This window comes from Daucus carota, chromosome 4 (assembly GCF_001625215.2).
Source record: "Daucus carota subsp. sativus chromosome 4, DH1 v3.0, whole genome shotgun sequence".
Classification (NCBI taxonomy): Eukaryota; Viridiplantae; Streptophyta; class Magnoliopsida; order Apiales; family Apiaceae; genus Daucus; species Daucus carota.
The window spans coordinates 302,246-374,334 of record NC_030384.2 but is presented as its reverse complement, the minus strand read 5'-3'; the positions used below and the strand labels follow the sequence as shown (position 1 = coordinate 374,334).

The 72,089-nt window shown below is 38.8% G+C and overlaps 3 protein-coding genes and 1 non-coding gene across 11 annotated transcripts; 1 reads left to right on the top strand and 3 right to left on the bottom strand.

The window, feature by feature from the left end:
- Positions 1 to 22,447: 22,447 nt before the first annotated feature.
- Positions 22,448 to 32,149, bottom strand: LOC135152041 (uncharacterized). The gene is made up of 6 exons (XM_064091466.1): positions 31,889 to 32,149; positions 30,485 to 30,562; positions 24,956 to 25,111; positions 24,362 to 24,502; positions 23,025 to 24,157; positions 22,448 to 22,904 (listed from the first exon to the last, which is right to left on the bottom strand). Exons 1-6 carry the CDS (start codon positions 32,147 to 32,149, stop codon positions 22,448 to 22,450), a joined length of 2,226 nt encoding a protein of 741 aa, XP_063947536.1.
- A 9,938-nt stretch (positions 32,150 to 42,087) lies between these two features.
- LOC135152541 (small nucleolar RNA R71) lies at positions 42,088 to 42,194 on the bottom strand. Its single transcript, XR_010291716.1, has one exon. It is a non-coding gene; the product is annotated as a small nucleolar RNA R71 (small nucleolar RNA).
- Positions 42,195 to 59,928: 17,734 nt separating this feature from the next.
- LOC108203507 (uncharacterized) lies at positions 59,929 to 61,451 on the bottom strand. The gene is made up of 2 exons (XM_017372475.2): positions 60,591 to 61,451; positions 59,929 to 60,495 (listed from the first exon to the last, which is right to left on the bottom strand). The coding sequence occupies exons 1-2, from the start codon at positions 61,449 to 61,451 to the stop codon at positions 59,929 to 59,931; spliced, it is 1,428 nt and encodes a 475-aa protein (XP_017227964.2).
- Positions 61,452 to 62,265: 814 nt separating this feature from the next.
- LOC108203508 (uncharacterized) lies at positions 62,266 to 64,630 on the top strand. Of its 8 annotated transcripts, none has more exons than XR_010290899.1 (6): positions 62,266 to 62,423; positions 62,608 to 62,666; positions 63,166 to 63,358; positions 63,540 to 63,634; positions 63,710 to 63,815; positions 64,346 to 64,630. XR_010290899.1 is itself a non-coding variant. In XM_064091074.1 (4 exons), exons 1-4 carry the CDS (start codon positions 62,403 to 62,405, stop codon positions 64,418 to 64,420), a joined length of 261 nt encoding a protein of 86 aa, XP_063947144.1. In that variant the 5' UTR covers positions 62,266 to 62,402; the 3' UTR covers positions 64,421 to 64,630. The 8 variants fall into 8 exon arrangements, 1 of the variants encoding a protein (XP_063947144.1); XR_010290898.1 differs by having other exon boundaries at positions 63,452 to 63,634; XR_010290901.1 differs by lacking the exon at positions 63,166 to 63,358 and having other exon boundaries at positions 63,593 to 63,634.
- The last annotated feature ends 7,459 nt before the right edge of the window (positions 64,631 to 72,089 follow it).

Sequence of the window (72,089 nt, the reverse complement as noted above, 5' to 3'; positions counted from 1 at the left end):
TTTATTTTCTATATTTCAAAATTAATTAAGCATAAATATTTGAATTTAAGTTAATTCATTTTTATGAATTAAAGTTAAGTTCATAAGTATTTATATTTAATTAAAGTTGAATTTTACAAAATATTTGTGTATTATATAATATTGTTCTTAAATTAGATTTTTGATTTAATGTGTAAAACATTTTATCTTTTAAAATAAATCAAAAATCATAATTTTATATTATTTTATGTGTTTTTCTGTTGAAAAACTCGACAAGACAATCTGTATAATTGTCTTACCGAGCTCTTTTCCAGTTTTTTTTTCTTTTATTTTCTTATTTTCTATGCGGCAAGACAATTTCTATCATTGTCTTACCGTTTTTCATTTATTTTCTGTATATAACTCGGCAAGACAATTTTAAAAAATTGTCTTACCGAAGATATCTTCTCTTGTACGCTTCAAGACACGGCAAGACAATCCCCTCGATTGTCTTACCGCATCATACACCGACCCACCTCTGTTTCTCGGCAAGACAATCCCGCTGATTGTCTTACCGCGTTTTGAAACGGCAAGACAATCAGCCAGATTGTCTTACCGAGATTCAAACGGCAAGACAATTTCATATATTGTCTTACCCCTCCTTCTTCATCCTCTTCACTTCATTCAAACACACTGCCATTGACAAACTCGCACACACACCTCGATTTTTCAAGTTTTTCGCTTAAAACTTGCTGATTCTTGCTTGGTTTTTCAAGTTTTATGCTTAATAAACTTGCTGGTTTGGTTTTTAGTCCTAAAACAAACGAAACTCTGCCGGATTTTTGACTCAAACTCGCGATTTTCGTTCCTGGTTGCTGCGATTTAGGGCTTAAAACAAACTGATTAAGGAGTATTTGGGTATGTTCGAACTGATTTGAAGCTATATCTGCCAGTTTAATCACGTTTTTGAAGGTGGATTTCGAAACCCTCTTTCGGTGTTCTTGATATTTTGGGGGTTTTCGAGTTATTTGGTGGTCAACTCGAATTATTGAAGAAATTTGGAGACTATTGGACTGATTTGATCCCTTGCATTACATTTTGGATTGAATTTTACAACCGTTAAAATTAATTAAATTTTAATTCGGAATTATTTAACATTTCAAATTATTAATTAATTAATTAATCGTTAAATTAATTATTACGTGAAATTTGCGAGACATTTGAGAATTATTATTTTATTTGAAAACTTCTCGCTTAATTCCCCTTTTAATTAACAAAATGGTTGGAAAATTCAAAATCATGGAGACAAACTACAACGGATTTCAAGACCCTGAAGCAGTTGCTGCCCGGTTCAGACCCTGGGTCAAATTTCTGAACGAACAATGTCTGTCGAGTACTGCAATCACTGAATCAGCTGAATTACAGATTCAACCTTTGTATGACTTCTACTCCACGGCTCTAAATACTACCCTTCTGGACAATCACAGGGTTACGGGAGATATAAGGGTAGGTGACGTGAATGGAAGAAGGACAATCACAATCTCTGCTGATGATGTGAATCGTGTTTTGGGTTTCCCCCGTGCTAATTTTGTTAATCCTCCTGAAGAACCTGAGTTGATGCAGTTCTTCGAAACTATTCAATATCAAGGGGAAATTCACTTGTCAAAGATGACGAAGGGAAAACTGAAGCCAAAATGGGAGATCTTCTTCGACACGCTTGCTAAGGTGTTCTCTCCCACTGACAGGAGAAATTTTCACAACATATCCAACATACTGCAGGTATTTGGAGTATGTATTGCTTTTAATCGTCAGATTGATTTTGGTACAACTATTCTGAAGGAGATTCTGAGGAAGATGGGACCACTTGGAAGTCGGAACGTGGAAACTAATGATAAAGTTGAATGCTTTTATCCACGATTCCTGATGTTGCTGTTAAATGATAAGATGACTGAAGCCGACAAGAACTTCTACTTCAATGCTGAGAGACTCAATGTCAAACAGACCAGTCTCAAGTTGATCAACAAGCTGGCTAAAGGAAGTAAGTACAACGCAGTACCACTCATTGTTACTCCATTTATGTTGGAAAGGTTCAATGCTCAAATTGTTCCTTATCAAGTTCAAGTGGCTCAACAACAACAACATCAACAACAACAGCAACAAGATCAGCAACCTCAACTTCAACTCCAACAACCACCTCAACCTCAAGATCAACAACAACAACAATCACCAGATCAATCCCCCGACCAATCACCAGTTCAATCACCAATCCCCCAACGACAGTTTCCATCATATGAAGATGAGCCTCTACCTTTTGACTTCTTCGAAGCTCAACCATCTTCATCTGCACCCACACAACCTACTGCTCAACCACAATACTCTCCACAAACACAATCAACCTCACAACCACTGCCATCAGATTCAGATATCAATCCTGATCTTCAGGAATTCAGAGATAACTTACAGGTAGCTCAGGTACTTACTGGCTTCTCATCTAACTTTAATGTTGATATATCTGATTATGGTTGTAACTTTTATTTGTTTTGCCAGCCTGCCAGCAATGAACCTGACAACACACAGGTTCATAACCCTGCTGATAATTCATTTCCACAAACTGTCTCTTCTCCAAACACTTCAACCAACACTACTTCAAAACCTGTTAAGAAGGTTGCCAGAAAGAGGAGTTTGAGTAGTTTAATGGATCAACCCGCAGCTCTGTCTTCTCAAAAGAAACAAAGAGTCGAAGCCTCGGAGACAACTGCAGCCACATCCTCGCCTTCCCAAAAGGGCTTGGACACTGAAATGGCAATACAGTCTCTGGATTCATTCTCTCAACAGAATGAAGCCATTGAAGTTGACCGTCAAGCCACGGTATCCTGTACAGAGTCTAGCACTGCTCTAGCACTCACGCTAGTGCAAAATCAAGCCAATACACAGGTTACTACACTTTCTGAGAGCACAGTTTTTCAAAATCAAGTTACTATGCATGAAAACTTTGCTGATCACCCTTTCTTTCATGATCAGGAACTGCTTGGCAATGTGCAAGTAGATTTGCCGTCACTGGCTTCCGGAGGACAATTTGTTCCCCCACTACCTTTGAACCCATTTCATGGAACATTGGTAGTATACACAGGTACAGCTGGAAGTGTGAATGAAACGAGTGACGTGAGGCAAACACCGAGCGATACACATGCACGTGAGGCTAGTGAAACAGCTTTGAGTGTACGTGAGGTGAGTGCACACACTAACCCAGCTCTGTTCGAGGAACAAATTGCTAAGTTACAAGCTGAACTTGCCCGGATGATTGCGGAGAATGAGAAATTGAAAGGTGCACAACTGGTCACCTTAGAAAAGAAAGTAGAGGAGGAGCCATCCAGTTCTTACAAGGATGAGCTCAAGTCTGATATCCATTGTTTGACTATCGAGATGAGATCCAATCATGAGCTCTACATGTCTAAATTTGATGAGATCGACAGCAAACTGGATCAACTTCTCAGGAACTCCAAGTCTGATGCTCCAACCTCCGGAGAGGATCCCTCAACTAAGGGGGAGAATAGAGACAAGGGAGGAGAAGACAAAGGAAACAGCTCCAATCAAAGCAACAAAGGGAACACAAACACCAACACTTCTGATTTTGCACCTGGCAGAGAATCTGAAAAGTCAAAAGGCAAGCAACCCATGCATCAACAGGAAGACAATTATGATGCCTTTCCTAAGGAAATGGATGATGATGATGTGTTTGATGCCACTTACTGCCAGAATCACGAAGATGGTGCATTTGATGAAGATTATGTGTTCCAGACTGAAGAGGAGGCTGTAGATCTTGAACATGAAGAGTTGGTGAAAAAGTTCAAGTTGGAAAATGAAGCTAGGAAGAGAAAGCTCAGGGACTTTCAAAAGCTTCTAGAGGACAAGCTCATCACAGAAGAGGAGATCAAGAAGGAAAAGCAAAAGATCTATGATGCTGCCTGTGTGCAGAAGAATCTTGATGTGAAGCATAAAGTTGGTAAGAGTTGGGACATTGCTCGCAGAATTTTCAATGGACCTTAGAGGGAACCCTTCGATGACAGGAAGTTCATGTCTCTTATCTATGATCTAAGGGAGATAAACCCTGATGAGGATTTATTCATGCATGCCCTTTCTCTGGAGTTGTGGTACATTACTGTTGCAGTCAGGAATCTGCTAGATCAATGGGAACTCATCATATACACAAGGAGAAACGGGACATTCAGACTCTCAGTTGAATTCTTAAAGTCATTTACAGTAACTGAGCTCTGGGTGCTTCGTAACAAAGTCAAGCGAAGCTCTAATTTGAATGAACTCCTTCGAGACAAGCTGATGGAACATGCTGATTTCAATAGCTCTCAAATTGTCAAGAATCCTTACTGTATGAAGTTCATCAATGACGACGTCTTAAACACCTTGTATCTGAATGATGAGTCCTTTCCTAAGTACCCTGTGAACCAACTGATCCTTGCATCTACTCTCCTGAGAACCAAGGGATTCGCTTCGAAAGAGAAGGCTGATGCTGATAAAGTTATAGCTGACTACTGTCTTCGGAATGGTATTTCCAAATATACAAGGAAGATGAAGCAAGTCACAAAGACTCAGCCTGCTGACTTTCAGGAGGACCCTGTGGATTTGGAAGTTATGCATCAACTGGCTCTGGCTAATGAAAGGAAGAAACGTGGTGAAGCCACTACTGCTGCTCAGCCATCCAGGGAAGAACCTTCAACTCCTATTCTTCACAGTTCTGATACTGAAGAAGGAGAAGTTGATACTTAGATTATATAGGGTATTGTAACATATGTTCTAAATGAACACCCCTTTTGTAATCTACTTATTATGTTTGAATCTGGTAAATGTTTAATGAATACCAGAAACTTTTGCTATTTATCTTTCAATGTTTAATCCTTTGTCTTATCAGTTAGTTGAGTTATCCTCTCGATAATTTGCATGTTATGTTAACAAACAAATAGGGGGAGATTGAAAGGCATATGTTAAGCCTATTTGTAATTAAGAGGAATCAACTCAACTCTGATAAGAAAGCAAGTAAATAGCAAGTACTGTTATCCGGAATCCGTACGAAGAACGTCAAATGATTTATTGAAGATTTTATGTCAGAAGAATTTCAGGATGCTGCTGCAAACCACTGGAAGAAGTTCATTAATATGATCAAGCCTTAGTGTACAAATAATCTTTTGTAGCACGTCCAGAAGATTAGAAGGTATAAAGTTTCAATACTTTATTTATTCAGAAGATTCCATTATTGTGTCTACAAATGAAGAAGAACTAAGAAGACGAAGAATCGACGAACAAGTCACAGCTTAATGGTTTAAATGACAAGGAATATTTAATTGAGCTAGTTACAGATGAACCAGACAGTACATTTGTGTATCAGCTCATCAGATTAAATATTATACGTCAAAAGAAAGTGGTCGTTCATTCAAGTCGAAGATCTTAATTGTTTACAGAAGACTGAAGACTCTGAAGAAGAAGAAAAGGGATAATTGATTATCTAATTATTTAATCCACTTCTCAAAATAATTATATATGATGTGTAATTTATTTATTAAATTAATTCTATCTCGAATTAATTTAATTTATGAATTTATGCATTTAATATAATTAAGTGGATGTTAATTGGTTAATTAATTAAAGAGAAATAAGCATTTGTCTTGTTGGAATCAAAGGAAAGACAATTTCCTTGATTGTCTTAAGAAATAACAAGGTAAGACAATCAAACAGATTGTCTTACCGTGCCATTTCCCTCCTCCAACACACGGTAAGACAATCCCACAGATTGTCTTACCGTGCCCTGCTGTTGTCTTACCGCATGGTTGGCAAGACAATCATTCTGATTGTCTTACCGTGTGGCTCCAAAGACAATCAGGATGATTGTCTTACCGTTTGGAGTGTAAGACAATCCCAAAGATTGTCTTACCGTGTCCCAGATTGTCTTACCGCTTCTCAAAGATTGTCTTACCGCTTCTGATTGTCTTACTAAGCTATAGACAATGCTTATGATTGTCTTACCTTATGTCTTTCAGCAAGACAAAGTGCCAATTTGTCATAGCAACCACTAGATTGTCTTTGCCACCATTGTCTTGCCTAGTTCTTGAGATTTGCCTATAAATATGGTTCATTCTCATTCATTTGTAAGTGTTCAAAGTGCTTGTAAGCTTTCAAGTTGTGCTAAACTTGCTATTCGTTAAAACCACAGTTTATTGTGCTTTGATCATTCGGTTGTTTTGTTCTACTGAGTTAGAATACTTTCTGTCAAATTTATTCTACGAACTAGTGGACATTAAAACGAACCATATTAATTATATAACGACTTAAAACATTGTTATATTAATTAATCTTAATCTGATTAACAAGTTACATTCCAATCAGATTTATTCCGTCGCGATTATTTTTAGTGACGATTGTATTCAACCCCCCCCCCCCTTCTACAATCGTTCCAGGACCTAACAATTACAGGGGAGTATTTAAGCACTTAGAAAATTACAGACTAATATACAAGCATGCATAACTACTCAGAATATTATCAGATAATATACAGAATATCATATAAAATCTAATAATGTAGATATAATTACACAGAAAATTCACAAAAATATACAAAAACAGATAATACATATGAAAAATATATACAAGAGAACTATGTCATATTTAACATCCCTAACTCACAAACCAGCTTAGAGAAAGTGGATTCATCCAGTGGTTTCGTGAAGATGTCAGCAATTTGCTCAGTCGTGGGTAGAAAATGTAACACCACTGTACCATTCATGACATGTTCTCGAATGAAATGATACCTGATATCAATGTGCTTGGTTCTTGAATGTTGAACCGGATTGTTGGAAATGGCTATGGCACTTGTATTATCATAAAATATAGGAATTTTGTTTACTACAACACCATAATCATTCAGTTGATTCTTGATCCACAAGATCTGAGCACAGCAGCTTCCAGCAGCTATATACTCAGCTTCAGTAGTAGAAGTGGACACGGAGTGCTGCTTCTTGCTATACCAGGAAACCAACCGATGTCCTAGAAATTGACAGCTTCCAGACGTACTCTTCCTATCAATCCTGCATCCTGCATAATCAGAATATGTATATCCGGTTAAGTCAAAACCAGTATTCTTAGGGTACCAAATACCTAATCTAGGTGTACCATTAAGATATCTAAAGATTCTTTTGACGGCTATAAGATGTGATTCTTTAGGATCAGCTTGGAACCTAGCACACAAACATGTTGCAAACATGATATCTGGTCTACTTGCAGTAAGATAAAGTAAAGAGCCAATCATACCTCGATAGCTTGTGATATTGATAAGTGGTATTTATACACACTTATAGGCCTTCATTTCCACTTAAATTGGTTGATTGTACTTAAGTGTTTAGTGTCTTTTGATGTGTTTTTATTGTTTTTCTGTGCAGGTCACGAGTTGAGGTGATGAAGTGATTTTCTATCATTTTAGGTTGGTTTTGGTGCATTATTTGCAAGAATAGAGAATTGTGGATTCATCGCGACTTGGGATTTTGTGGGTATATCTTCTACAAACCCTCACGAGAGCACACTCGTCCACTAGAGCTATCTAGGGGTTTAAAGGGCTTGTTGCATATGCTAAATGCAACCGTGATCACCTACGGAAGTGGTACTAGAAGCGAGGAAGGACATGCACGCGAGAACGAGCGAGAAACGAAGAAACGGAGCTGCCAAGACAGACAGTAGCGCGCCCGCGCTACTTGTTAGCGCGCCCGCGCTACAGACTGCTGCAACTAGCGCGCCTGCGCTAGTTTAGCGCGGCCGCGCCCAGCAGAACTTCCCCGGGCCGATTTTTACAGCTTTTCTGATGGATTTTCGCAGCGGTCGAGGCCCGGTTGACTTGGTCAATGTAATTTAATTTCTCGTGTGTAAAACCCTAGCCTCCAAGTAGTTTTAGAGTAGTAGAATATCGTATTATTCAATTTTTTTAGTAATCAAGGACATTATCAGTTTGTATTGGATCGTTCTTCGCGAGGAAGTGACAGTTTCGAGCGAGATCGTGAACATCAAATCTGTAACGTGTGATCTTTATAATTTATTCAAGCATTTTTATTCCGTTTAATTCTTGTCTTTTATTTATCATGTTTTCATTAGAACCCATGATGTCGATTAGTTCGATTATGAACTAACCGCCTTCATGGGATTCTAATGGATTTATCGATGTAGTCTAGTAACGAATATTAATTATGTGATTTTGTGACGTACGTTGATTTCTTTGCATGAGCCGTGCTTATTCTTCTTAGAAGCGTAGCTAACTTCTGAGTTGTTTGTTAATTCTTTCTGAAGCGAGAGTGGATGATTGAATTTAGAACTATGCCATGTAAACATAGGATTATGTGAATGAAGCATAATTTGTGGTAGACTTGAACTATTTTTATCACCCTGTGTAATCACGATAGACGACTTGTTATTAAACCTCTCTGCTTACACTACCGCTATAGAGATATAGGGTCTGAGCTTTGTTGGTGTCCATGAGATTTCTGTCTTAATTGCGGATTTTGATTGGTATGATATGTGTGCAACGAGAGTTGGCATGTATTACTTCCGTGTTGTCTGATTAGGATCAACAGTCGCATGTTAATCAGTAATTTCAATTCTAGATGAATTCGATAATGAAGTTAGAATCCCATGTGTTTTCCTATTCTGAATTTGATTAGTAAATTTAGTTATTAGTATAAAAGAAACCATCCTTGTTAATTGTCTTGGCAGTGAAAATTGATCATACATTGTTGCATAGGTGCGTATTCTTAATTCACCAGTCTCTGTGGGATCGAACTTAATATATTACTTGTGATCACGTGCGCTTGCGTGTAGATTTCTGCGAACAAGTTTTTGGCGCCGCTGCCGGGGACTCGGTGTTAATTAATTAGTTTACGTACTTGTCATCAGTGTGCATTAAAATTCACTGACTCGGATTCTTTTCTCACTTTTCTTAGTTGTTGTATCTATTGTTTTTGTTTAGTTATTTATAATGTTTCCTTTGCCTCCTTGGGACTTCAGTTCCAAGTGAGGTAGCTTTTACTGCGTTCTTGGCTGTGTTTGTGCTGTTACAGGGTTACAATGGAAGAAGTCGATACCTTTGCACTTCTATCTTCCATAGTTGAGGCATATTCGTCGAAAGCTACAGAGCCGACCTTGTATCCGATGAGTGTCGATGAGATGTCACAAGTTGCCCCTACAACATACAGCTTCTGTCAAGTTTGTGGTGTTCAGGGTCACTATAGTTATGAATGCTCTTATAACCACTTCAACTCTCAGAATACTCAGTCGGGACATGGATATAATTATCAAGAAGGATATGAGTACAATCAGTATTCTAATTCTTATGATCAAGAATGGATGGATCAACCAGATTTCTCTTACATGGACAACAATTTTGGTGATTTCCCATATCATGGTCAACATCAATTTCAAGAACAAAAATTTCAGCAACAATGTTATGAAGAACCTCCAATGCAACAATATGATCAGTTTGAGCAACAGTATTATCAGCCTCAATATGAGCAACCACAATCTCAACAGTATCAATATCCTCAAGTACAAGATCTACAGGTTCCTCAACCCACTGTAGAAGTGCTTTCTGATCAAACAAATGAGGTATATGATATGTTGGTAAACATAAACAAGACGCTTAAGGAACTCAAGGCTACACAACTGATGATGGAGGCTCGACTTGAGCGGTTAGCTAGTTCTTTTACTGTCGAACAACCCGATTCTTCTCCACTTATAGCCACCCAAGTTGAAGATGACATAAATGCTACCATTCTTACAAATGATGGAGATTGTGATAGTTTTTCGACCTGGGATGATGATGTGCCTATTAATAAAGAGGAAGATCGTGTCGCTGACGGCAAAATCGATGAAGTTGTTGTTATGGACCGTGTGGGCGATGATGAGGTGCGTGAAAAAAGCAATATCGAGTTGATCGTAGTTTCTCCTACACCAGGTGTGCTTGAATTACATTTCCTGAAGGGGATTAGCTCAATCAAGGTTGCTCCATGTTCTGATATTGAAAATTTGGCTTTCAATCCAACCTCTACCCCTATACTTGAGAGTACATGTTTTAAAGCTGACATGATGATTGTCCAAGATGATCTTACACAAAATCTGGTGGGTTATCCAGTCCAAAAGGCTCTTACACTTCAACTCTTGGAAAAAGAGGATAGCAATTTCATCTCTTTATTCAGTGACATGAAAGGCCAAGAAGTTCTTATGACTCCTGTGAAAGTGAAGAGTTCTGAAAAACCACCACCCGAGCCTCCACCTTGTGTGAAAGTCGAAGGAGTTCGGTCCTTTAATGGATGTGAATTTTTTCGTTGTTTTATCACAAAGTTCTCTGAAAGTATAAATGTCGATCAATGGTTACTTCTTGAAGTGACAATTAAGTTTACTAACGTTTGTTTGGAGACTTTCTACAGGACAAAGACAATATTTGATGCTCTTGATTTTATTTGTGGTGGCGAGATTTTGTTTGAGAAAGTGGATACCCCATTTCTTAAACCTAAGCAATATCCTCCACCGGATTCACCTCCGGCAGAGGAGGGGGAGGACTCCGATTAGGTACGTGTTCGCTCTAGCCTTTTTACCGCTTTCAATGGGGACATTGAAAATTTTAAGTTTGGGGGTGGTAATCTAAGGAAGAGCATGTTATTGTAATTTTGTTTATTATTGCATGTGTTAGTTAGTTCATGTAGTTCACGTTTATTTTATTTTGCTTTGATTATTTCTCACATTTTTTTTATTTTTCTCATTTTTTTTATTATTTTACATGTTTAGTGGTAATTGTCGTAGTTAGTATCACGAGCATTTGCATGAATTATGAAGTTAAGCCAAGTTAATTGCCTATGATGAGTTATGTGCGTAGTTCTTGATTAGTAGTTTCAATTGCAATGCTAGGTTAGTACTTGGAAATTGCTTGTGTTGGAAATTGTAATTCACATATGTTCTTGAGATAGGATTTAGACGAAATTCCATGAATTCTAGGATTGAATTGAGCACCCTTCAGCTTAGGTCTGTAAATCTTAAGTTTGGGGGAACTGAGGGGTAGATATGCCTTTCTAAAAAAAAAAAAAAAAGAAAAAAAAAAGTAGTAAATAAATTCACTAAAAAAAATAAGTGGTAGAATTAACTAGGTTGAGCTCATTAGTACTCGAGTAATTAAGTCTGAGGGGACTTTGTGCCTAACAACCTAAAGCCCTTCGTGGTTTGGGATTGTTGACCCAACGCTCGCTACATGGGTACTAGTGCATAAATCTTTAGGGATCTCAACCATTGCACGGTTAAATAAACCACTAGAATAGAGTGAATAATTGGTGTGTGAAGTCTTGTGGTGTTCGTAACGCATTTACACTGCGAAGCGCTCTGACCTTAGACCAAGCAATTAATCACCAATAAAAAGAAAAAAAAAATAATATAGTGAATAAAATAGAAGGGTGTGGACATTCTTTGGGACCTTGGATTTTAGTTGGACTTGAGTGACGGGGTGTTAGTTTTAAACTTTTACGATTCTTGATTGGGATTCTGTGGGAATAGTAGTTTTTGTCTTGTCTCAATAAAAGAGCATGCTTGCACACACGGGCACTCCACACTTGTAAATAGAAGAGTAATTAACTTGGTAGCGAGAGAAGTGAAATTCGAGAACATTAGCACAATCTGAGGTATTATGATTGGCAAGGCAATTACTTCATAGTTTACTCATTCATCACGTAGTTGCATTCACGCATTGCATTGTATTATTGTATAGTGTCGTTGACGCTTGAGGACAAGCATCAGTTTAAGTTTGGGGGTGTGATAACTGGTATTTATACACACTTATAGGCCTTCATTTCCACTTAAATTGGTTGATTGTACTTAAGTGTTTAGTGTCTTTTGATGTGTTTTTATTGTTTTTCTGTGCAGGTCACGAGTTGAGGTGATGAAGTGATTTTCTATCATTTTAGGTTGGTTTTGGTGCATTATTTGCAAGAATAGAGAATTGTGGATTCATCGCGACTTGGGATTTTGTGGGTATATCTTCTACAAACCCTCACGAGAGCACACTCGTCCACTAGAGCTATCTAGGGGTTTAAAGGGCTTGTTGCATATGCTAAATGCAACCGTGATCACCTACGGAAGTGGTACTAGAAGCGAGGAAGGACATGCACGCGAGAACGAGCGAGAAACGAAGAAACGGAGCTGCCAAGACAGACAGTAGCGCGCCCGCGCTACTTGTTAGCGCGCCCGCGCTACAGACTGCTGCAACTAGCGCGCCTGCGCTAGTTTAGCGCGGCCGCGCCCAGCAGAACTTCCCCGGGCCGATTTTTACAGCTTTTCTGATGGATTTTCGCAGCGGTCGAGGCCCGGTTGACTTGGTCAATGTAATTTAATTTCTCGTGTGTAAAACCCTAGCCTCCAAGTAGTTTTAGAGTAGTAGAATATCGTATTATTCAATTTTTTTTAGTAATCAAGGACATTATCAGTTTGTATTGGATCGTTCTTCGCGAGGAAGTGACAGTTTCGAGCGAGATCGTGAACATCAAATCTGTAACGTGTGATCTTTATAATTTATTCAAGCATTTTTATTCCGTTTAATTCTTGTCTTTTATTTATCATGTTTTCATTAGAACCCATGATGTCGATTAGTTCGATTATGAACTAACCGCCTTCATGGGATTCTAATGGATTTATCGATGTAGTCTAGTAACGAATATTAATTATGTGATTTTGTGACGTACGTTGATTTCTTTGCATGAGCCGTGCTTATTCTTCTTAGAAGCGTAGCTAACTTCTGAGTTGTTTGTTAATTCTTTCTGAAGCGAGAGTGGATGATTGAATTTAGAACTATGCCATGTAAACATAGGATTATGTGAATGAAGCATAATTTGTGGTAGACTTGAACTATTTTTATCACCCTGTGTAATCACGATAGACGACTTGTTATTAAACCTCTCTGCTTACACTACCGCTATAGAGATATAGGGTCTGAGCTTTGTTGGTGTCCATGAGATTTCTGTCTTAATTGCGGATTTTGATTGGTATGATATGTGTGCAACGAGAGTTGGCATGTATTACTTCCGTGTTGTCTGATTAGGATCAACAGTCGCATGTTAATCAGTAATTTCAATTCTAGATGAATTCGATAATGAAGTTAGAATCCCATGTGTTTTCCTATTCTGAATTTGATTAGTAAATTTAGTTATTAGTATAAAAGAAACCATCCTTGTTAATTGTCTTGGCAGTGAAAATTGATCATACATTGTTGCATAGGTGCGTATTCTTAATTCACCAGTCTCTGTGGGATCGAACTTAATATATTACTTGTGATCACGTGCGCTTGCGTGTAGATTTCTGCGAACAGATATCAACTTTCTTACCAGATTTATCCTGGTCAAGCTTTGTGGCAGTGGCCATGGGTGTCTTTGCCGGTGAAGAGTCTTCTAGATTGTACTTTCGAAGAAGATCTCTGACATACTTGGATTAACAAATGAATATTCCATCTTCCTTTTGGCTTACTTGAAGACCAAGGAAGTAGGATAGTTCACCCATCATACTCATCTCATAGGTACTCTGCATTAACTTAGCAAATCTCTTGCACAAGTTATCGTTAGTAGAACCAAATATAATATCATCAACATATATTTGTACAAATATCATATCCTTATCATGCAATTTGTAAAAGAGAGTTTTGTCTATGACACCTCTAGTGAAATTGTTTTCAATTAAAAACTCAGAGAGAGTGTCATACCATGTCCTTGGTGACTGCTTGAGTCCGTAGACAACTTTGAATAGGAAGTATACAAAATCAGCAAACTCTGGATTTTCAAAGCCAGGGGGCTGTTCCAGGTATACTTCTTCTTCCAGCTTTCCATTCAGAAATGCACGTTTCACATCCATTTGATAAACCTTGAAGTTGCAGTGTGCAGCAAATGCAAGAAATATTCTGATGGCTTCAAGACGAGCAACTGGAGCATAGGTTTCATCGTAATCAATTCCTTCTTCTTGTGAATAACCTTTTACAACCAGTCTGGCTTTGTTTCTCACCACAATGCCATCACCATCTAACTTGTTACGGAAGACCCATCTAGATCCAATTATAGAATTTCCTTTTGGCCTTGGAACCAGGGCCCAGACTTCTTGTCTCTCAAATTGATTGAGTTCTTCTTGCATGGCAAGAACCCAATCAGGATCAGCAAGTGCTTCATCTATTTTCTTTGGTTCTAATTGTGATTGAAAACCAGAGAATAGACATTCATTTGTCGTAGCACTTCTAGTCTTGACACAAGCATCAGGATCTCCAATAATTAAATCAAAGGGATGATCTCTGCTCCAAATCCTTTCCCTTGGAAGTTGTGTCCTTGATGATTCAGCAGTATTATCATTAAGCTGAAGTGTATGACTAGTTGATCCACCAGCTCCCCCTGAGTTGTTGCCAGGTTGACTTGATGATCCACCACTAGCATCAGTGGAATCTCCAGTGTTTCCACCATTTCCTCCACCATTGCCTGGATCATCACCATTATTGTTGTCATCTCCTGTTGCAACCTCAGGTGGCATATCATCATCTGAATCAGAATCTGGATAGTTGTCAAACTTCAGAGACTCAGATGGATCAGCAGATTGAAGACTTGGAAGTTTAGTGTCATCAAATGTAACATTGACACTAACTTTCACTGACAGAGTGTCAATCACAAAAACTCTATAAGCAATTTTGGTATAACCAACAAAGATTGCTTCATTTGCCTTTGCTTCAAACTTACTTAAATTCTCTTCACCATCTTTAAGAACAAAGCATTTGGCCCCAAAGACATGAAGATATTTGACATATGGTTTCTTGTTGTTATACAGTTGAAAGGGAGTTTTCATGTGATCCAGCTTCAATCAGTGTACGATTCTTCCTTTCGACGACTCCATTCTGTTGTGGAGTCCTTGGTACTGAGTACTGTCTGTTGATTCCCTTGTCAGAGTAAAAGTTGATTAAGGTTTGATTCTTGAACTCAGTTCCATTATCTGACCTTATTGCTTTTACAGGAACACCCTTTTCCAATTCAACTAGCTTGATATGATCAATTACTGTCAGGGGAGTTTCATCTTTGGAAGCTAGGAAGTAAACCCAAGTAAACTTTGAGAAGTCATCCACAATGACCAAAGCATATTTTCCTCCATCAATTGACGTAATATTCACTGGGCTAAATAAATCCATGTGCAACAGGTGCAATGGTTCAGTGATACTATTGATGGTCTTGCTTTTGTGAGATGCTCTCTTCGCTTTTCCTTTCTGACAAGCTTCACAGAGATCATCAGATGTAAATTCCAGGGAAGGAAAACCTCTCACCAAATCTCTCTTGACCAGAGAGTTTATAGTTTTGAAGTTGAGGTGTGAGAGTTTTTTATGCCATAACTAACTATCTTCAGCAGATGCTTTTGCAAAGAAACAGTGATATTCATTTCGTGGTCCAGTAGATAGATCAGCTACGAATATGTTGCCTTTCCTGATGCCACATAGTGAAGGACGTTTATCCTTGGTATGTTTGATTATACATATTTCCTTTTCAAAGCGAACATAATAACCCTTGTCACAAAACTGGCTGACACTAAGGAGATTATGTTGTAGTCCTTCAACTAGTGCAATTTCCTCTATGATGATTCTTCCAACTTTGTACTTGCCATATCCAACAGTACGACCCTTGCTATTATCAGAAAAAGTTATTGTAGGTCCAGTTGCCTCTCTCACTTCAGTCAGCAGGGATCTATTGCCAGTCATGTGCCTTGACGCTCCACTATCAAGCACCCAAACAACTCGAACAACTCCACTAGCACCCTGCAAAAGACAACTTGATTAAACATTCTTTGGGACCCACACTTGACTGGGTCCAGCAAACTTAAAGAACTGATTTCTATCAGGTGTAACAACAGAGCCTCTTGGACTGATACTTGGTTCAGACTTGACTGAACTTACTTCCTTAACAACAGCCTTATAAACCTTAGTTTTAGGCTTTGGAACATAAGTCTCCTTCCTAACACGAGGAGGACTAGCAATCTTTGCCCTAGCATACTTTTTGTTTGTGTGTTGTCTTGCTGACGTGTTTTCATTTTTAGCATGCAAATTCTTAAAATATGCAGACATAGTATTGAAAGCACAAAGCATACAATTATCAACACCACAAAATTTATGGCATGCATCATATACAGGAGCAACAGGAATATCATTCACAATAGTAGGAACATCAACAGATTCTACTCTAACATTATTAACAGATTTGAAGTTCTCAGTAGAATAATATCTATTATTTCCGTTCTTACTATTCACAAAGTTATTAGGCTTGTTGAACTTAGTTCTTTCAGAGTTGACACCTAAACCAGCTTTAGGCAACCTAACATTGCCTTTCACTTTGATTGGTTTCAGATTTGTCAGAATCTCATCTCTCTTCTCATTACTCTCTTTCATTTTAAGGTCTTCCTGTTTGAGTTCATATTTAATGACAACAGGAGTTTCTAACAGAGGTTCAGCTACTGAGGATTTAAACAAAGGATGAGGGGAATCTTTCAAAACAAAAGGAATTCCTCTCTCCTCAGCACTCTTCTTAAAGGGAGTAATGTTACTAGCCTTACCTACAGATTTGTTATAGTCAAAGCCTATTCCAACAGTTCTCTTGATCTCTTGTTTATCATTAAGCTCTTTGACGATAGTGGAGGCCTCCTTAAAGGCTTTACACTTAACTTTCTCTTCGTCTAGCTGAAGTCTTAAAGCGATCTCACCTTTCTCTAGAACTCTGACTCTAGCACTTTGTAATCCTAAATCCATAGTCAGTTGTTCAATTTTAGGTTTTAATACTTTCATCTCATTCATTTTATAAGCATGAATATCCAAGACTAAAGTATCAATTTTAAGATTGGCAACTTTCAACTTCTTAATAGCATCATCTCTTTCAAGTTCTAATTGCATAAACAGTTTAGGGCATGTAGGATCTACCTGAAAGCTTCCAGCAGGAGGAGGTGAAGATGATCCAGCATTAGCCATGAAAGCAACATTCCCTAGCTGCTCCTCTTCATCACTATCTGTATCATCCCAGCTTTTGCCTTCTGCCAGATAAGATTTGCTTTTGAAGCTTTGACCTCCAGAAGTACCCTGATGCTTTCTCACTAAGGCATCATACTTCTGTTTCAGCTCATCGTACGAATCCTTTCTCTTTCCTTGAACCTTGGGCTGCTTGCACTCAGTTGCAAAGTGTCCCAGTTCACCACAGTTGAAACATTTAAACTTGCTTCGATCCACCATCTCAGTCTTGTATCCTCCTTTGCTTGTAGAAGATGAATAACCTCCCTTCTGAAACTTACTAGCAGTAGGTTTGTATTTGTAGGAAGGGTTCTTCCGGAATCTCATGTTTCCAAACTTCATGGCAAACAGTGATAGAGATTGACCTTCTAACAGTTCTAACTCTTCCATTGTATAGAACTCATCATCACCACTGGAAGAAGCAGTCTGACCCATCTCAGGTACAACAAATTCCTGAATTGCCTTAGAAGGAACAACAACATCCTTCTTTTCTTCCGGTGTAGGTGATTCAACAACTAGAGCTCTTGAGTGGTTCTGTGTTTTAACCCATCCATATCTCTGCTTTGTCTGAACCTGTTCCAGTTCATAAGTTTTCAGAACTCCGTAGAGTCTTTCCAGAGATATCTCATTCAGATCTCTGCTTTCCCTGATTGCAGTGATTCTGTGTTCCAGATGTTCAGGAAGGGTTAAGAGAAACTTCATGTTGACCTCTTTATTGTCGTAGCACTTTCCATTCAGATTTAAGTTGTTAATCAGATTATTAAGTCTGATAAATACATCTGAAATCCCTTCTTCGGGATTGGAACCAAACTGTTCATACTAAGCCATCAGTATTTCTTTCTTGTTCTCTCTTACTTCTTCTGAGCCTTCATTGATGATCTCTAGCGTATCCCAGATTTGCTTCGCATTTGTACAATATACAACAACATTGTACATGACAGGATCTAAGGATTCAACTAAGATCAGTTGGAGAGTATCATCTAGGTTCATCTGTTCACTCTCTTCATCCGTGTACTCAGAAAGTTCTTTCGAAACAGTTTTATGAGGCATTAACACACCATCCTCTTCGTGTGCTATTTTGAGCTTCATCGGAGTAGAAACACCCTTGTTTAATATCCCGATATATTTCCTGTTCGCAGTGCGGAGGAATAGTAGCATGTGCCTCTTCCATAGGCCGAAGTGTTCTTTGCTGAACGGTGGGATTTTAATGCTACCAATCTTTTGTGTACTCATTTTATGGAATTAAAGTGAATAGTGTTTAGATGAGATTTGGATTACTGAAAGAAAAATATTTTAAATTAAAATTAATTTTTGGAATAAAATTAATTCGAATAAAAAATATTTGGACGTTACAGAGTGTGTATAGGATCTGATACGGAAAAATGGTATCAACCGCTCTGATGCCAATTGTTAGGTCCAGATACGATTGTGAAGGGGGGGTTGAATACAATCGATACCAAATTATCGCGGAAGTGAATCTGATTTAAATATAACTTGTTAATCAGATTATAATTACTTAATATAACAATGTTTGAAGTCGTTGTATAATTAATATGGTTCAGTTTTAATGTCCACTAAAGTTCGTAGAATAAATTCGACAGGGTATATTCTAGATTTAGTGATTAAAACAACCGGGTTATCAAAGCACAGAAAACTGTGGATATAACGATCAAGAAAGTTACGAACAACTTGAAAGCTTTACAAATGCTTTGAATTACAAAGTGATGAACACTTAGAAATGGCAAAGCTTTGTACTTGTAAGACAATGGAAAGACAAGACAAATACAAGTGTTGGAAAGACAAAACAATAAGGGCAAGACAATTTAGCATGGGCAAGACAAAAAGAAACAAGGTAGGACAATTGAAAATTGCCTACCAAGTCCTTTTATCTCGGCAGAAAGACAATCTGCAATTGTCTTGACCACTTGATCATTTCGGCAAGACAAGACAAACAAGGATTGTCTTGGCAGTCACCACAAGCAACAGACAGACAATTAAAAGAGATTGTCTTGCAAGTTAATTAAAGCCATCGGTAGGACAATTGTAAATTGTCTTGTTGTGCTTTAATCAAATTCGGTAGGACAATCAAAAAGAATTGTCTTGCTGCAGTAAGCAACAATCGGTAGGACAATTCTTTAAGGATTGTCTTACTGATCACCTTAACACATTGTCAGACAATTTAATTGTCATGGCAGTTTGAAGTGCCCACGGTAAGACAATCTTAGATTGTCTCGCTGAGAGGATTTAAGTGTTTTGTAATGTAATTTGTAGATTATATTTAATAGAAAATTATCCACTTAATTAAGTTAATTATATATATATTCATAAATTAAATTAATTCGAGAGTGAATTAATTTAATAAATAAATTACATAATTAATATAATTATTTTGAGAAGTGAAATAATAGTCCAATAAATATTTAAACACCTAATCTTCAGTGGAGCTGCTTCCGGTCTTCTTTAAACTTTAATAATTTCTTCTTGATTTGTCGATCGAACGAACTACCAAATCTGCTTGACTTCAAATATTTAATTTGAATAACTGATACACAGATGTGCTGTCTGGTTCATCTGTATCTAGTTAAATCAAATATTCTTCGTCAAATAAACAATAAGAATTTGGTTTGTTCGTCGAGTCTTCGTCTTGTAAGTACTTCTTCATTGAATGGAATCTTCTGATAAAATAAAGTATAGAAACTTTATATCTTCTGAACTCCTGGAGGTGCCACAAAAGATTATTTGTGCACTGAGGCTTGAACATATTAATGAACTTCTTTCAGTCGTGTGCAGCAGCATCCTGGAATTTATCTGACATATAATTCCCATAAATCATTTGACGTTCTTCGTACGGATTCCGATGACTTGCTATTTACTGAGCTTTCTTATCTGAATTGAGTTGTACCTCTTTAAATACAAATAGGCTGAACATATGCCTTTCAGTTCAATAAGAACATCCTTTTGTAATCTAATGTAATCTTTTGAATTCTGGTCAATGTTTAATTAAATACTAGAAACTTTTTGCTATTTACAATTCATGTTTAATCCTTTGTCTTATCAGTTAGTTGAGTTATCCTCTCGATAATTTGCATGTTATGTTAACAAACAAATAGGGGGAGATTGAAAGGCATATGTTTAAGCCTATTTGTAATTAAAGAGGTATCAACTCAACTCTGATAAGAAAGTTGTAGGAACAATCGGACCTTGGCCTGCGTTTTATGATACTAATTAAAAGTTCGAAAAGAATATTAACCTTAATCGCTACGGCGCAAGCGATTCAAATCCACGTCTTCTACTGTATTCCTTGATTCTCCTTGGACGAAGTGTGGCCTTCGATCTCCCAAGGTGTGCCTCTCCTTAAAGCTCCGAAAACCCAAAACCCTAGCTGTCTCCTTGAGAAAAACGTCTGCCTCTCTCTGACTCTAGGATTAATTCGTTTTGGTGTGTCTTTCAGCTTTAGGAGAACGAGAATATATATAGGCTACAGCAGGGATCATGGATCATTAGGTCAGGCCTTCTAATGACATTCCGGGCCAGGCCCAATGTCATTAAATATTAATTCTATCCACTAAAGAACTAATATTTGCACTACCTTTCCTAATTCCGTAAATTAATTATTTAATTCGGCTCCCATATTAATTGCTTATAAATTCCCCATGTTTAAGATATCGCATGTCCATTAATTAAATTAATTTCTGACAATTAATTTAATTAATATCTTTTATCCTTGATCATCCACTCAACCTTATAATTATGCAAGAACAAATCTGCCTGCAGGACTAAAGCATAATTATCTTTATGAGCTTTCAAGAGGACATCATCACCCGAATATATTTTTCGGACACGGTTTCCTTTTATAGTCAATATCCCACTCTGTATATAATGTCATTGCCCAATACATAAATTCGTATGTTAGGCCAAATAAACTCACTATATAAGATAATATAGTGAACACAATCAAAAACAGAACACCAATATAAGAGAATAATTCAATTAAACTCTTATTCACAAATCACAGTAGCTTACAAATAATCTCTTAGTGATTTATATCTTATCACTAAGAGCTGCTAGGTTACACGAATGATATTCAATTGATAACTCATCTAGAGTAAACCCTAAGCTGTGTTTATATACACAGTTACATGATATCTACTGATTGATTTATAATTATCTGCTTCCTAAAATAATCTAATCAGTAGCTATCCTTCTGCTGTCCTGATCTGCACAATCTCTCTTGATCTTTATCTTCCTTACTTAGTCAGATATGCTCCTGAAAATCAGCCGCCTGCAAACTCTGATCATTGCTTAAACTCTGATCCAGCTGTCAGTCGTTAAACTCTGATTTCCAGCTAAACTCTGATATTTGCTTCTGCACACTAAACAAGTTAGATACCTGTGACATCATCAAATATGTAACAATCTCCCCCAACTTGTGCATTAGACAGAATGAACAAGTTCTATATATTTACTGATGATGTCAAAAACAATCAAGGACAAATGCATAACATAAATAATTCACAGACTAGATACAACTTACAGAACCAGCAGAACTATCTATCAGATTAACCTATATCCATAGCTTTCTCTGACAAACTGGTTTATCAGATTTTCTTCCTTCAGCTTCAAAGTCTGGATCATCTGGGCTTTAACATTTCTGAGTTCTTCAGTTTCATCCCCAGTCTGATAGATAGCTTCTCTCAAAGCATTCACTTTGCTTCTCTTCATTGCTTCTCCAAGCTGAATAACTCTAGGCCTGTCTGCTTCATTGTTATAACCCAAGATTCTGGTGTTTGCAATAGTCTCCATCACAGAGCTATTCTTTTCCATGCTAATTTCAGAACCATCATCTTGAGCTATTTGTGGAATATATTCATCATCAGACTTTACTCCATAGAATCTTCTCTTTTCACTAATTGTTTTCTTCATCAGATCTGACCACCTCTGAGTAGCTTCATTCTTGATCTCTAACATGTAGTGAAAATGTTCCAGCTCTCTCAGAGATTTCAGCAATAAATCAGCTTCTGATATTCTATACACTCTGCCAGATTCCAGAAATATAGCAATCTTTTCTTTATCTTCTGGCCCATCATGAGTGTCCATCAAAATCTGTACTGACTCAACTTTGTCAAGATCCTTCTGTGTAACAGCTTCTCCTACTTTTTCAGTCAGAGGATAAGGATCTCTGAAAGTAGTTGCTGAGCCTGTTTGAATCTTTTCTTTTCTGTGACCAAGACCAGTTGAGTCATAAGCTTCCTTCCCTATGGTACCATGAGTTCTTACTCTGGTGAGCATTGGGCTTTCCTTGTATAAATTTGTACCAAGACTCCCATATAGACTTTTTTTCTTCTGATTATCTTGAGTCTTCTCAGAGTTTAATTTCAACCAGGAAACTTTTGTGTCTTCAATCCTTTATTCAGTTACTGGAACTTTAACTTGAGCAATGTCAGAGGTTAAAGTTTTCTCAGGAATTGACTTGAATTCACCTTTTCTTCTTCTGACCAGTTTAGCTTCCTTTTCTTCTGCTTGATCAGAGACATTAGCAATTATGTGTATATTCTTGCTCAGCTTGATCATCCTCTTAGTAGGATTCTCTGGTGCTAATGTAATTATTGACTTCTTTGGCATAGAAGGAACTGGAGGAACTATATCAACTGGTTTCTTTCCTTTGTCTTTTGAGTCAGACTCGGGCAGAGTTTGAGATCTGGTTCTTGGTCTGTTGATATCAGTGTAATTTACCTCACTGATTACTATTCCCTTTTTCTTTGGAACCTTCTGTTTTTGTGAGGGATTAGTAATCTGTCTTTGCTCATCAGACTTTGTTTTGCTGATCTTCTTCTTCTCAGCAGCCAATCTTTCTTCTTCAAGTCTGATGGCCTCAATATCTACTCCTGGATTTTCTTTTTCAAATATTTTCCTTGCCATGGCTTCATCAATTGCTTGCAAGGAAGGAGATTTATAGAAGAGAGTGGTTTCTCTGCCTCTGAACTTCAGAGTTTGACAAAATTTCTGAGACTCAGGGTCTCCAGCTTCAATCAACTTGTCAGCTTCAGCCATCAATTTCTCTTTCTTCTTTTCCACCTCAGAGTTCACAAGAGCATTTGAATCTCTGACTGCTTTGCTTATACTCTGAGCTTGAGTTATAACAGTCAATTCCATAGATTTCTGTTTTTGAGATTCTCTGAGTGGTCTCTCAGAGCTTGCTGCTTCTTTACTGTTCTTCTTTGTTTCTTTGATCTGCAGCATCTTTTGCTGTTTGTTCATCTCCCCTTTTTCTTCCTCATCATCATCTGGCTTTTTCCTTTTCATTTGCTGATCAGATTTGCATTTGTCTTTGGATGCTGTCTCCCCCTTTTTGACATCAGCAGAGGTGAGAACCTGTACCAGCTGTGCCACAGAAGCACTCAAATCTGCTAGAGTATAATGCATTGAAGCCTGAGTGGCCTCAATAGAAGTAAGTCTGTCCTCAACAGAAGGTGATGTGGTTCTGCACATCTTGTGATTATAAGATAAGTGGCAGATTCTCCTTCTGGCAGGCTCAGAGGATGGAAGTGGGGAACCTGGAACTGCAGGAGCTATAAAAGGAGTGGATTCCCTGACTGGTGACAGTGCCTTAATTGGGGAATTAACCCTTTTTGGTGTAGTTTCTCTGACTGGCTCAGAGATTATAGAGTGTAGACCAGGAGCTTGAATGGGAGTTGATGTAACTTCTGTTCCTTCATCATCATCAATGTCTGCAAGAAAAACACTCAGAGTATGTGACTCCAGAGCTTCAGTAGCTGCCTCAGAGTTTTCATCCATGGGAATCTCCTGAGCAGGAGCTGCAACAATATCTTCAGGTTGAACCAGAGAATCCTGAATTAGCTGGAGGACCATTTCTATCTGTGCATCCTCTGATTTGCTTGGAGCATCAGAGGGTCTTTCTGATATATCAGTATCAGCTGCAAGTCTTTCTTCAACAGACTTGTTTCCCTCTGTCTGATCATTGTGATCAGAGGTTGACTCTGACATTTGTTTGTCAGCTGCAGCTGTATCAAGTGGCATTGCAGAAAGGGGTTCAATCAATATTGGCTCTGCAGATTGATCAGAGAATGGAATCAAGGCTTGTTCAGGATCCTCTGACTGAGGTGGTTCCACAGTCAGATCAGTAATAGAGGTTGGCTTTATTTTCTTTCTCAGTTTCTTTGCTGGTGGAGGAGGAGGAATTTCTTCATCTGATTCAGAGTCTGAAATTTTCTGTAGAAATCTTCTTTTTCTGGGAGGAGGGGAGGGTTTGGTTGGGGATTTGGTGGATCTGAGTATCCTTTTTGGTGAAGATTTTTCAACTGGTCCTTGTTGAGAGGAACCAGAGGTTGGTTTGGGATCAGATTTTGCTACTGGTTCATGAGCAGGAGATGGAGGCTGTGGGATATTCTCATCAGAGAATAAAGTTTCATACTTGTCGGGTAAAGCTACTTTCAGTTTATCCTGTACAGTCACAGGAATAGCAAATACAGGTACATTGGTCTTCTTACTATCCTTCTTAATCAGATCAGTAAAAGCTCTTTTGGTGATCTTAAATGGGAGTTCATTTCCATTTTCAGGAATGGGCACATCAGGGAAGCAGTAAGAAAATATAAGCTGACAAAATCTTGAATAATAGACAATATTCATATTTTCATTTCTCCTATCACCAATAAATCTCAATATAGATGTGGCAATATCAAATTTGAGATTGTGGATCAGAGAATACCCGATCTGCTGACTGAAGATGGGAATGGCATCAAAATTGCTGCATTTGTTACCAAAAGCCCTGGTTATGCAGTCATAGAAAAAGCTCCACTCCTTGCAGAGGTGTGGACGCTTAAGTTCCCCCATTTTGTCTGTGCTCGCAGAATACCCAAGAAAAGTCATCATGTCTCGCAAAGTCTGAGTGGGTACTGAAGCATCATACTTCTTTTCTTCAGGAAGATGAAGAGCCTTCCTAACAGTCGCTGGTGAGACAACATACTCTTGACCTTCATAATCGCAGGTGAGAGATGGAGAACCATTTTCACCTCCATCATCGTAATTTGCTGTCCTCCAGAAGGTGAGAACCTGAGAAGGAGAGATTAGCTCTGGCTGAGTCAGAGCATACATCAGCTCACTGTGAGCCAAGAAATCTTGAATAAGATGAAACTCTTTGGGGGCTTCATCGTTATCCAGAATGGCTGAGTAGTTGTTGGTGACAAACTTTGCTCCATTGAACTCGAAAGCAGTTGTCGACATGATTTCTGAAAAGAAAATGAGAGTTTGAGGTTATGCAGGTATGTTGTTTGACAAAATGTTGGAGAGAAAATGAGAAGAGGGTTTGAGAGAGAGAGAGTAAAAATCGTGTGTGAAAAGTGAAGAGTTAAGAAATTCAAAATCGATATATATGTGAGTGTAAACACGAAATTCTGATCTCTGAGTTAGTGGGGCACGTGGCAGATGCACAGTGGTCAGAGTAAGCGGTAGTGGAGTGTAATCATGACAAGCGTGATAGTTGAGTGTAACTTGTATTACTGTGCACCAATTTCCGAGAAAAATACAATTATGCACCGTGTTTTTCTCCACTCAGGAATTCAAATGGATTTTATACCGTTTGATAATAAAGACTAATATTTACTCAACCAAAGAATTATTTATTTTAACTCTGACTTCGATCAGAAGCTGACCATTGACCAGAGTTTAAATAAATGACTTATAATATGACAATCCAAAGAGTGATCATAGAATCTTGTAATAATGAGAGATAAATATTCAAGGTCTAAACGACACCTGCTCCTCAGAGTTTGCAAATATTTATTTAACTCCAGTCAAAAATTACTCGAAGTCAAAAATTGTTAATCACAGAAGTGGAGTGAGGTGTGTGTTAACATGAATTCTCTAGTGTCACAGAGATTGTCAAATTTCTTAAATAATATTAGAAAGAATCAGATAATCAGAAAATGTTTTAAACATCTCATAAGCCGAGTTTCTCATAATATGGATCAGAGTATACCATTTCTTCTCTTTTGAATCGCACCTGTCTTTTGGAAGGAAACTCCTCATGGTAAGTGAGTCATAACCTTTATCAGACTTTTGTTTTCTCAGAGTATTTCTCCAGTAATCAAAGAATGTGAAAAGTCCCCAAAAAATTATTTTAATTTTTGATGCATTTGCTTAATACCAGCAGTGCACTTGGATCTTTCCTTTCACAAATTTTCTAAGATCTCAAAGGAGTACCTGAGATTGTTTTCTTTTGTTTTCTTTTTCTGAGAAGAAATATCTTGAGGATCCATAACTGAAACTAATTAACTCTTAGCTCATAAGAGGAGTAAAACAAGTTCTTTACTGAGTACATGTCTAATATTTAAGAAGTAAGACAGTCTAAGTAACAAATTAAATCATGTGTTGTGTGTCAAAAGTTTCCACAGCTGTAATATCACAAAAATCAGACTTTAGAGATGTTTATGACTTAATTCAGGTATTTGCAACATATTCTTCACAGGAGTATCTTTCATCATGAAAAATTCAAGTCATCAGAGTTTGTCGGGTCAGAGTTTAAATATCAGAGTTTATCAAATCAGAGTATAATCATCAGTGTTTGGATCAGAGAATAACAGATGCAGTTGTAGATCAGGTTTATAACAACAAATACTAACAGATATAATATCATGCAATGTATCAGAGTTTAGAGAGGACCAGAGATCATCCCTAATTCGTTTACAAGCCTTGTAAATGTTGCTTCAGCCAGAGGTTTGGTGAAGATATCTGCCAACTGCTGATCTGTTGGAACAAAGTGAAGCTCTACTGTTCCTTCCATCACATGTTCTCTGATAAAATGATACCTTATGCTGATATGCTTGGTCATGGAATGTTGTACTGGATTTCCTGTCATAGCAATAGCACTTTGGTTATCACAATAAATAGGAATTTGAGTCAGAGTTAACCCATAGTCCAGTAGTTGATTCTTCATCCATAAAATCTGAGCACAGCAGCTTCCTGCAGCAATATACTCTGCTTCTGCAGTGGATGTGGAGATAGATTTTTGTTTCTTACTGAACCAAGAAACCAATCTTCCTCCTAGAAATTGACAGCTCCCACTTGTACTTTTTCTGTCTATTTTGCATCCTGCAAAATCTGCATCAGAGTAACCAATCAGTGTAAAATCTGATTCTCTGGGATACCAGAGTCCCATCTCAACTGTTCCTTTGAGATATTTGAAAATCCTTTTGACTGCTACAAGGTGTGGTTCTCTTGGATCTGCTTGAAATCTTGCACAGAGACAGGTTGCAAACATGATATCAGGTCTACTAGCAGTCAGATATAGTAGTGAGCCTATCATACCTCTGTAGTTGGTAATTTCTACTGGTGAACCAGTATCTTTATCTAACTTAGTGGCAGTTGCCATTGGAGTGGTAGCAGCTGAGCTATCCTGCATGCCAAATTTCTTTAGCAGGTTCCTTGTATATTTAGACTGATTAATGAAAATACCCTCATCAGTCTGTTTGACTTGAAGTCCCAAAAAATAGCTCATTTCTCCCATCATGCTCATCTGATATCTGGACTGCATAAGCTTTGAGAATCTCTCACAGAGTTTAGAATTAGTAGACCCAAAAATGATATCATCTACATAGACTTGAACTAATAGCAGATCATTACCATGGTTGAGATAAAATAAAGTTTTATCAATTGTACCTCTGTTGAAACCACTGTCCAAAAGAAATTGAGCCAGAGTTTCATACCATGCTCTTGGTGCTTGCTTTAGTCCATACAGTGCTTTATCCAATCTGTAGACATGATCTGGAAATTTTGTGTCCACAAATCCTGGAGGTTGTTCAACATATACCTCTTCCTCCAGCTCCCCATTGAGAAAAGCACTTTTTACATCCATCTGGTAAACTCTGAATTTCTTGTGTGCTGCATAAGCCAAGAAAATTCTGATTGCTTCCAATCTGGCAACTGGGGCAAAGGTCTCATCATAGTCAATTCCTTCTTGTTGAGAATATCCCTTAGCTACCAGTCTGGCTTTGTTTCTTGTAATTACACCATCACTGTCTGTTTTGTTTCTGAAAACCCACTTAGTACCACCTATTGATCTGTTCTTTGGTCTTGGTACAAGTGTCCAGACTTTATTTCTCTCAAATTCATTTAACTCCTCCTGCATTGCTGTTACCCAGTCTGCATCCTTTAAAGCTTCTTCCACTTTCTTTTGGTTCTGTCTGAGATAGAAAGGAATGGAATAAACACTCATTTGCTGTTGCAGTTCTGGTTTGTACTCCAGCATCTGGATCTCCAATAATCAAGTCTGGTGTGTGAGACTTTGTCCATTTCCTTTCATGTGGCAGTTGATTTCTGGAACTAGATCCTCCCCCATAATCCATGCCAGTATCATTCTGATTCTCTGATGCCTCTCCCCCATTATTCATGCTATCTCCATGAGCATTCTGAGTTTCTGATGCTCCCCCTGAAGATGTGTTCTCATGATTCTCTGATGCAGAATGATCAGAGTTTGAGGAGTCAGAATCAGAGTTTGAGTTTTCTGCCGAGTCTGCAACATTTTCATCCAGATTTTGATTTTGAAAGTGCTCCCCCTCATCATGTGCTTGAGGTTGATGAGTTGAAATGACATGTTCTGATATTGTCTCAGAGTCAGAGTTTATGGAATCAGAGAATGCATCTTCATCTTCAAATCTCAGTTGCTCATGATCTTCAAAATCTTCCATTCCAGTAATTTTCTTATCATCAAAGGACACATGAATGGATTCCATGATTACCCTTGTTCTCAGATTGTAAACTCTGAAGGCTTTTGTTGATAAAGGATAACCAACAAAAATTCCTTCATCAGCTTTTAAATCAAATTTGGTTAGCTGTTCAGGATGATTTTTCAGAACAAAACATTTACATCCAAAAATATGGAAGTATTTGAGATTTGGTTTTCTGCCTTTAACCATTTCAAATGGAGTTTTCCCATGCTTGTTAATCAGAGTTGCATTCTGTGTGAAACAGGCAGATTGCACAGCCTCAGCCCAGATATGTTGGTAACTTTGCTTCCTCCAACATGGTTCTAGCAGCTTCAATCAGAGTCCTGTTCTTTCTTTCTACAACACCATTTTGTTGAGGTGTTCCAGGTGCTGAGAATTCCTGTTTAATGCCATTTGCTTTACAGAACTCCTCCATTTTAAAATTCTTGAACTCAGTGCCATTATCACTTCTGATGATCTTTACTGCATCTTTAGAGATTTTGTTCAGCTGTCTGACATGCTCAATCAATAAAGATGGTGTCTCATCCTTGCTGTGTAGAAAATATACCCATGTATATCTGGTAAATTCATCAACAATGACCAGAGTATATCTCTTCTTTGCAATGGACATTATATTTACTGGTCCAAAAAGATCAACATGAAGCAGATGATATGGCTCAAGAATTGATGACTCAGTTTTACTTTTGAATGAAGACTTCCTCTGTTTTGCTTTCTGACAGGAATCACAGAGTCCATCTGGAGTAAAAACTGATTTTGGAAGTCCTTTCACAAGATCTTTCTTCACAAGCTCATTTATATTATTGAAGTTCAGGTGAGATAATTTCTTGTGCCAGTTCCAGCTTTCTTCAATACTGGCTCTGCCAAGTAGACATATTGCAGAGCTTTCAGAGTTTAAAGATAGCTTAGCTTCATAGATGTTCCCATGTCTGTATCCTTTTAGAACAACTTTTCCAGTGGTTTTACTGATAACCTCACAGTGTTCTTCCAGGAAATCAACATGATATCCTCTGTCACAGATTTGACTTATGCTTAGCAGGTTGTGCTTAAGTCCTGAGACCAGAGCTACAGATTGAATGATGACATTTCCAAGATTAATATTGCCATATCCCAAAGTTTTCCCTATGTTGCCATCTCCATAAGAAACATTTGGGTCAGCCTTCTCCACAAAGTATGATAGCAGGGCTTTATTTCCTGTCATATGTCCTGAGCATCCACTGTCCAGAACTAGGATGTTCTCCCTATTGCCCTGCAATCACATATACAACTAATGGTTAGTTTTAAGGACCCAGACTTGCTTGGATCCTTTGTTCTTGTTAAGTTTGTTAACACTAGCAGCGGAGGATTTATCAGAGTTTAAATCAGAGTTTAAATCAGAGTTTGTGTTAACAGACTTTTTAACAGATGTTGTACTAGGAGAATCAATCTTTTTCTTCAAAGAAGGTTTCAATTCATAAACATAATACAAACTATGGTATTCCTTACAAGTGTAAATGGAATGCCATAAACTACCACAATGAAAACAAGGATTTTCAGGCCTAAATCTAGTATTTCTAGTCTTAACTTCTGATTTTGGAGACATAACATTTATGTCCTTATTTTTCCTGCAAAAAGAAGCAAGATGATTAGAATTACCACAATTATGACAAGTTTTCCTAGGAGCATTTGGAATAGGCATATAACTGTTGCTTTTGTTTATTCCAACCTTTCCATTCCTATTTTTCTTAGGTTCTTTAATCCTGTTTTCTTTCTTAACCTCCTTGAGCTTATGCTTAAGCTGTTTCTGAGTCATCAAACCAATATTAACCTGTTTAGGTGTATCAGTTTTTGATTCTGCCACAAATCTTACTGGAGCTACCCTAGATTTTTCAATTTTAATGGTTTCTTGTTTATATGACTCAGCTTCATTTTTATCAGAGTAACCTAACCCTTTCTTCCAGTTTCCACTTTTGAAGATATTCTGAGTAGTCTTACCTGAGTTAGTCCAAGTTCTGATTATCTCTCTTTCTTTAACAAGTTCTGATTCAAGAGAAGCATTTTTCTTTAAGAGTTCATTTTTAACAAAGATAGAGTCATCTCTTTCTTTCTGAACTTCTGGCATCTGAACTAGTTCCTTTTCAAGATAATCATTCCTTTTCTTGACATCTAAGTTCTCAGATTTTAGTCTTTCATTTTCTAAAGTCTGATCTCTATAACTAACATGAAGAGTTTTAAGAAACAATCTTAACTCAGTTATATCCTCAGTATCAAAAGCAAGAGTGGAATGAGGTACCTTAGTTTCAACAGTCTCAGTACTGTTGACCATGTTTGCCATCAAGGCATAGTTGACTTCTTCCTCTGATTCTGATGAGTCTGCCCAGCTTCCTTTCTTTGTGATAAAGGCTTGTTCTTTTTCTTTCTTAGCTTTCTTGCACTCAGTTGCAAAATGACCTTTCTCTCCACAATTGAAGCATGTGTATTTAGACTTATCAGATTTTCCAGATTTTTCTTCTTTGCCTTCATTCCTTTTGAAGACCTTCCTATCAGAGTTTCTGTCTTTCTTTGAGAACTTCTTCCCTTTGTTGAAGTTCTTATAAGCCATCTTCTTGAAGCTTTTCACCATCAGTGCTGCCAGCTGCATCATCTCAGTATCACTGTCATCAGAGTCTGACAGTATATCAGAGTTTGAGTCATCATCAGAGTTTGATGACACAGTTTCAGACTTTTTGATATGTGCTTTTCCCTTGCTTTTTACATCTGTTTCTTCTTGAACTTTTAGAGCAGCTGGTTTGGGTTTTCCACCATGTCGTTTGTTCCTTTGCTCCATTTCAAGTTCATAAGTTTTCAGTCTTCCAAAGATATCATCCAGAGACATGTCTTCAAGATCATGATTGTCTCTTATAGTGGTTACTTTTAAGTCCCACTTTTCAGGAAGAGCAAGCAGAAATTTGAGATTTGAATCTTCTAAATCATACTCTTTATCCACTAGAGACAGATCATTCAGCAGTTTGACAAATCTGTCATAAAGATCAGTTAGTGATTCACCAGACTTTGCATCAAAGTGTTCATACTCTTGAGTAAGTATGGTTCTTCTGTTTTTCTTGATGGCTTTGGTTCCCTGACATCTGACTTCCAAGGCATCCCATATTTCTTTTGCAGTTTTGCAGCCAATAACCCTATTTGACATTGCATTATCAAGAGCACTGTGCAACAAGTGCTTTACTTTTGCATCTTTACTGATTGATAAGATGTCCTCAGGAGTATAGTCTTTCTTTTCTTTGGGGATCATCTTCTGACGTTCATCTCCAACTACAACAGAAAGCTTTGTTGGCATGTGTGGACCATCATAAATCCTGTCCAGGTATTCTGGATCTGTAGATTCCAAAAACATAGTCATTCTGACCTTCCAGATAGGATACTCAGATGCCTTGAGGATCGGAACCCTAAGTGACTCATATCTACTGGTTTGTGATTTCTCAGACATGATTGTGTGATTAAGATCTCACTGTAGGTATATCAACAGAGCTCGCTCTGATACCACTTGTTAGGCCAAATAAACTCACTATATAAGATAATATAGTGAACACAATCAAAAACAGAACACCAATATAAGAGAATAATTCAATTAAACTCTTATTCACAAATCACAGTAGCTTACAAATAATCTCTTAGTGATTTATATCTTATCACTAAGAGCTGCTAGGTTACACGAATGATATTCAATTGATAACTCATCTAGAGTAAACCCTAAGCTGTGTTTATATACACAGTTACATGATATCTACTGATTGATTTATAATTATCTGCTTCCTAAAATAATCTAATCAGTAGCTATCCTTCTGCTGTCCTGATCTGCACAATCTCTCTTGATCTTTATCTTCCTTACTTAGTCAGATATGCTCCTGAAAATCAGCCGCCTGCAAACTCTGATCATTGCTTAAACTCTGATCCAGCTGTCAGTCGTTAAACTCTGATTTCCAGCTAAACTCTGATATTTGCTTCTGCACACTAAACAAGTTAGATACCTATGACATCATCAAATATGTAACATCGTAATTTAAAATAAATTACTTAATTTATGAGTCAAGGCATGTGCATTAAATACAAGTGTCAATCACTATATCCGGATTAAGAACTTAAGCATTAATAACATCATGGAATCTTAGTTCTTTATTGTCAGAATTAAAGAGACAATTATTCTACTATTTTGATCCCGTTCAATATACACAAAGTATATAAATATTATTCAATAGTCAAGACAAACTATTTCCAAATAATACTTCAGCCGTTCCAGTGGTTTGTCTAACACCACTGCGACTGTGAACCTTTATTATATTATATAAGGAGTCTGACAATCTAATCTTCTGCTATCCCATTTGATACTAGATTGTCTACAATATATAATATACAGACAATGTGAAAACATGCATTGAAAATTCTCAAATAATTGTTATATACTTCAAACGAATATTTCAGTATAACCCTAACAATCTCCCACTTATACTCAAGATATTCTTTGAGTATATCAGTGTCTATTACAAGCAATCCACTACCAACTATATATAACTATGTGACAAAGTATCTGACTCCTATCGCTTCCACGTGCTCCTGAAAAGCCTTAGCTGGTAAGCTCTTCGTGAAAGGATCTGCCCGGTTATCCTTTGATGCTATATCAGCCACAATGATATCTCCTCGCTTAACGAACTGTCGTATGAGGTGATACTTACGCTCTATGTGTTTCGCTGCCTTATGGGCCCGTGGTTCCTTGGTATTCGCCACAGCACCAGTGTTATCACAATAAATCGTGATTTGCTGTGGCAGATTAGGAACCACATCCAAATCCAGCAGGAAGTTTCGGAACCATATAGCCTCTTTGGCTGCCTCCGAGGCTGCCACATATTCGGCTTCCATGGTTGAGTCCGCGATGCATTTCTGCTTCACACTCCTCCATATTACGGCTCCACCTCCCAAAGTAAAAACACATCCCGAGGTGGACTTTCTCTTATCCTTATCTGTCTGGAAATCCGAATCAGTATATCCCAGAGGCACTAAATCAGAGGACTTGTAAACCAGCATATACTCCTTAGTCCTTCGCAGGTACTTGAGTATTGCTTTTACGGCACTCCAATGTTCTTGTCCTGGGTTTGACTGGTATCTGCTAACCATGCCCACGACAAAGCAGATATCAGGCCTCGTACATAACATTGCATACATTAGGCTCCCACATGCCGAAGCATAAGGAACTGCCTTCATGTTCTCTATCTCCTTAGGTGTCGAAGGACATTGCCTCTTTGATAGAGTAACTCCATGTCTGAAGGGTAAATTACCCATCTTGGAGTCCTGCATGTTAAAACGAGCTAATACGTCATCTATATAGGGCTCCTGAGATAAAGCCAACATCCTTTTCTTGCGATCCCTTATAAGTTTGATCCCAAGGATGTATGCTGCTTCACCTAAGTCCTTCATTTCAAATTGTTTGAACAACCATGCCTTTATTGAAGACAAGATCTTAACATTGTTCCCAATGAGTAAAATGTCATCAACATAAAGCACTAGAAAAACCACTGCATTTCCCTCACATCTCTTATACACGCATGCTTCGCTTGGACATTGATCAAATCCATATGACTGGACTGCCTGATCAAAGCGAATGTTCCAATACCTAGAAGCTTGTTTAAGTCCATAAATAGACCTCTTCAGCTTACATACAAGATGCTCTTGGCCTTCTTTAATGAATCCCTCTGGTTGCTGCATATAGATGGTTTCCTCAAGATTTCCATTAAGGAAAGCTGTCTTGAAATCCACTTGCCAAATCTCATAATCGAGATGAGCTGCTATAGATAAAAGAATACGGATTGACTTAAGCATGACTACTGGCGAAAAGGTTTCCTCATAATCGATACCTACTTTCTGAGTATACCCTTTCGCAACAAGTCTTGCTTTCCAGGCTTTCACCTTTTTGTCTGATCCCCTCTTTTTCTTGTAGACCCACTTACATCCAATAGGTTTTACACCTTTGGGTGGTTCCACGAGCTCCCAAACCTGATTAGAATACATAGATTCCATCTCAGAATTCATTGCCTTTTGCCAAAGACTTGCATCTTTGTCCTGTATTGCCTCTTCGTATGTCCGGGGATCATCATCATGTTCACCAGAGACCAAGTCCGAAGACTCTCCCAAAAACATGAATCTGTCGGGCTGTCGAACAACCCTCCCACTACGACGAGGAACTGGTGCGGTATTAGTGACCGGTTGCACAGTCTGCTGTGGTTGTTCTACTTGTACTACAGGTTCATTATTCGTCCCTCCCACTAATTCCTCTAAAACGATACTACTCATGGGTTTGTGATTCATTATATAGTCTTCCTCTAAGAATCTTGCATTGGTGCTAACAGTGACATCCCGATCCTTAGGACTATAAAATAAATAACCTTTTGTTCCCATGGGGTAGCCTACAAACAACTTTACTTCTGTACGAGGTTCTAGCTTAGTCGCGTTCTTGTTCAGCACATGTGCTGGACAACCCCATATCCGAATGTGTCTCAGACTCGGTTTGTCCCCGGTCCACAATTCTAAAGGGGTTTTAGGAACCGACTTAGAAGGTACTAAGTTCAGAAGATAAGCTGCTGTCTCTAAGGCATGTCCCCAAAAGGACTTGGGTAAATCCGAATAACTCATCATCGATCTAACACTCTCTAAAAGAGTCCAGTTCCTTCTCTCTGCTACACCGTTCTGCTGGGGTGTGCCTGGTGCAGTCAACTGGGACTCTATCCCATTCTCTGATAAATATTCCCTGAATTCCCCAAGCAAGTATTCGCCACCACGATCAGATCGTAGTGACTTGATACTTTTATTATGTCGCTTCTCCGTTTTAGCTTTGTACTCTTTGAATTTCTCAAAGCACTCAGACTTACGGTGCAACAAATAAACGTATCCATATCTAGAATAATCGTCAATAAAAGTGACGAAATATTCATAACCACCTCTTGCTTGGATATTCATAGGTCCACATAAATCAGAGTGAACCAATCCTAACACTTCTTTGGCTCTATTCCCCTTTGCCTTAAAAGGCCTATTGGTCATTTTACCTTCCAAGCAGGATTCACAAACTGGAAATGGCTCCACTGCCAATGAGCCTAAAGGCCCGTCTACTACCAGTCTTTGAATCCTCCTCAAGTTAATATGACCTAATCTCAAGTGCCAAAGATATGTTTGGTTCAAACTAGAAGGTTCCTTTCTTTTATTAGAGGTAGAAGATGTGTTGTTCAATACCCTATGTTGTAGTTGCAGTGCGGGTTGACTAGGATTAATTATATACAAATTGTCTTGCAATGTACCAGAACATATAATCCGTTTATTCATCATAATAGAAACATTACGATCCAAACAAACATTATAACCATCCATAGCAAGTTTAGAAACCGAAATCAAATTCATTCTAAAAGAAGGTACATAAAGACAATTGTTCAAAACCAAAATCCTATCAGAACCAAAAGATAAATGAATAACTCTTACTGCAACTACTGCTACTTTCGTAGCATCTCCCATGAACACGTATATCTCGCCATCTCTAAGCATTCTGGATTGCTGGAACCCCTGCATAGAGTTACAAACATGATCAGTGGCTCCAGTATCTACACACCAAGTGCTCGTAGATATAGCCGCTATAAATGTTTCTGTAACTAGAGAAAGAGACATACCAGTATTGTTTGTCTTCTTAGGAAGAGGACAATCCTTTTTCCAGTGACCCGACTGCTTGCACCGGTAGCACTTCCCCTTAGGCTTTTTCACACCACCTTGAACCCCCACTGCCTTCACAGCTTGCTGTGTCTGAGCCTTTTTCTTCTTCTTATTGCCTTTCGGCTTAGAGGAAGAACCTTTCTCAGCCACATTCACTTGAACACTCTGGCGAAATAATCCTTCAGCTGCCTGAAGTTCTGTCAGCAGTTCTGCAAGACTATACTGCCTCTTGTTCATGTTGTAATTCAAGCGGAACTGCTCAAAACTCTTGGGCAAGCTCATAAGGACAATGTCAATCTGGGTTTCCCCGTCAAGCTCTGCACCAAGGATCTCTATCTCATTCAGATGTGACATCATCTTGAGAACATGATCCCTTACAGGTGTACCTTCAGCCATCTGAGTGTTCATTAAAGCCTTCATGGCTACTTGCCTAGCAGCCCTATTCTGATCTCCAAAAAGTTCCTTGAGATTAAAGAGCCTATCCGAAGCAGTGGCCATAGCCTGATGCTGATGCTGCAAAACACCCGACATTGCTGCCAGAATGTAACATCGCGACATCTCATCAGCCTTTGTCCACCGCTTATAATACTCTTTCTCCTCATCAGGAGCATCAGCAGCGGGCTGCTCAGGCTTGGGTTCATAAGTGCAAAACTTGTACTCCTCAGCAGTCAACACAATGTCCAAATTACGTTTCCATTCAATATAGTTAGGTCCGGTAAGTTTGTTATCCTTAAGTATGGTGAACAGTGGATTAAACCCCATTATATCCTGAGAATCATGCATGAAAAAATCACATTACACATAAAGAAGGGTGCATAAAAAATTAAGTCCTATTGGTTCCTCTAACAATTATTAAAATTAAATGCACTAACGTTTAAACACCATAAGTTTCTGGTACGTCACGATGGGTGACATGTATACCACCTAAATTTGTTTAAACGTTACTTCGGTCCTATTACTAAACAATAAGCCACGTTGGGGTGGTCTATATTATTTTTCATAGCTAAGTGTATACCATCATCAAATCTTAAATTACCCGAAACCAATGGAACTTGGTACGCCACGATGGGCGGCATGTATACCTTCCAATATTTCTCGAATAGAATACTTCAATTCAATATTCGTGTCTGGTTTGACTTCTAGGCAGTGGAGGAGTCACATCGGTCTCACTTAATACCCATAAGCCTTAGAAATCGCCCCAAAGCAGAGATAAAGAAAATTCGTATCTATTCGTATTAATTCAAGAAGTTTGTTCCAGTAATATCTATAACATTCTAGGCACCATAAATTACATGCCACGATGGGTGACGTATACATAATTTATATTCGTCAATTTGGAGCATGTCCGTCTAGTTCTGCCGTCCCCGAAAAGGTATTATGCGCCCAAATCGGACATCGTATGCAAAAGTTACCCTAAATAGCAGCGGCAACAGATCGCAGCAGCGGAAGATCTCTGTTTCTTGCAGCCCCGTTGATCAAACAATTACATACAAATTGTACAGGCGAACCAGCCTATTCTATTACATCAGATCATAATCTAAAACAATTACAAATTGAATTACAAGATTAAACTATCACGATCAACCCTCGTGATTTACAACAGCTACGATAAACCACGTGGAATCCAAACATAACAGAATAGTTAAAACACGGCCATAATAGTGGACAATGACCTGCATCACAGAATCACTATATACATGCATATATAATCATGACATGGACTACATATCATAAATCGCAGAACCGCAACCTGGCTCTGATGCCATTGTAGGAACAATCGGACCTTGGCCTGCGTTTTATGATACTAATTAAAAGTTCGAAAAGAATATTAACCTTAATCGCTACGGCGCAAGCGATTCAAATCCACGTCTTCTACTGTATTCCTTATTTCTCCTTGGACGAAGTGTGGCCTTCGATCTCCCAAGGTGTGCCTCTCCTTAAAGCTCCGAAAACCCAAAACCCTAGCTGTCTCCTTGAGAAAAACGTCTGCCTCTCTCTGACTCTAGGATTAATTCGTTTTGGTGTGTCTTTCAGCTTTAGGAGAACGAGAATATATATAGGCTACAGCAGGGATCATGGATCATTAGGTCAGGCCTTCTAATGACATTCTGGGCCAGGCCCAATGTCATTAAATATTAATTCTATCCACTAAAGAACTAATATTTGCACTACCTTTCCTAATTCCGTAAATTAATTATTTAATTCGGCTCCCATATTAATTGCTTATAAATTCCCCATGTTTAAGATATCGCATGTCCATTAATTAAATTAATTTCTGACAATTAATTTAATTAATATCTTTTATCCTTGATCATCCACTCAACCTTATAATTATGCAAGAACAAATCTGCCTGCAGGACTAAAGCATAATTATCTTTATGAGCTTTCAAGAGGACATCATCACCCGAATATATTTTTCGGACACGGTTTCCTTTTATAGTCAATATCCCACTCTGTATATAATGTCATTGCCCAATACATAAATTCGTAATTTAAAATAAATTACTTAATTTATGAGTCAAGGCATGTGCATTAAATACAAGTGTCAATCACTATATCCGGATTAAGAACTTAAGCATTAATAACATCATAGAATCTTAGTTCTTTATTGTCAGAATTAAAGAGACAATTATTCTACTATTTTGATCCCGTTCAATATACACAAAGTATATAAATATTATTCAATAGTCAAGACAAACTATTTCCAAATAATACTTCAGCCGTTCCAGTGGTTTGTCTAACACCACTGCGACTGTGAACCTTTATTATATTATATAAGGAGTCTGACAATCTAATCTTCTGCTATCCCATTTGATACTAGATTGTCTACAATATATAATATACAGACAATGTGAAAACATGCATTGAAAATTCTCAAATAATTGTTATATACTTCAAACGAATATTTCAGTATAACCCTAACAATAGCAAGGTAAATAGCAAGTACTGTTGAAGGAATCCGTACGAAGAACGTCAAGTGATTTATTGAAATTATATGTCCGAAGAATTTCAGGATGCTGCTGCACATCACTGGAAGAAGTTTTTGAATATGTTCAAGCCTCAGTGTACAAATAATCTTTTGTAGCACATCCAGAAGTCCAGAAGGTATAAAGTTTTAATACTTTATTTATTCAGAAGATTCCATACTATTGTTACTTATGAAGAAGAACTACGAAGACATAGACTCGACGAACAAGCCACGTCTCAAATGTTTACTTGGTAAAGAATATTTATTTAGCTAGATACAGATGAACCAGACAGTACATTTGTGTGTCAGCTACTCAGATTAAGTGTTCTGCATCAACTACAAGTAGCCGTTTGATCAAGACCGAGATCTACAACGTTTAATCAAGTCAGAAGTCTCTGTTGCTGAAGTAATATAATTTTATAAGTATTTATTTAATTATTTCACTTATCAAAATAATTAAATTAGTTGTATAATTCATTTATTAAATTGATTCACCTTCGAATTAATTTAATTTATGTATTTATATAATTAATATAATTAAGTGAGTAATTATCTAATATTTATATAATTATTTAAAACTGAAATTTTGCATTAAAAGACTCGGTATGACATTATCAGAAAATGTCATACCGTGTCCTGTTATGCGACTTTCCCAGGAATGACTTGTAAAAGTCATTCTGATGCTTTTTAATTAAATTTTTTCAGTCGGTATGAGTTTCTGATTATAAGTCATACCGTGTGCTTGATTCAGGCTTCCTTTGGTATGACATAATAGTGTCATACCGTGCCCTCTATCCAGGCATTCTTGTTATGTGTGTATGACTTGAATGTTTATGACTTAAAAAGTCATACAAAGCTCAACCGAATGACTTTCTTTGGTTAAGTCATGCCAAATGAAGAGTAGTGGTCAAGGAATAAAGTCATACCGTCCCTGGCAGTATGACATTCCTTATATAAGTCATTCCTTCTTTGTTTTGTGGCATGGCTTTGTATTTAAATGTCATATCTTCCATTGTAATGTCATTCCTAAGCTAGAAAGTCATTCCTTTCTTTGTTATACCTAGTTCCAAGTGATTTGCCTATAAATATGGCTTCACTTCTTCATTTGTATGTTGTTCAAGCATTGTAAAAGCTTTCAAGTTGTTTGTAACTTGCTATTGTTATATCCACAGTTTTCTGTGCTTTGATCACTCGGTTGTTTTAATCACTAAGCTAGAATACATCCTGTCGAATTTATTCTATGAACTTTAGTGGACATTAAAACGAACCATATTAATTATATAACGACTTAAAACATTGTTATATTAATTAATTAAAATCTGATTAACAAGTTTAATTCAAATCAGATTATTCCGCCGCAATTTTTAGTGACAATTGTATTCAACCCCCCCTTCTACAATCGTTTCAGGACCTAACAAAATGTTTGATTTCTTCGTATTGGTTGTGCTTATTCTTCTTGGATGCATAGCTAACATCTAAGTTGTGTGTTAATCTTTATTGAAGCGACAGTGGATATATTGATTTAGAACTTGCCATGCGAACATAGGATTATGTATTCCATATACATGATTAGTGATATGATTCTAACCATCTTGCATCGCCCAATGTAATCTTGATAGAAAACTTGATATTCATACGTTATGTTTTCAAATTTTATAGACATATAGGGTCTAAGCATAATTGGTGTCTGTTTACCTTCTATCTTAATTGTGGATGTGAAACAGTATGGTGCGTGTATAACGACAGTTAGCGTGTATCAGTCTCGTGTTATCTGATTAGTTATCAACCATCACATATCGATAAGGCATAACTCTGAATGAAGTATATAATGAAGTTAGAATCCCATGTTTTATTCTCTTTAGTAATTCGATTTTAATTCTCTTAGTTATAATTCGACTTCAATTAGTTAATTTAGATAAAACCAATCAATTTGTTATTTGTCCAAGCATTGAATAATAACCATACACCGGTGCATAAGTGCATATTTCTGAATACACTAGTCTCTGTGGGGACGAGCTGAATTGAATTTCTATACTACTTGTGACCACGTACGCTTGCGTGTTTTTGTGCGAACAATTTTTTGGCACCGCTTCCAGGGACTCGGTGTTATATTTTAGTTTATGTGCTTGTCATCAGTGGTCGTTAAAGTTCACTGGCTTGGACTCTTTTCTCACTTTTATTTCGTTTGTGTGTGTTTCAGGTAGTTGAGTGACGTGTATGCGAACACGTTCTCAGTCCCGTAAAGAAGCATTGGCAAAAGCAGAAACAATAGTGAGTACTACAATGGGTGATCGACCACCAGTGGCGAATGATACTAAGACTCTTAAGGATTTCACCGAGCCTAAAATTAATGACATTCAGTCGAGCATTGTCAGGCCAGCAATTCAGGACACCACTTTCGAGATCAAACCGAGCACTATTCAGATGGTACAGAACTCAGTGCAGTTTGGAGGTTCTCCGACTGAGGATCCTAATATGCCATCAAATTGAGGCTGTTCCAATTTTCACTGAGAGATAAAGCAAAAAGATGGTTGCATTCTCTTCCTGCAGGATCTATTACTACATGGGAGGAGCTGGCTCAAAAATTTCTTACTAAGTTCTTCCCTATGGCCAAAACAACTGCAATTAGGAATGCTATCACTCAATTCTCTCAGCTATCTGGTGAAACCTTATGTGAGGCATGGGAACGCTACAAGGAGATGCTTCCAAAGTGCCCACATCATGGGATGCCTGATTGGATGGCGATTAATTGCTTCTATAATGGATTGGGACCTCAATCGAGAGCAATGCTCGATGCAGCATCAGGTGGAGCTCTAAGGGCTATGGGCTATGATGAGGCTTATGAATTGATCGAGATGATGGCTGCGAATGAATATCAGAATCCTACTCAGCGTCTTCATCAGGGCAAAGCAGCGGGGATTCTGGATGTTGATGCTACTTCAGCCATAGCTGCTCAGCTTAAGGCTCTTACTATGAAGGTGGATTCTTTGGCAAATCTGGGAAATCAGCAGCCAACTTCAGTTTGCGAGCTTTGTGCGGGTGCACATTCTTCTGATCAGTGTGCTATATCTAGTGAGTTCGCTCAGTTTGTGAGCAACTTCCAGAGGTCTCAACAGCCAGCTCCTGCCACTTATCATCCCAATAATCAGAATCAACCGAATTTCAGCTTGAGCAACAATCAGAACTTCATGCCACAACAGCAACAACAGTTTCAGCAGCAAGGAGCTAGACCTTTCAACCCTTCTGGTTTTCAACAACAGTTTGCCCCGAAGCAGCAATTCCATCCACTTGGATTCCAGCAACAAAATCATGGGGTGGCTGGACAGTCTTCCAACGAAAGATCTGAATGGGAAGAGATGAAATTAATGATTAAAAGCCAAGCGGTGACAATCAAGACTTTGGAGAACCAGATTGGGCAGATTGCTAACGCGTTGATTAACAAAGCACATGGAACTCTTCCTAGTGATACCGAGGCCAATCCGGGAAAGAAAGAGATGAAGGAACAGGTACAGGCTGTTACCTTGAGGTCTAGAAAGGTTACGAAGGAAAAATAATCAGCAACAGAGCGAAACAAGGAAGAGAGTGATCAACAGCTTAAAACACCCGTGCTGTCATCTAAGTCTGATAGTGAAAAAACTGTTGTTGGCACTGACAAGAATGAAATCAACGAGGAAAAAAGCAAGGAATCAGCCGAGAAGTTTAGTCCTAAAGCTGATATTGGGGTAAAGCAAGTATATCCACCTCCCCCTTTTCCGAAGAGACTTCAGAAGCATAAGCTCGACAAACAATTCGCTAAATTTCTAGAGGTTTTTAAGATATTACAAATCAACATACCTTTTGCGGAGGCTCTAGAACAAATGCCGAGTTATGCTAAATTCATGAAAGGTATTCTATCTCGGAAACTCAAACATGAGGAATTGGAGACTGTAGCTTTGACCGAGGAGTGTACTACTGTGTTGCAGCAGAAATTGCCCCCGAACCTGAAGGATCCGGGAAGTTTCACGATCCCGTGTACTATTGGGCAATTGTCATTCGACAAGTGTTTATGTGATTCGGGAGCTAGCATCAATCTGATACCCTTGTCTATATTCATGCAACTTGGTCTTCCGGAGTTGAAACCTACTAATATGTCTTTGCAACTGGCTGATCGTTCGATTACATATCCAAGGGGGATAGTTGAAAATGTGTTGGTAAAGATGGATAAGCTAATCTTCCCTCCGGATTTTGTCATTCTCGACTTTGAGGAAGATAAGAATATTCCCATCATCTTGGGAAGACCATTCATTGCGATAGGGTGGACGTTGATCGATGTTCAAAAGAGTGAACTCACAATGAGAGTTCAAGATCAAATGGTCACTTTCAACATGTTCAATGGTATAAAACTTCCATCGGATGAGTAGGAATGCTTTAAAGTGGATGTGCTCGAAGCTGAAGCTCATTCGGAAATTGACAACAGGCTGAAAACTGACATCTTGGAAAGGGTTCTATCAGGTGACTCTGAATTCGTCGATGAGGAGGAAGAAGAACACCTTCGATTCTTAAATGCTTCTCCTTGGAGAAGAAGGATGGATCCTCCAATTGAATCTCTTGGGTTATCAGAGTTGATAGATTCTCATGAATGGCTGAAACCATCTGTTGTCGAAGCTCCTAAACTTGAGTTCAAGCAACTTCCCGAACACCTAAGGTATGCCTTTCTTGGCGAATCTTCTACATTACTAGTGATTACTGCATCTAACCTTTCAGGTATCGAGGAAGAAAAGATTTTGAGAATTCTTAGGGAGTTCAAATCAGCCATTGGATGGACTATCACAGATATCAAGAGAACTAGTCCTTCTTATTGTCAACACAAAATTCTGATCGAGGAGGGTAGTAACCCACTGTAGAGCATCAAAGAAGACTCAATACAATCATGAAAGAAGTGGTAAAGAAGGGGATTCTTAAGTGGCTTGATGCCGGCATTATTTATCCAATCTCGGATAGTTCTTGGGTGAGCCCTGTTCAGTGTGTGCCTAAGAAAGGAGGCATGACTGTGGTAGCTAATGAGAAGAATGAGCTCATTCCGACTCGAATAGTCACAGGTTGGAGAATATGCATGGATTATCGGAAGCTCAATAAAGCCACCAGAAAAGATAACTTTCCGTTGCCTTTCATCGATCAGATGCTTGATAGGTTGGCCGGTCATGAGTACTATTGTCTTCTTGATGGGTATTCGTGTTAGGGTTATACTAAAATATTCGTTTGAAGTATATAACAATTATTTGAGAATTTTGAATGCATGTTTTCACATTGTCTGTATAGTATATATTGTAGACAATCTAGTATCAAATGAGATAGCGGAAGATTAGATTGTCGAATTCCTTATATAATATAGTAAAGGTTCACAGTCCAGATGGTGTTAGACAAACCATTGGAACGACTGAAGTATTATTTGGAAATAGTTTATCTTGACTATTGAATAATACTTATATACTTTGTGTATATTGAACGGGATCAAAATAGTAGAATAATTATTTTTTTAATTCTGACAATAAAGAACTAAGATTCTATGATGTTATTATTGCTTAGGTTCTTAATCCGGATATAGTGATTGACACTTGTATTTAATGCACATGCCTTGATTCATACGTTAAGTAATTTATTTTAAATTACGAATTTATGTATTGGGTAATGACATTATATACAGAGTGGGATATTAACTATAAAAGGAAACCGTGTTAAAAAAATATATTCGGGTGATGATGTCCTCTTGAAAGCTCAAAAAGATAATTATGCTTTAGTCCTGCAGGCAGATTTTTTCTTGCATAATTCTAAGGTTGAGTGGATAATCAAGGATAAAAGATATTGATTAAATTAATTGTCAGAAATTAATTTAATTAATGGACATGCGATATCTTAAACATGGGAGATTTCTAAGCAATTAATATGGGAGCCGAATTAACTAATTAATTTACGGAATTAGGAAAGGTAATGCAAATATTAATTCTTTAGTGGATTGAATTAATATTTAATGACATTGGGCCTGGCCCGGAATGGCATTGGAAGGCCTGACCTAATGGTCCATGATCCCTACTGTAGGCTATATATATTCTCGTTCTCCTAGAGCTGAAAGACACACCAAAATGAATTCTTCCTAGGGTTTGAGAGAGGCAGACGTTTTTCTCAAGGAGCCAACTAGGGTTTTGGGTTTTCGGAGCTTTAAGGAGAGGCACACCTTGGGAGATTGAAGGCCACACTTCCTCCAAGGAGAATCATGGAATACAGTAGAAGACGTGGATTTGAATCGCTTGCGCCGTAGCGATTAAGGTTAATCTCCTGTTCGAACTTTTAATTAGTATCATAAAACACAGGGGCAAGGTCCAATTGTTCCTACAATGGCATCAGAGCCAGGTTGCGATTCTGCGTTTTATGATATGTAGTCCATGTCATGATTATATATCATGATTATATATGCATGTATATAGTGGTTCTGTGATGCAGGTTGTTATCCACTATTATAGCTGTGTTTTAATTCTGTTATGTTTGGATTCCACGTGGTTTATCGTGGCTATTGTAAATCACGAGGGTTGATCGTGATAGTTTGATCTTGTAATTCAATTTGTAATTGTTTTAGATTATGATCTGATGTAATAGAATAGGCTAGTTCATCTGTACAATTTGTATGTAATTGTTTGATCAATGGAGCTGCAAGAAACAGAAATCTTCCGCTGCTGCGATCTGTTTTCGGGGGTGCTGCACTGTTTTGGCCATAACTTTTGCATACGATGTCCGATTTGGGCGAACGAACACTTTTTGAAAACGGCAGAACGAGACGACGTCACCCCATCCCGAGAAAGCCCGGTTGAGGTGTATTCGAAGCTGGTTTTCGAAATTTTCCGAGGCATTCTGAGGCGGTTTAGGCCTCCAAACGACCTCTCGAAGTTTTCCGGAATTTTTCGAAGGATGAATTCGAAGCTGTTTTTCCGGGGCCATAATAGTGGATCGTGTTTTTATTATGATTTACATAATTCTTGATTATTGTTATTATGTGTTTCTTGTTTATGTTGTTAGGCCATGTGATACTAACCCTTCGCATGCTAGAATGACATGGACATAGGGATGCTTTTAATTAATGCTTTAATCATGATAGTATGCTGCCGTGTAATTATGTGTTCTTTGTGTTGCTATAACAATGATAGTATGCATGTGGACTTCGAAGAAATAACATAGGGCGATGCATCTAGAATGTTATAGATATTACTGGAACAAACTTCTTAAATTAATATGAATAAATACGAATTTTCTTTATTTTTGATTTGGGGCGATTTCTAAGGCTTATGGGTATTAAGTGAGACCGATGTGACTCCTCCAGTGCCTAAAAATCAAACCATTGACGAATATTGAATTGAAGTATTCTATTCAAAAAATATTGGAAGGTATACATGCCACCCATCATGGCGTACCAAGTTCCATAGGTTTCGGATAATTTAAGATTTGATGAAGGTATACACTTAGCTATGAAAAATAATATAGACCACCCCAACGTGGCTTATTGTTTAGTAATAGGACCGAAGTAACGTTTAAACAAATTTAGATGGTATACATGTCACCCATCGTGACGTACCAGAAACTTATGGTGTTTAAATTTTAGTGCATTTAATTTTAATAATCGTTAGAGGAACCAATAGGTCTTAATTTTTAATGCACCCTTCTTTATGTGTAATGTGATTTTTTCATGCATGATTCTCAGGATATAATGGGCTTTAATCCACTGTTCACCATACTTAAGGATAACAAACTTACCGGACCTAACTATATTGAATGGAAACGTAATTTGGACATTGTGTTGACTGCTGAGGAGTACAAGTTTTGAACTTATGAACCCAAGCCTGAGCAGCCTATTGCTGATGCTCCTGATGAGGATAAGGAGTATTATAAGCAGTTGACAAAGGCTGATGAGAAGTCGCGATGTTACATTCTGCCAGCAATGTCGGGTGTTTTGCAGCATCAGCATCAGGCTATGGCCACTGCTTCTGATATGCTCTTTAATCTCAAGGAACTTTTTGGAGATAAGAATAGGGCTGCTAGGCAAGTAGCTATGAAGGCTTTAATGAACACTCAGATGGCTGAAGGTACACCTGTAAGGGATCATGTTCTCAAGATGATGTCACATCTGAATGAGATAGAGATCCTTGGTGCTGAGCTTGATGGGGAAACCCAGATTGACATTATCCTTATGAGCTTGCCCAAGAGTTTTGAGCAGTTCCGCTTGAATTACAATATGAACAAGAGGCAGTATAGTCTTGCGGAACTGCTGACAGAACTTCAGGCAGCTGAAGGATTATTTCGCCAGAGTGTTCAAGTGAATGTGGCTGAGAAAGGTGTAGGAACAATCAGACCTTGGCCTGCGTTTTATGATACTAATTAAAAGTTCGAAAAGAATATTAACCTTAATCGCTACGGCGCAAGCGATTCAAATCCACGTCTTTTACTGTATTCCCCGATTCTCCTTGGACGAAGTGTGGCCTTTAATCTCCCAAGGCGTGCCTCTCCTTAAAGCTCCGAAAACCCAAAACCCTAGCTGTCTCCTTGAGAAAAACGTCTGCCTCTCTCAAACTCTAGGATGAATTCGTTTTGGTGTGTCTTTGAGCTTTAGGAGAACGAAAATATATATAGGCTACAAGAGGGATCATGGACCATTAGGTCAGGCCTTCCAATGACATTCCGGGCCAGGCCCAATGTCATTAAATATTAATTCAATCCACTAAAGAATTAATATTTGCACTACCTTTCATAATTCCGTAAATTAATTATTTAATTCGGCTCCCATATTAATTGCTTATAAATTCCTCATGTTTAAGATATCGCATGTCCATTAATTAAATTAATTTCTCACAATTAATTTAATCAATATCTTTTATCCTTGATCATCCACTCAACCTTATAATTATGCAAGAACAAATCTGCCTGCAGGACCAAAGCATAATTATCTTTATGAGCTTTCAAGAGGACATCATCACCCGAATATATTTTTCGGACATGGATTCTGTTGTGCCATAAAATCTCCCTAGGCCTATTTTATAGCCCATACTATTGTTTGGGCTTTATTTGGGTTTACTAGAGCTATTTGGTAAATGATATTGGGCTTCACTATGGCTGGGTGAACTATTGAAGCATGCAAGAAGGTATATAGGCTTGCATTGGAAGCATAATGGAGGCTGCCATCAGAATGGAGTTGCACCTCTGCTAGGGGTTACCGCTAAGTGCATCTTGGCTTGCAGTTATAGGGCTGCAGTTAGGGGATGCCGTTGGCAGGGCTTCCGCCGCCTGGGCAGAATGGCAGGCAGACTCCAAGCAGGACTCTTCTTCCTTGTTTCTAGGAGGACGAGTTGGAGGTCGAATGGGAGTATGGAGATAATTACAATCGGTGGAGATAATTCATGAATATTCGGATATATATTGAGGATGAAGGCTTCAAGTGACCTACTTGGGGTGGGATACCGCTGCATAACTACTAAGAGAAGGTTGTTTTATCCTAAACTAGAGGGGATAAGAGCTTATCTCTTCAGAGTCCTAAATCGAGAACTACATGGGCTTGATCCCTATAAATATAGGGTATGTAGGCACCTTGAAAAGGGACAAATTCGGATTCATAAACTCACGAGTTCTACACTCTAAAGAGAGGCACGTGTAACCTTTGTGATGTATATTCCCGGGCAATTGTAGGACGGAATTCCATAATTCCGGCCTCGTTGTTTGGTTCTTTGCAAGCTCAGCCCCTAAACACACTTGTTATTCATTTGTTTTTCTTTAGTTTATGTTAACGGTAGCCCCTAAGAGCTAGCCGTGATTTTCGTAGTTGTAATAAATATCCCTATAATTGTGCTGTACGGTTCTGGGGGTGTTGTATCAATTCCTCTCACAACACTTTTTGGCGCTAGAAGGAGGAGATTACTGATCTTAGAGAGTAGAGATTTCAGAAATTCCCGAAAACACTGAAAATCCCAGGACGCCGGAAGACGCTACGCAAGATGAAAGCGACGTTCCGAGCGGGAAATTAACACGCGAGGAGATGAAGGCAAAAATAAAGAGAATGAGTCGAAGAATTGCTTCTCTGAAAAGGAAATCACCAAGGTCGAAAAAGGCTAGCAAGGTGACTCCCACCAGGCTAGATTTTGATGGAGAAGGCGGTAGGAAGGAAGGTGGCAAATCTGAGGACGAAGCTAACCCCGAAATTGATGATGGAGAACACTCACAGGCTGCTAGTGTGTTCGACCGCCTTGGAAGGAAACTGATCGAGCAGGACTTGCGGCACAGGCTTGGCAACAAGGCCCCTAACGGGGATGAACCTGAAGGCTCGCAACGCAGGGCTCCTCCCAGCCAAAGACAGGAGAAGCCCGTGTGTGAAGCTCGGTCGAAGGATAAAAACCAAAGGCCGTTGAAAGTTATCTCCATTCATGACGATGAGGAAAGTTCAGGGTCACACAATGATGAGGAAGTAAGCAAGAAGAAAGACCAACCCCTGGATGGTGATTATGAGATGGCACTTGATGATGGGGATGATAAGTGCAAGATGGAAGAGCTGCTGGAAGCCCTAAAGAAGGTGAAGGCCGATAAGAAGTCGAAAGCCGAGCTTACCGTCAAGTCACCCTTTACTAAGAGAGTTAGGGAGTCACCCCTACCACGTATCTATAGCCGGTTCGACACTGAGATGGAGGTCTACCAAATTACAGACCTCACAAAATGTCGCTTATTGGCTGCCACCCTCAGGGATGACGCTCACCACTGGTTCAAGAGGCTTCCTGCTAATTCTATCAGCTCTTGGAGGAAAATATGTGAGCTGTTTGTGGGACAATTTAGGGCTTCCATTACGTATGCCCCACCTGCCAACACTCTAGCTAATATTAAGCAGAAGGAACACGAGACGTTAAGAGAGTACTTCAAACGCTTCAACTCAGAGGTGCCCCGTATCAGGCCAACATCAAAGGAAACCCTGAAGAATTTCTTGATAGTAGGGGTAAGGCCTGGAACAGACTTCTGGAAGGAGTTGCAAGGACGGGAGCCTGAAACCCCTGGATGACTTCTTTGCTAGGGTGGATCCCCATAAGGTGATCGAGGAATCTCTAGCTAAGCTTAATAAGGAGTCGAAGTCTGAAAGCCGTAGCAGTTGGAAGAATAAGAGGGATAGGTCTTACAGCCCAAAAAGGAGGAGCACCTATAAGAGGAATCCCTACGTAAGGCCTACTGGTGAGAAGCCTTCAAGCCGAGATGGCAAGACTTCACCCATTACTGTGAACACAACCAGCATGCAGGGCTTCGACAAGTCAAGGCTAACGATGAGGAAGACAAGAGAAGCAAGGTACCATGAATACACACGCCTCTGACAGCTTCCATAGATCATATTTTCGAGGTTGGAGACAAGGCGAGACTCTTCCGGAAGCCCTTTCGAAACTGACCCCCTGAGAAGAAGGACCAGGGGATATATTGTGTTTTCCATGACTTAAATGGGCATGACACGGCGGAGTGTGTTCATCTTAAGGACCATATATAAGACCTTATCAGAACCGGGTACCTGACGGAATTTGTAGCCCAAGAGGCTAAAAAGTACAAGGAGAATAAGGCCAAAAGGGCAAATGACCAAGGAGCAAACCGCACTACTCGGGCTGGCAGTGTACAAACAATCATCGTAGGACCCTTCGTGGGAGGCCAGGGACGCAATGCTATGAGGAGATATGTACGGGAAGCCCGAGGGCCACCCTTAACCAATGTGTTCCACCTGTCTGAAAGGCCTCCCAAGATGTTCAAAGGGGAGACCATGGACATTACATTTACTGAGGGGGATGCGCGCACAGTACACAATCCTCATAGCAATGCCTTGGTGGTAACATCCGTGATTGGAAATGTCAATGTACACAGGCTTCTTGTCGACAACGGAAGCTCTGTCAATACCCTGGCTTATAGTGCATACCAGAGAGTGAAAATGGAAGACAAAGACATGATGGCCTGCTATAACGAATTATATGGTTTCATAGGAAATGCTGTCCAAATTGTTGGAAGGGTAAGACTCCCAATCACCCTTGGAGTGGAACCACTGGCTTCCACTCAAGTTGCAGAGTTCATGATAGTGAATGAGGACATCTCCTATAACGGGATCCTGGGCAGACCCATCTTAAGGGACATGCGGATCGTAACCTCAATCTCCCACTTACTAATGAAGTTCCCAACCCCCAATAGGGTAGGTTGTGTACGGGGATGTCAGGCTGACTCCCGGAAATGCTATAGCAGGGCTTTGAGATCTGCAGTAAAGGCCGTCAAAGAGGTCCAGCAAATGGATGGAGACATCCGAGAAAGCTATTACAAGCAAGTGGAGATAGAGGAGGAACCCGAAACTAATGCCACGGGAAAAATCCTGATAAAGTTTGTAAAAGAGACTTGCAACATGGTGGTCATTGTGCAACATCCGGAGGAAGACCCATACCTAGAAGCCTCACATGTCGTGCATGGAGGGCTTACTCTCATGGATACACCCCTGGCGGAAAATGTTAATACAGCTGAAACCCTGGTTGAAGGGATTGCGGAAGATGTTACTGACAATGATTCTGAAGGGGCTGGTCGAAAGCAGCCCCAAAATAAAAGGCAAGAAAATAAGTGCGAGGCACCTTGTGACTTCAACAGTGCCATGGTAACCTATCAACTTGGAAACCGGACACGGCTTCCCGTTCATGAAATCCTGGGTACGCAACCCCAAGAGGGTGGCAACAAAGAGGTTACCTTTGAGATCAACCTCGACCCAAGGATGCCGGAAACCCAGGTAAAGACTGGAGCAGCTGGGAATACCATGTCCATCTTGGTGGATGAGTCTGACCCCTCTAAAGAACTAAAAATTGGGGAGCAATTGGGGCCGGACCTAAGGGAAACCCTGGCCGCATTCTTAAAGAATAATCTTGACGTCTTTGCTTGGAACCATTCGGATATGATCGGGATTCACCCAGAAGTCATGTGTCACCACCTCAATATTGACCCAGACAAAAACGGAGTCAGACAGAAAAGAAGACCAATTAGTGTGGAAAGGTCTACCGCTCTTCAAGATGAGTTAGACGGAGTATTGAAGGCAGGCCTAGTAAAAGAAGCCTTCTACCCTACATGGCTAGCGAACCCGGTGTTAGTAAAGAAACCTAATGGAAAGTGGAGAACATGCATAGACTTTACTGATCAGAACAAGGCTTGCCCTAAGGACAACTTTTCGCTTCCTCGAATTGACCAATTGTTGGATTCCACTGCGGGGCATGCACTGTTAAGCTTCATGGACGCCTACTCAGGCTACAACCAAATCCCCATGTTCGAGCCATATCAGGAACACACCTCCTTCATCACTGACAGGGGGCTTTATTGCTATATCGGCATGCCGTTCAGTTTGTTGAACGCTGGGGCTACTTATCAAAGGCTGGTTAACAAGATGTTTAAGGACCCGATTGGGAAAACAAGGGAAGTATATGTGGATGACATTCTAGTCAAATCAAAGGAAGCTTATGATCATGTGACACACTTATCAGAGATGTTTGACATACTAAGGGACTACAGGATGAAATTGAATCCCCAAAAGTGCGTATTCGGGGTTGAATCTAGCAAGTTCCTAGGCTTCATTGTCAATCACAGGGGAATCAAAGCTAACCCTGTGAAGATCAAGGCCTTAATTTAAATGAGGTCGCGTAGAAATGTAAAAAAGGTGCAATGCCTTACAGGCTGGGTTGCCGCCCTAAACCGGTTTATCTCGAAGTCCTTAGACAAATGTAGAGAATTCTTTGCAGCCATAAAAAAGGGGCAAAAATTTGAATGGACGACAGAATGCGAGGCTGCCTTCCTAAAGCTGAAGGAGCAACTTAGGAGCCCGCCACTGTTGGCAAAACCAACGGGGGGTGAAGCCTTAATCCTTTACCTAGGGGTTTCTGAGTTCTTAATTAGCGTCGTCCTGATCAAGGAGGAAGAGCAAGCCCAGCAACCGGTATATTACGTGAGCAAAAGGCTACTTGATGCTGAGACCCGATAATCGAACATGGAGAAGTTAGCCTACGCACTAATCTTGGCTTCCCGTAAATTAAGGCCATACTTCCAGGCTCACAAGATTGAAGTGCGAACATCCTTCCCTCTCAGGCAAGCCTTACACAAGCCGGAAGCCTCTGGTAGAATCATGAAATGGGCAGTCGAGCTAGGCCAATTTGATATAGAGTACAAGCCAAGAACCACCATCAAAGGGCAAGCACTAGCTGACTTCATCCTAGAGTTTCCACCCACTTTTGAAGTTGAAGGGATGGAATGTGTACCTGAACCTCCGTCTCTAATAGCCATACCCGAGAATTGTTCCCCTTGGTGGAACTTGTACGTCGATGGGGCTGTTAATGGAAATGGGGCCGGGGCTTGCATTGTCTTAGTCAGCCTGGAAGGCCTTAAGCTTCAAAGCTCCATTCACTTCGATTTTAAAGCCACCAACAATGACGCGGAGTATGAAGCCCTAATAGCGGGGCTGAAGCTAGCCTTGGAGATGAGGGTCGAAAATATGAATGTTTACAGCGACTCGATGTTGGTAGTCTGGCACCTTCGGGGAGGCTTCCAAGCTAAGGGTCCCCGTACTGATCTCTACATGCGGTACGCCCAAGAACTAATTGGGAAATTCAGGGAAATCAAGCTACAACAAATACCAAGGTCTGAGAATGCAGATGCAGATGCCCTGGCCAAGTTAGGCTCTCAGAGGGATGCACATATGCTTGGGGTGATCCCTCTGGAAATCCAGTATCAGCCCAACATCCCTAAAATTGAGATCTTAGAAGTTGAGGTTGAAGATTCTGACCTTTGGACAACCCCAATCCAGGAATACATAGCCAACGGAACCCTGCCTGCAGACAAGGGTAGGCCAGCAAATTGAGATACAAGGCAGCCCAGTATGTAATCTATGATGGGATTCTTTACAAAAGAGGGTTCAATCGACCCCTCCTTAGGTGTGTTGCTGGGGTGAGATGCGAATACATTATGGGCGAGGTGCATGAAGGAATTTGTGGGAATCACTCGGGGGGTGCCTCCCTCGCTCACAAAATTCTCCGTCAGGGCTACTACTGGCCTACCCTCTACAAAGATGCTCATGCCTTCGCCAAGGCCTGCGACAGCTATCAAAGATTCTCCAATACAAATAAGAACACACCGGTACCCCTAAAGACCCTGACAAGTCCCTGGCCGTTTGCTGTTTGGGTCATAGATCTGATTGGTGAATTACCCAAAGGGATAGGAGGGGTGAAATATGCAGTTGTGGCTGTAGACTACTTTACTAAATGGGCTGAGGCTGAACCCCTGGCTTCCATCACTGCAAGGAAGCTGGTAGACTTCGTTTATCGTGCAATTGTCTGTCGATACGGGGTACCCTACAAGCTCATATCAGACAATGGGAAGCAGTTGACAGAAATGAGATGATAAATTTCTGTGAACACCTTGGCATAAAGAAAGGGTTTTCCGCGGTGTGCCACCCTCAAAGTAACGGTCAAACAGAGGCCGTAAGCAAAATTATTAAGCACACCCTGAAAGCCAAGCTGGAAGGGAAAAAGGGATGTTGGCCGGAAGAACTTCCAATGGTGTTGTGGTCTTATAATACCACTCCAAGGTCTACCATTGACGAAACCCTGTTCACCCTAACATAGGGGTGTGAAGCCATGGTTCCCGTGGAAGTTGGAGCAGGGTCCTTTCGAAGGGATAACTATGACCCTGAGAATAATGAAGTCAACCACAGGCTCTACCTAAACCTGATTGAAGAAGTAAGGGATACGTCTCAGTTGAAACTTGCTGCATATCAACAGAGGACCCGTAAATATTTTGATAAGAAAGTGAGGGCTCGACCCCTCAAAACGGGAGACCTGGTTCTCAGGAAAACGATGCCTAACATGAGGGTTCCCGCTCATGGGGCCTTCGGTGCGAAATGGGAAGGCCCATACATCATCAAGACAGTGCTTTGGGAAGGTACCTATCACCTTACAAACATGGATGGAAGAGTCATACCACGGGCATGGAACGCCCAACACTTAAAGAGGTATTACCAGTAGTTTCACCCGGGTAGTATTTCTGTAGGCTTCGGCTTTGGGGTTAGGAAAATAAAGGCGGTTTATTAGTTGTAATCGATGTGGTTTTAGGAAAGTTATCAGGCTACTATCTGCTTTACTTGCTAGGATGCTCGGGGGGGGGGGTCCTTACACCCCCCAAAATTATGCTATGTCGATTTTTTACCATGCGATTCAATAAAATTTCGCAGTTTTCCATTACAAAAATCTTATATATGCTTGCTTGCTTACCCTGATTGTTAATTGAATGCTTCATGTATGTTTTAAAAAGTATTTAGGGTTTTAATTGCATCTAGTTCTCCACCTCAATTGTAATTATGCTAAAGAACTCGGGGGGTAGTACGCATATCATTAACATTACTTGGCTTAAAATTCAAAAATAAAAAAAGAATCGGAAATCGAAACTTGGGAAACACAACTCAACAACTTGGCTGCACTAATTGGAAGGCTAAAGCTTATCAAAGCTTTCAAGGTTTCAAGCTTTCCGAGCTTGCAAGGTTTTGGGCTTACAGCAGCCCTTCAAAGTTTAAAGCTTATCAAAGCTTTCAAGGTTTCAAGCTTTCCGAGCTTGCAAGATTTTGGGCTTACAGTAGCCCTTCAAGGTTTAAAGCTTATCAAAGCTTTCAAGGGTTTCAAGCTTGCAAGTTTTTGGGCTTACAGTAGCCCTTCAAGGTTTAAAGCCTATCAAGGCTTTCAAGGCTAAAGCTTATCAAAGCTTTCAAGGTTTCAAGCTTTTCAAGCTTGCAAGGTTTTGGGCTTACAGGAGCCCTTCAAGGTTTAAAGCCTATCAAGGCTTTCAAGGCTGAAGCTTATCAAAGCTTTCAAGGTTTCAAGCTTTTCAAGCTTGCCAGGTTTTGGGCTTACAGTAGCCCTTCAAGGTTTAAAGCTTATCAAAGCTTTCAAGGTTTCAAGCTTTCCAAGCTTGCAAGGTTTTGGGCTTACAGTAGCCCTTCAAGGTTTAAAGCTTATCAAAGCTTTCAAGGTTTCAAGCTTTTCAAGCTTGCAAGGTTTTGGGCTTATAGTAGCCTTTCAAGGTTTAAAGCTTATCAAAGCTTTCAAGGTTTCAAGCTTTTCAAGCTTGAAAGGTTTCGGGCTTACGGTAGCCCTTCAAGGTTTAAAGACTATCAAAGCTTCAAGGTTTCAGGCTTTTCAAGCTTGCAAGACTGCTTTTATTGGAAGTAGGGCTTATCAAAGCCCTTCGAGGTGGAAAGCCTATCAAGGCTCTCGAGTTTAAAGCCTGTCAGGGCTCTCAAGGCTCACATTCACGACATCACATCAAGGCTTACTTTGTGGAGTTATCTCAAGGCCTACTTCGCAGAGTTACTTCGAGGCTTACTTTGGGGATTGCTTTAAGGCTTACAATCGAAGAACTACTTCAAAGCTTGCTGTGTGGAATCATCTGGAGGCTTACGCTTGGGGATTACTTCAAGGGTTACGCCCTAGGGTATCCTTTGAAGCCCACACTTGGGGCTCACGTGTGGAGCCCCGATGCCTAGCTTGCACATAAGATCAAATTTGCTTGTGCTTGGATGGATTATTGCAAGGAAAGATTTAGTACTTTTACACTATCGGGGAGTTAACATAATTACATCTATATACATTCTCAAGGAAGGAAACAACCCCGAAGAATAAGGTCCCAAGGGTCGCAACCCCCAGAAATTGGACAATACAAGGGTTACCCCCTGTATTCATTCTTTCTACCTGCATGGAAGGGTTAGGCGGCGAACACAGTAATATCAAAGGGAACATAGGAAAAATCATACAAGGCAAATAAAGAAGAAGTAGAGCAGTTATATAAATATATATACTGCAAAGGAAATTCCTCCCCACACCAACAGGGGGAGGCCCTTGCAGTATCGAAAATATCTTTCGGGGCATTCTGAGGCGCCCGCACCCTCATCCAAAAAAATATTCAATTCGTGACGCAAGCGCCATGCACAAATTCATAATTAAACTAAAAGTTTGATTGAGGAACTGGGAGGGGAAGATCAAGAAGCAGCTAGAGAGGAGGAGGCCTTGGGGACTTCATCAGTTGCCGGGGCGTCCGAGGAGATTGCGTTTTGGGAGGGAGCCACAGCTAGGGCCTCCACCTTGGCCACCACATCAGATTCCGGAAGGGGTGCCTCCTCAACCTTCTGTCGGTTCGCAGCCGTAGCCTCTCCCTCAGAGGTACCCCCAAGAACTTCCTTGGCGCCGATTTCGCTCTTCCCGAGGCTGGTGGCGTCCTCGGCTTTTGCTTCTTCCAAGGCGAGGGCAGCATCGGCTCCCAATTTGACCTAGTCATTGTCGAGAAAGAAGCGGTAGGCCGATTTCACGCAATCCTTCACCCCGGCGGCAACCTCCGCCTCAAAGATAGCGGCCTCCCACTTCTTCCTCTTCTCCCGGGAGGAAGCCTCTGCGCCCTGCAGGGCCTTCACCTGGTCCTCCAACTTCTTCACCAGCTTGCCAAGGCCATCCGTCTCCTCCTCCTGGGTCACGGCATTCTCCTTTCTCCTCTCCTCAACAACTCTCGCCTCCGCCTCCTTAAACTCCTGGTTAGCCTTTCGCAAGGCATCCCGCTCCTTGTTGATGGTGGCGAGGTTCCCCTTAGCCTGCTTCAACTCTGTCCTAACCCCCTCATTGATCTGGGCAGAGTCAGCCACCTGCTCGCTGATTTTAAGGTCTAGGAAGAGGCTCTTCGCATTGGCCAACACTTTATCATGTGCGGCCTTAAAAAAAGATAGCCTATCCCATTCTTTAATGAAAGAGTTGACCAGATGCTGAAAGAGTTGGGATTTCTGAGAAGAAGCAAGAGAAGGGGTACCCCGGGCCGAAGCCAACTTTGCCCGCTTAGTAGAGCGGGAATCAGTAGGGGTCCCGGCGTCTGAGCCCGGGGCCTCCCTCTTGCGGCCACCCGAGGAGGTCCTCTTTTGTTACAGAGAAGCGGAAGGACGTTGAGAGATAGGAGGAGTGGAAACGGGAGCCTTGGAGCCGGAGGCCTCCCCAAACAAATATTCATATTTTGTAGACCTCTTCACAAACGAGGGAATCTTGGAAGCCATCCCTACAGAAAAAGAAGATAAGGGAAAATAGTCAGAAAAAATGTACAGATAAAAACAAGGATATAAAGGAGCACAAGTACGAGCATGGCAGACAGTATGCAAGTATAAACCATGTAACGCAAAAGGCAAGTAGTTCTCAGTATCGTAACGAAAATAAAACCTAGGCTTCCCACTGTCTCAACATCCGCACCCCCCTCGTCAACGGGGGATGCGTCGACCACCGTGGTGGAAAAGCCGAGCCTCTTCAGATTTTCTGGAGTGAGAAGGCTAGACCCATCTCCTAGCTTGGTGGAAAGCCCCAGCACATGCTTGGCCCTTTCGAGGGACTCCCCCGCCAAAGGAGTCTGCACCGGGATGTCTACAACGAACAGAAAACATAAGGAAAACTAAACGGGAGCCCGAAGGATGGACCAACGATGGACAAAGGAGAAAACTGCCTTACTAGGAGAAAGGTTGAAGTCCTTCCTGTAGATGGGGCAGTCATAGCAGTAGAGGAAAAGCTTCTGCCAGTCAGACATGGATTGGCGGTTACCCTTGATGCCCTTCTTGTGGTGGGTGTTCCAGGCTGTCAGGTAAAAGAACCCTGGGGTCCTTCCTGTGAGCTTCAACTGGAAGAACCAGCCTAGCTCAACAGCCGACATCCTAACCCCATGGTGGATGTCATAAAGAATGTAAAGACATACCGCCATGCGGTAAGAGTTCGGGGTAAGCTGCATCGGGGCAACCTCGTAGAAGTCTAGGACTTCCAGGATGAAGGGGTGAAGAGGTAGAGACAACCCCAGCCTGAAAAACTGGGAAGAAAGCACGGCGTTGGGGTAATTAGTCTCCGGCTTGAGACTATCAAAGCGGTGACACCTCTCGCCCAGCTGAGAGATCACCAAAGTGCAACCAGGGTTGCAGGACTCCAGGAGGGACTGCAACCTGGCAGGAGTCATGATGGAGTCCATGTACTCGCAAGCCAAGACCACAGCCGGAGGCTCAACAACATCAACGGAAGCCTCAGTCTCCCGCTCAAGCTCTTCCTGAACCCCCTCAGAAGCGGCAGCAATGTCCATTTGGGGTCCCGAGGTTTCCTCCGCCTTACTGGACTCGGAAGTGGTCCAGTTAAGTTCCTTCACGGTAAAACTGCGTCTGGAGCGAGTCCTAGAGCTAACCCCCAGGCCTGGTTGTGTAGGATAAGGGTTCAAGCTGGGAGAGGATCCCGTGTCAACAACGAGGATTGGGGCCTTGCTGGTGGCAGACTGGGATGAATGAGGAGACATGGATCCGCTATACAACCTTCCGGATAAAAACGGTTTTTCACGTAGCTTTTGAGCACTTTATTAAACCGTTCGAAAGGAAACATCCATCAATAGAAAACAAGCCCACATTGTCGCAATTCTCTGACCAAATGAACGGTGAGATGTATCATTACATCAAAAAATGACGGAGGAAAAATCTTTTCTAGCTCGCACAATGTTAATACCATATCAGCTTGCAATTTTTCCAGTTTTGATACGTCTACAACCCTTTTACACAAAGAGTTAGAAAAGAAACACAGCCTGATAATGCTAACCCTAACATTTTTGGGGAGTACAGACCGGATTGCGATCGGAAGCAACTGGTGAATTAGTATGTGGCAGTCATGGGACTTGAGTCCAAACAACTTCGCATCAGCCATTGATACACAGTTTTTAATATTCGATGCGTGTCCATATGACAGTTTCATTGATAATAGTGATCCCAACACTTTTCGTATTTCGGCCTTTGTAAGAGTGAAAACAGAAGTAGGTAAGTAAGTTCTCTTTACACCTACTTGCGGAGCTAAATCAAGTCTAATCCCCATTTCCATCATGTCATTACGAGATGCTTCACTGTCTTTGGAATTGTGCTTTATATTAAGTAGTGTCCCAATCAAATTGTCGCACACATTTTTCTCAATGTGCATAACATCGATACAGTCACGTACATGTTGAAATCTCTAGTATTCTAAGTCAAAAAAATTGACTTTTTCTTCCATGGACAGTCTACCTTCTTTGCCTTCTTTACTTCTTTTCCAAAAGTAAATTTAATTTGCTCTTGTTGCTCTAAAACCTGTCCTCCAGAAAGGGGTTGACGTGGTTGTCCAAATTCTTGTTCGCCATTAAAAGCCGATTTCTTCCTTCTATAAGGATGATGCCTAGGCAAATAGCGACGGTGACCTTGATAACACATCTTCCTTCTATGGGATAAATATTTCGCAACAGTGTCGACACCACATACAGGACATGACATATACCCCTGATTCACGCAACCTGATAAATTTCCGTATGGCGGGAAGTCATTTATCGTCCATAACAACATTGCTCTAAAAGTGAAAGAAGAATTGGTACTAGCATCGTATACATTTGGCTCGCCTTCTTCCCATAGTTTCAGCAAATCATCAATCAACGGTTGTAGAAAGACATCAATGTTATTACCAGGCTCATGTGGACCAGAGACTAGTACGGTTAACATCACAAACTTCCTCTTCATGCATAACCATGGAGGAAGATTATAAGTTATCAAAACTACTCGCCAACAACTATATCTATCAGTTAGACCGTTATTAAGTGGGTTGATACCATCTGCCGCCAAAGCTAAGCGGAGGTTCCATGGCTTCCATCGAGATAAACTACACTTGGGACACTCAGAAGCACTCTCGTTTACACGCCTGTACAGAACACACTCATTCGGACATGCGTGGAATTTGATATATTCAAGGCCTAAATTAGATAAGGTTTTCTTTGCTTCGTACGCATTAAGAGGCAAGACATGATCCTCAGGAAGTAAGGAACCCACAGAAGATAATAGGTCTGTAAATGCATTATCGCTACTACCAAATCGCGCCCTCCAGTTGTGCAATTTTAACATTGAATCTAGTTTACTCACTACGCCATATATGGCCTACTGCAATGGTATGAACACGAATGTTGCAAAATTATGTTGCAGTTGATGCACCAATACACACCTAACGCAACAATAGCCATTCATGTCCATTTGATGTTGCAATAGCCAAATATATGTGTTGCGCAGAGTATTAGTAAAATAATTTTTTGTAATATAATAATAAAATTTACATAAAACAAAGTTAAGATAATTTTAATGATTAATTAATAATATATATATATATATAATAAAAATAATAAAAATTAATTAATTATGAATAAGATAATAATACCGTAATTGAATATAATTTTATAATATGATCTTTAAATCTGCCTTAAAAATAACATGACCTTAAAATCTGTTGATTTTGATAAAACGAATGAGCATGTTTAAAAATATATAAAGTGTATATTAAGTTATTATTTTATGTATAGAAATAATATAATTTTTATTAAATTTATACATAATAATTTAATAAAATATTTCACAAGTAGGAAAACTATCGAAGCGTGCTTTTGATCCAAGACAGAGACGGGCAACAATGGGCCTGTTTGGATGGTGGAAGCAGTCTGCTTCCAGGCTTCTGTTTTTCTTGATCCGTTTGTACGTGTAAATAAGTAGAAGCACCTTTAAGAAGCTGAGAATGCTAGATTCTCTCTCAGAGCTTCTGCTTCTTTTCCAAATAATTTATTCACTTATTTACTTCTCACTTCTACTTCATTTCTTTACTTTAAGCAAGAAGTAACTTCTTTTAATCTAAGTCCAAACGGCCCCAATACCTAGACAAAAGGTGAGCGGAAAATATAAGCGGGCTCCAAATATCACACTTTAACAAAATAGCTCTCGCTCTGCAAATACATTCAAACTTCAAAATGTTCAAACTTCAAAGTGACCCTCACAGATGCTCTCCTTCCCTGGCATACATAGATCGATTTCATGTTCCAGCTTCGATTTCAGGTGATATTAGCCACACTTACATAGATCAATTGGGTTTTGACTTCACCAAACAATTAAAGCTTCAATCTGACTTCACTTTAAAATTAGGGTTCTTGAGTTTGATTTGGGATTTGTTCATTCAGCTGGTTTATTCACTTAATTTGTTCTATTTCACTATTTAATTTGTTTTTTTTCTTTGTTTCAGGTCCTATTTAAGCTTTGTTTTTGTGAGATTTGGCTGAGTTGGGGCTTGTTTGATTTAAGGTACTTCCCCTTGGTTTGTATGTATGTAGTTGTATATATAATTTTGTTTTATGTATATGTATGATATGAATATTCTCAATCACAATAGTAGCCTCCGGTTAGTAACTCATCTGCTCCAACTATAACAAGACTATTGCTTTCAGTTCCAATTCCACATAAGGCGGTTTAGGTGTGAGTGTGTTTTCTTTCTGCTATATCTTGTTGCTTTTATTTTATTTTTATGGTTTTAGAATTTTAGGCCTTAGTTTGTTTTTGTCATGTTCTCTTATACCTTAATTTTATAAAGAAAAGTTTTCTATATTGCAATATATTTTATATTTATTTATTCTTATGATTCTGATTGCATCACTTTAGTTCATTTTGTCGGTTGTATCATATTTTTCATTTTGCCTTGAACATATTTCATATATGATTGGAGCTTTGAATTTTTCTCTTTTTCTCATTGTGACTATTATACTCTGGCTTGGGATTTACTCTGTAATATTTAATTCTATACTAGTAATGCTGTGAAGTTAGCCATCTCATGGTTTTCTTGGTTTGAGCTTTTCTTTGAGTAGCAAGCAGACTAGCTGGAGTTGGTAAATTCATTATGATCAATTCCCTGTATATATAATTTGCTTTGGTTGCAACGGCCAAACTTTGTTGCGAGACCCTGCACGACATAACAAAGGAACTGCCTTCACTGAGAAATGGTTATTAATTAACATTTATGTTGTTTTTTATCTACGAAGTCAAATTTTTACTAATTGTATTAACACTATTACAATTTTATTTTTTGGTTTTAGGTGAACAATGTGGAATGTGTATCACATTAGCTTCTGTTTTTAAATTCGATTATCTAAATTTTTGGTTTTGATTGTTGCACTTCTTGAGGTTGTCAGGTCCAGCCTACTAGTAAAACAATAGTAAACCACATGTTTTTTCAGTGGATTCAAAGCTATCGTGATCTTCCTCTTATGATAAATCAGGTGCAATTTAGTATCTTTTTATCTCTCTGCTTACTATCCTTCTCATTCTAACATTTACTATGTTTGGTGGATTAGTTTCACAAGATGGGAGATGTGTACTAAACCATTTGTCAGGACTATTGAATTTCTATGGCAGGAGGGACATACTGCTCATGCCACTCCAAAGGAGGCAGAAAAAGAGGTCTGTAGATATTACTATTGACAAACCATATTTTTTCCTACCTACAGTGGTCTTACTCTTGCGCAAAAAGACATGTAAAACTAACAAAGGTGGAAGCATTCTTGTTTCTAATCTCAGGCTATGCTACTTGGTTATTACATACAGTGTAGTGCATGTGTAATTCTAATACTTTTTGATTGAAATTATGGATCTAGATGAATTGAGATTTAACTTGGTGTTATTTGGGACATACAAGTAACAAGGTATTATCATTAGTTAGTAAGAATAAATATTGCCCATGTTTCAGCCATTATACCCATATTAAGCATGGACAAAGTTTTTACCCTGTTTTTAATTTCAGTGTTTCAACCATTATACCAATATTAATTATGGACAAAGTTTTTATCCTGTTTAATTAATTTGATTATCTGCTGCAACTTTATTATGTTATATGTTCGCTGCCAAACTAAGTCCACGTAATTTGAGTAGTTCAAAATAATCATGGCTTATTTATTGGAGCTCAGCTCAGTAGTTGCATTGTTTTGTTGCAGGAGGAGCTTAAGCCGTTAATGGACCAACTTAACGGAGTCAAAGAGTTGACTGTTCCAGAATTTGGAACTCTTTAAGTTTGGGAAGTGCGAGAAAATGCAATAATATGTTTATATATATAATAGTTTAGTGTGCTACTGGTGACTTGTGATGTTCAGTTGGATTTGTTTAATACTTGATTTGGTTGGATATGTTAGGTAGTTTGGTTGGATTTGTTATAAACTTCAGTTTGTATGAAGAATAGTTTAATGTTGCAGTTCATAGAGTAAAATGTTGTAATTTTGTTATTTAATGTTGTAGTAGCACATATATATGATTTAGTTTATAACAAAAAACATTGCAAACAACTAACAAAATAGGTGTCCAAACATAGTACTGACATGTGAGACTCATATGGCCCACAAAATGGGACCCACACGTGGGTCCCATTTTTTTGAAATTAGAAGACCTAACATAACATAAAATTTTAATTGCAACAGGGTAGTTCGATGTTGCAGTAGCATGTCTATTGTAACAAAAAACCCCATGTTGCAGTAGGTTACCATAATGTTGCAGTAGAGGCCTAGGGCAACATCGAAAAAAGCAACTTAAATTTTATGTTGCAATAGCCTTTTTTCGGGCTATTGCAACATATTTTGGGGTTATGGCATCATTTTTTTGATGTTGTTGTAGGCTATATATGGCGTAGTGACTGCAATCACTACCTGATAAGTGCATATTTTTGTATATTTTAAATGCCTAATTATTGCTTGTTCTCACTTATTTATTTGTTTATTTGTCTTTTTTTAGGAAAATTGCAAAAGCTTGAAGAAATAAAAGAATAAAGCAAAAAGGAGAAAAAGATGGGAAGAAAAGGTTCATAGGGGAATATTCTCAAGGAAGCATCTAGATGGGACACCTACACCCCCCTCTACCCTAATTTCCCCCTATAAATACACATCTCCCCATCATGTTTTAACCTACCTAGGATTTCCTATTTTTAGTAGCCTCTCTTTTATGTAGTAGATCTAGTAGTAGCACTCTAAATTTGTAAACACTTTTATTATATCAATACAAGTATTCATTTTTGTTCTTAAATCTTGCTCTTTACTTTTACTTCTAGGCTATGAAATCTTTCTCTAACCACATGAGACTCAAAATTACTTGTGGATTGAAAGGAGCCTAATTATATGTTTTAAGCTTGCATTTTTTAGTATTTAGATTGAGCCCCTTTTAATTCTCAATATTATTAGTGGGTTCAATGGTTTAGTATTCTAGATTTTGATTTTAGCTTGTAGTTTGATGGGGTTTTGTTAGATACATGGTAGATAAGCTAGTTTTGAAGTTTTGTTTGATTTCGGTTTTGTTAGATAAGCTAGTTTTGAAGTTTTGTTTGATTTGGAGTTAGTTTGGTAGGATTTGGTATTGTTTTTGTTCTTGGTTTTGGTATTTTTGGGGTCTTTTTAGTGTGAATTTTAGTTTATGATTTTGAGTTGAGGTTAGTGGGTTTATGTTGGAAATATTATGTTTAGGCTAGATTTAAAATTTGGTGTAGTTTGGAGTTCATTTGGTTTGATTTGAGTCTTGTTTTGGTCAAAAATGAGTAGTTTAAGGGTTTTTTAGTGTAGAATTTATTGTTGAATTTGGTTTAGAGGTTAGTGGGCTTTTATTTGTTATATTTGGAATAGCTAGATTTTCCGGCAAAATCAATTTTCCGGCGAGATTTAAGCTATTCCGGGCACTTCCATATTTTCCGGCGAAAAACTCTGGTCGCGACCACTGGTTGTTTTGTATTTACTTTCGTTTTCACATATCCTGTTCGTTATGTTTCTGTTGATTACCACGTGATTACTTGTGTTCACGCGCAAGCCAGTTTTTTTTTTTTTTTTTTATTAATTTCTTTAACTTGATTTTGGATTTTCTTTTATTCATTTCGTTTCTTTTCAGATTGCAATTTTTTTTTATTAATCAATTGACTAATCCCTCCATCAAAAATTATTTGGTCTAATTTGATTAAGTTAGAAATTAAGTTTTCGCGAAAATTATTCTAGTCCTTGTGGTTCGAATCTAAAAGTATTAAAATGAGATCGTGCACTTGCGATTAATATCTTATTTTGAGCACATCAAGTTTTTGGCGCCGCTGCCGGGGACTAAAATTAATTTTCGCGCCTTAATTTTTAATTTTTCGGATTAGTTTTTTTTATATTCTCTAACTTCTTTTTAGTTGAATTTTAGGAAATTGGAGGATTATTAGCTAGCTTGGGATAAGTGGAGTATATTCTTGGAATATTGGAAGCTTGCTTGGGTAACTTGTATCTCTCCTATTTCATTTTTTCTCTTAATTTAGAAAACCACAAAAAAATTGAAAATTAAAAAAAATCACAAACAAATTGAAAATTAAAAATCCAAAAATATTAGATAGAAATACATATGTGTTGCATCATGCATTTAATCACTTAGGGCACATCATTTAGATTTTAATTTTTGTTTTTAAATTTTCGTACCTATATTTGTGGTGATCGCTGGAGGACCCAAAGGTGCGTTAATTTCTTTCTTTCTTTAGTGTAAATCACGTAGTGTAGAAGCATCCATATTTGTTTACCGCTTTTTATTATCTCGTTGTGTGGTGCATCATTTTAAATAAATCTTAAGGGCAAAACCCATTCATAAGATAAGGGGAGGGATTTCATCACTCTTTCCTTGGCCCACAACAACTAATTTCTTCATTTGCATTTACCTAGCCTGTAATAAAAATGAATTAGACGTTAGCCCCTAGGATTTCGCGCTCAATTAGGAAGGTACCTAAAAGACGAAGTAATCTTTAATTATTCCGACTCTTCGGTGTCTAAGGCTAGCGAAAGCTTACCTGGCCGATTAAGGTTTGGTGTCTAAGCGCGGAGATTGGCCTCTTGGCAATGCCTGCTCCAAACTGGCCAAACCGGTCCGAATAATAATTGATTTATCGAGTTTTTGGTGGTCCTTACGGTTAGGAGCAAGGTCTAGTCGTTTTATTAGGCAACCATAGAACTAGGTTTTTCTTTCACTTTTACACCCTTTCTTTTGTGTGTTTTAACTTTTAGCACTTATTTGCTACGTGTTTACTATCTTGTTTATGCGAACTACTTGGGTTAGGAACGAAACGTCTAGATTAGTTAGACCGATCATCGAAATTCCTTCGTCATCCTCTTCGGACTCCGAACCCATAGAAGCTAGCGAACCGATAGTTAACATGGCTGTGTCTCTTAAAGACCGTTGTTACCCATCCCGTTCAATTCAACCTTCGTGTATCACCCTTCCTCCCGTTAATGGGAATAATTTCGAGATTAAGGCACATCACATTAGTATGTTGCCTAAGTTTTTAGGGAGTGAAGGTGAGGATCCCTACCTTTTTATCCAAGAATTTGAGGAGGTTTGCGGTTTGCAAAAACTCCAACAATTGAGTGAAGACTCCATTAGGCTTAGACTAATCAACTTTGCTTTAAAAGAAAATGCTAAAAAATGGTTGTATAGTCTTCCCGTTAATTCTATTTCCACTTGGGAGGGGTTTGTGGTAATGTTTCTTAAAAAGTATTTTCCAAACCATAAGACTACTCGAATTACAAATGAAATAAATCAATTTCGACAAAAGAAAAATGAGTCTTTTTGGAAATTCTTTGATCGTTTCAAAAATCTTCTATCACAATGCCCCCACCATGGAATTGAAAAATGGAGACTTTGCAAAATTGTCTACGAGGCCTTAGATAGTCAAACAACCGCTTTGTTAGAATTTATGTGCCAAGGCAAATTCATGGATAAAGATGAGGACTAAGGGTGGGAATTTTTCGAGGACTTAGCCGAGAAAACAATGTTGTGGGAGTCTACTAGGGAGCCCAAAAAGTCGATCGAGTCATCTAGCTCTAGGAGTTTGCACTCTGAAAGGCCTTATTCAAAGGTATATGTCTAATCCTATTTTGTACAACCAGTGATAACTCAACTAGTGTCTGATAACCACTCAACTTGAAATCGACTCTGATAAGTTATGTCAGTAGATAGTAGATAGTTTAGTTGGAATCAGTTCAAGAAAGTCTAGTAGATACAAGAATCAGAATGTCAGAAGAATTCCAAGATATCAGCTACAAGCCACTGGAAGAAGTTCATTCCATATGATCAAGCCTCAGTGTCAAATAAACTGTGTAGCAGTTCAAGGAGTTCGGAAGGTATGAAGATTCAAGTATTTATTTCATCATAGATTCCATATGTGTACTTAAATGAAGAAGAACTAGAAGACAAAGATTCGAAGACCCAACCACAGCTCAAATGTTTAATTGATGGAGAATATTCAATTTAGTTAGGCAAAGATGAACCAGACAGTACATTTGTGTGCCAGCTATTTATATTGAATATTTAACATCAAAGGAAGGTGGTCGTTCAAGCCGTGTGATGTTCAAGACGAAGGCTCAAGACATTTGCTTTCTGGAATATAGAGTTTTTAATTAATTCTTTGTTAAATAATTAATCTCTATTAATTTATTTAGTTGTTAAATTAATTCAATTAGAATTAATTTGATAATTAAGTTTATTAATAAGTTAATTGATTTAGAATTAATTTACAAAAAGAAAGCAAAAGAAAGAAGGCCAAAAGGAAGGACAAGGAGACCGCCGCTCAGACCTGTCTAGCTATGGGAAAAAGAATTATCACCAACGCAATGGAGTGTTATATATTCTTAATGCTGGAAACCCGGTTGGAATTGATTTATATTTTTCAAAGCAAAAGGGATCCGGTTCCAGACCCACAGGAGACCGAATCTTAGACTTGTCTGACTATGAGGAAAAAGAATTATCACCAACGCTATGGAAAGTGATATAATCTTAAAGCTGGAACCCCGGATGGAATTAAAATATTATTTGCAAGGCAAAAGGAGTCCGGTTCCTGGCCCTCTAGAGACCGCAGCTTGGACCGTAAAGATTTATTTATATTAATAAATATTTTAATTAATTAGAAAATTATATTTATAAATGTCTAATAATATTAGATATTTATTTATATAATTTCTGGATTAAATTAAATATTTATTAATTAAAGATTATAAGCTGTGCGGGATTAAAAGCAGTTCTAAGGGCTGGCTGAAGGACAAAAGTTTATAAACTAGCGTACTGCCGAATGTTGAATGAAGCGCAAGACAATTCAAATGTTTGTAAGACAATCAGATTGTCTTACCTTGTGACTTGATTGTCTTGCCCCCTTTGATATTTGTCTTGCCCATGGAGAATTGTCTTACCCTTCTTTATAATTGTCTTTCTGGCTTGTTTTAGGCTTGTTAGGCAATCCAGGATTGTCTTCCCTTGCCTTGTAATTGTCTTGCCCTTCTTGTTTTGTCTTTGCAAGCTTATTTGTCTTGTCTTTTATTTGTCTTACAAGTACAAATGATTGCCCATATATATGGCACTCCATTCTTCATTTCAAATGTTCATTCTCTTTGATTTCAAAGCATTGTTAAGCTTTCAAGTTGTTCGTAACTTGCTTGTTGTATCCACAGTTTTCTGTCCTTTGATCACTCGGTTGTTTTAACCACTAATCTAGAATACATCCTGTCGAATTTATTCTACAAACATTAGTGGACATTAAAACTGAACCATATTAATTTAATAACGACTTTCAAGTTTAAATAACTTTTTACTTGAACCTTGTTTATTTAATTAATTAAAATCTGATTATCCTGTTTTATCCAAATCAGATTTATTCCGCGCGAATTTTTGTGACGATTGTATTCAACCCCCCTTCTACAATCGTATCGGGACCTAACAATTGGCATCAGAGCGGTTGATATAATCTACCTTATCAGATCCTACACTCACTCTGAAAATTTCTAAAAATTCCAAATAATTTTTTATTCGAAATAATTTTATTCCAAAAATTATTTCTGACCGAAAATTATTTTTCCTTCAAAAATCCAATCTTTTCCCAAATAATTTTTTATTCGAAATAATTTTATTTCTAAAATTATTTTTGATCGAAAATTATTTTTATTTCAAATCTTTTTATAAATAATTTTTAATTCGAAATAATTTTATTCCAAAAATTATTTCTGATCGAAAATTATTTTTCTTTCAAATCTTTTTCCAAATAATTTTTAATTCGAAATAATTTTATTCCAAAAATTATTTCTGATCGAAAATTATTTTTATTTCAAATCTTTTTCCAAATAATTTTTAATTCGAAATAATTTTATTCCAAAAATTATTTCTGATCGAAAATTATTTTTCTTTCAAATCTTTTTTCAAATAATTTTTAATTCGAGATAATTTTATTCAAAAAATTATTTTTGATTGAAAATTATTTTTTCTGTCAAAATTCAAATCTTTTCCCAAACACTCAAACACCCAATCTTCTACCATGTCTACCGCAAAAATTAGCAGCATTAAAATTGCACCTTTTGACAGGGCTAATTTTGGTCTTTGGACGAGACACATGCTTTTGTTCCTCCGGGCGGCGAATAAAAAATACATAAATATTTTGACGAAGGGTCTTTCGCCCCCAATGAATATTATCTTGGAACATACTGAAGATGGAGTTACTATTCCTCACAGAACCTATCTGAAAACACCTGCTGAGTTCTCGGATGAGGATAATGAGCTGATAAATCTAGATGTAACTCTACAGCTCATTCTGATCGAATCATTGGATCCAGTAATGTACAATAATGTTGTCAATTGTACAAGTGCTAAGCAGATATGGGACACTCTGCAAATTATCAATGAAGGATATGAGGAAGTACGGGAAAACAAGAAGGAAATTCTTGTGGCTCAATATGAGCAATTTGGTTCTAATCCCGGAGAAGGAATTTCTGAAGTATTCATCAGATTCAACAATTTGATAAACAATCTGAATCTGAACGGGAAATACTACGACAACAAAGAGGTGAACCTAAAGTTTTTGCTGACGCTCCCTGAGCATCTAGAACATCGGATAACCGCCATCAGAGAAAGCAGAGATTTGACAGAGATCTCATTGGAACAGCTGTATGGGGTTCTGAAAACCTATGAATTGGAACAGGCTCAAACTAAACAGAGATACGGATGGGGAAAGACACTGAACACGTCTACGTCTGTCAGCAATTCTACTGCCCTCATAATACAATCACCTCTTGTGAAAGAAAGGAAGGTTGTTGTACCTTCAAGAAGCTCCCAGGAGTATGTTGTGCCGGAAATGGGACATACTTCAGTAAGTACGGGAGATGATGAATTTTACTCGATGGAAGAGTTAGATCAGCTGGAGGACGAATCTCTTGCTATGTTTGCCAGGAAGTTTGGTAACATGAGATTTAGGAAGAATCCCTCCTACAAGTTTAAATCTTCTGGTAGTAAATTTCAGAAAGGGGGATCTTCGTCCACAACATCAAAAGGGGCTTACAAGACTGGGATGGTTGATCGAAGCAAGTTTAAATGTTTCAACTGTGATGAGCCTGGTCACTTTGCATCGGAGTGCAAGAAGCCCAATCAGCTGGCAAAGAAGAAAGAATCTTATGACGAGCTAAAGCAGAAGTATGAGGCTCTGCTAAAGAAGCATCAAGGCCAAAGCAGCCAAGGGAAGTCCTATGTGGCAAAAGGAAAAAGCTGGGATGACACAGATAGTGATGAGGAGGAAGAGCGGGGGAATGTTGCTCTAATGGCTTTCATGAAACCTTCTACACCTCCACATCGCACTGGCGGATTTCCGGTAGATCCTACTTGCCCTAAACTTTTTATGCAATTAGGACTTGAACGTGATGACGCTCTTAATAAGCTGAA

Coding starts and splice junctions, on each gene's coding strand:
- LOC135152041 (XM_064091466.1), bottom strand. CDS start 32,149: ATGTTTTTGGAATCTACAGATCCAGAATACCTGGACAGGATTTATGAT. Junction 25,112..30,484: donor AGAAAAATAGGAATGGAAAG/GTTGGAATAAAC, acceptor TCTCCTTCTCAG/GTTCTCACCTTCTGGAGGAC. Junction 24,503..24,955: donor AAAAGAAGTATGATGCTTCA/GTACCCACTCAG, acceptor GTGACTGTACAG/GATAAACTGAAAGTAGCTTT.
- LOC108203508 (XM_064091074.1), top strand. CDS start 62,403: ATGTTCCAGCTTCGATTTCAG. Junction 62,667..63,709: donor TGGGGCTTGTTTGATTTAAG/GTACTTCCCCTT, acceptor TTGGTGGATTAG/TTTCACAAGATGGGAGATGT. Junction 63,816..64,345: donor CAAAGGAGGCAGAAAAAGAG/GTCTGTAGATAT, acceptor GTTTTGTTGCAG/GAGGAGCTTAAGCCGTTAAT.
- LOC108203507 (XM_017372475.2), bottom strand. CDS start 61,451: ATGTTAAAATTGCACAACTGGAGGGCGCGATTTGGTAGTAGCGATAAT. Junction 60,496..60,590: donor AAGTAAAGAAGGCAAAGAAG/GTAGACTGTCCA, acceptor ATGCACATTGAG/AAAAATGTGTGCGACAATTT.